This window comes from Peromyscus eremicus, chromosome 8a (assembly GCF_949786415.1).
Source record: "Peromyscus eremicus chromosome 8a, PerEre_H2_v1, whole genome shotgun sequence".
NCBI classification, from domain to species: domain Eukaryota; kingdom Metazoa; phylum Chordata; class Mammalia; order Rodentia; family Cricetidae; genus Peromyscus; species Peromyscus eremicus.
In genome coordinates, this window is record NC_081423.1 from 6,850,197 (window position 1) to 6,920,815 (window position 70,619).

General features: G+C 44.5%; 1 pseudogene; it reads right to left on the reverse strand.

Moving 5' to 3' along the window:
• Positions 1 to 36,123: 36,123 nt before the first annotated feature.
• On the reverse strand, positions 36,124 to 36,224 carry LOC131918109 (U6 spliceosomal RNA; annotated as a pseudogene).
• Positions 36,225 to 70,619: the final 34,395 nt, after the last annotated feature.

Sequence of the window (70,619 nt, forward strand, 5' to 3'; positions counted from 1 at the left end):
GTGTTTCCCTTTATAGAACTTAAGGATTCCTCAAAAGCGCGCGCGCGCACGCACACACACACACACACATTTGGAATGAACATATTCATATCAGAAACGGTCATAAAATTAGATTCCATTCTAGGTGATGATGAGGGGAAGTAACTTGTAGAAAGTAGCTGCCAGACTCATTGCATCTTAGGGGAGCTTATGATTTACGTCTGGAATGGTCCCTTAAGTTCATACTGGTTTTCGTTTTCTTTTGAGTTATTTATTTATTTTTATTGGAAGTTTTTTTCCATGCAATACATTTTGATCATGCTATTTCTTCTCCAATATCTCCCAGATCTTCTCCACCTCCTTACCTATCAATTTCCTGTTTTTTCCTCTCTTTCTCTCTTAAGAAAAACAATAGCTCATCCCAACCTAACCCAACCCAAACAACCAACAGGAAATACACACACACACACACACACACACACACACACACACACACACACACACTCTCATACACACACAAAAAAACAAAACAAAACAAAACAACCCCCCCCAAAAAAACCTAAAAAACCCACAAAATACTAAAATGGAAATTAAAAATAAATGAGCAAAAGACAAATAAGATAAAAAATCCCAAACAAAGAAAAATATGAAAAAAAATCCACAAAAATACCATTAAGTTTTTTTTGTGTTGGCCAACTATTCTGGAGTATGGGCCTGCCCTGAAGTGTGATTAATATACTCAGTGAGACTCCACTGAGGAAAAGTGGATTTTTTTCTTTGCCAATGTCTGTCAATTGCCGATAGCATCTTGCTTAGGATGGGAGCCCATGTCCGTTTCCCCCTCGCTCTCACTGCTGGGACTCCATTTGGCTTGAACCTATGCAGGCCCTGGGCTTGCTGCCACAGTCTCTTTGAGTTTGTATATGCATCAGTCCAGCTGTAGCTGAAAGACACTGTTTCATTGCAGTCAATCATCACCTCTAGCTCTTACAGTCTTTCCACACCCTCTTCTACCTAGGGCCCTGAGCATTGCATGTACGGCTTTTAGACATCTATTTGGGACTGAGTGCCCCAAAGTCTCTCACTCTCTACACATTATCCAGTTGTAGGTCTCCGAGTTAGTTCCTATCAACTGCAAGAAAAAGCTTCTCTGATGGCTGAGCAAGGCACTGATCTATGGATATAGCAGTATATCTTTAGGAATCCTTTTATTGTCATGCTCCTTCAGCACAATGATAGTAGTAGGCTATCCCCTAGGGCCCATGACCTGTCAGGTCTTAGGCTCTTGGCCACTTTAGCAGTGTCAGATGTGGGTTCCAGCTCATGAAGTGGACCTTAAATTCAATCAGAAAGTGGTTAGTGACCTTTATAACATTTGTGCCACCATTGCATGAGAATATCTTACAGGCAGGCCACTGATATAGGTGGCAGGGTTGCAGCTACGAGAGATCGATGATTGCCTTTTTCTCCAGCAGCATGCAGAGTACCTTCCAGTACCACGAATATTTGTCAGTAGGGATGGAGCTTCTAGTTAGGCACCAATTTGACTTCTCTGTACTTTATGAGATGTGTAGGTGTTGTCTTCAGCAATAGGGCCCCACCATTAGGTTTTGGAGAAAAAATAATAGCCTTGGCAGTAGCCTGTGATGTTTGGGAGTTTCCATGAGGCCCCATTTGGCCAAAAACTTGGTAAGATGTAACCCATGTGTCTTAGTCAGTGTTCTATTGCTGTGAAGAGACCACTATGACCACGGCAACTCTTATAAAGGAAAACATTTAATTGGAGCTTGCTTATAGTTTCAGAGGTTTAGTCCATTGTCATCATGGGGGGAACATGGTGGCACGTAGGCAGACACAGTGTTGGAGAATTCTAGTGCTGAGAATTCTAGATCTAGATCTGCGGGCAGCAGGAAGAGAGACACTTAGGACTGGCTTGGGCTTTTGAAACCCCAAAGCTAGTGACATACTTCCTCCAACAAGGCCACTTCTCCCAATTCCTTTTAAGTAGTGCCACTCCCTCACCAAGCATCCAAATACATGAGCTTATGGGGGTCATTCTCGTTCAAACCACTATACCACGCCTGGCACTGGAGGTCTTACTTGGTGGCACACGATGTCTAGGGCATTGTCTCCCCTGTTGTTTGGTGACCCCATTCAGATTCCTTTCGCATATGTATATATTTTAGGAAGCTTTTACAAGTAGTAGGTTTCCATGTTTTTCAAATGGCCTTTCGCATTTGTTGGCCACTCCTCCATATTCCCTCCTTTATCTTCTCTCCCAATCTCTTCCACATTTCTCCTTTTCTAGTTCCCTCTTCATCTCTCCATAACAATACATTCTATTTCCCCTTCCTTGAGAGACTTCCCCACCAGAACTCCCTGACTAGGTACCTAACCTCTGTGGTAGCATACATATTGAAGCTTTAAAAGCTAGCATCCACATGTAAGAGAAAACATACAATATTTGTCTTTTTGTGTCTAGATTATCTCACTAAGGATGATTCTAGCTCTGTCCATTTACCTGAAAATTTAATAATTTCATTTTTCTTAACAGAGGAATAGTATTCCATTGAGTAAGTATACCACATTTTTATTACCCATTCTTTTGAATTATTTTTACAAAAAAATGTTTTAATTTTATTTAATTTGTATGGATGTTTTGTATGGATGTTTGTGCACTATGTGCATTCCTAATGCCCATGGAGGCCAGAAGAAGGTATTAGATCCCTTGGAATGGAGTTATAGATAGTTGTGAGCCAACATGTGGGTGTTGGGAATCAAACCAGGTCCTCTGGAAGAGCAACAAGCGCTCTTAACCACAGAATTATCTCTCCAGTCCCTATTTCCCTATTTTTATTTTGAATCATATGTAAGTGTGTGTGTGTGTGTGTGTGTGTGTGTGTGTGTGTGTGTGTGTGTTTACCTGGAGCTGTAGTTGCAGATGGTTGTGAAGGTTCATGCTTTGGTCTTTGGTCTCTATCTTATAGCACTACTTTTTTGTGCACGGGTGTGGAGTGTATGTGTGTATGTGCTTGCACATTTACACACGTGGAGGCTAGAGACTAAGCCCAAGTGTCATCCCTTTGGAGCTGTCCACTCTGATTTTTGAGACAGGGTCTCTTACTGGCCTGGAACTTGCCAGCTAGGCTAAGCTGACTGTCCAGTGAGCTCCAGGGATACACCTGCCTCCACCTCCCAAGTCTTGTGATTTCACGTGCCTAGCACTACACCTAGGTGTTATGTTTTTGTTTTTATATGGGTTCTGGGGATCAAACTCAGGTCATTGTGTTTGTGAGGTAAGCACATTGTTAACTGAACCATCTCCCCAGCAAAGGCAGATGGTTCCATCCAAGGGGCTTTGCACTAACTGCCTCATCCATCTGATAATGCGTTCCCTCACCATCTGGGCGCCTCTGGTAGGAGGTGGGACTTGAACATAGGCCATTTGACTATTGAGTCCACATTCTTAGTCACTTTCCTAAACTTCTCTCATAGGAGCTCATTCCAAGTCCACTTCCTCATCACGGTGTTTGTCACTGCGACAGAAATGACCCCGGGACAGTGGGGAATGGACTCGATTTGTATTTATAACTTTCCTTGTATTCCAGGTATGGGAGGGCATTATTTAGTGGGGTGGATGGTAGTGGGAGGTGGAAACTACAGTGATAGGGAGGTTATGGCCCGTTGTGTGGAGGCTTCTATGTACACGTTTCCAGTCCTTCCTCCTGCTCTGCTTCTTGCCTGGGAGTACCTTATCTTCTCTTGGTAAGGGATGAATTGGGGCTGGAGGGGAACACATTCACTCTTCAATACCAATCATGCAATTCTCCTGAAAACGAGGCTTTCAAGACGAGCGGGATGATATTTTCCTGTACTTTAGCTCTGCATTGAGTTAGGTGGGTCTTGGCTGCAGCCACCATGACTATTTGTGGTCCCTGTGGGATTCTAGGAGGACTTTCCCAATCCTGCCTTAGGCTTCCCATCTGGAGAGAATCACTGAGCACCTACTATGTGCCTATGCTGTGCTTTTTTTGTGTGTGTTCTTGTTTGTATATGTATTCACATGTGGACAGGTGCCAGAGGTCAACACTGGGCATCTTCTTTATTAATCTGTCTTATTTTTGAGACAAGGTCTCAAGTTTGGCTATCCTGGCTGGTCAGAGAGCTCCAGGGTCCTTCTGTTCTGTTCTGTTTCCTCAGTTCTGGATTACAGCCTCACTCTTCTCATTCACATGAGTGCTGGGTCCTGAATTTGGGTCCTCAGGCTTGTGCTGCAAGTCCCGTCCTGACTGAGCCATCTCTCTCCCTCATATGATTACGGTTGTTGTCTCATACAGTTTCCAAAATGTCCCCGAAAGGCATTCTGTCTCATCTCCGTTGTACAGGTGAGGAAGTCAAGGCATACGGGCATGAGGTAGCTAACTCTAAGAAATGCTCATGTAGCTGAGTCAACATTCAAACGTGGGTTCGATTCACATCCCGGACTCTTCCTACTCTGCAAGTGCAGAGCAGAGGTCTGTGGAGGACACTGATCCTATTATTCAGGACAGTTTGATTGCTTTGACAGCCTCCTAGCTTATTGTATTTAACAATTGTTTGGCTTGTGAGCACAGGAATGGACTGTAGTAAGTTAAGATAAAAAAGGAGACATTTAAGGAAAGGTAAGGATCATTCAGAACGTATTGGACAATCAAGAATCAATAAAGATGGGGCTGGAGAGATGGCTCAGCAGTTAAGAGTGTGTACTGCTCTTGCAGAGGGCTTGTATTTGGTTCTCAGCACCCACAATGGGCAGCTCACAACTGCCACAAGTCCAGTGCCAGGGAACCTGATGCCTTCTGTGGCCTCTGAAAGCACCCACACACATGTTCACATACTCTGACTCTTCCACTCAACAAACACAGAATTAAAAATGGAAAATCTTTGGCTGAAGAGATGGCTCATTAAATGTTAAGATCATTTAATACTCTTGCAGAGGATCAATTCTTACCCCTATGTCAGGGGGCTCACAATTCCCTGCAACCCCAGCTCCAGGGGATCCATCACCTGTGGCTTCCCTGAGAACCTGCACTCACACCCACATATCCACACATAGAGAAACACACATACACATAGTTAAAAATAACAAAACTAAATCTTGAAAAAGAACCAATAATGGCAAGGTCCGCTCTAAGGACATGACCTAAAGACTCTGTGACACTTGGGGGATCACTGTGATGTAGGTCCAGTGTCACATAGAGTCTAAATTCCTGTCTTCTAAATGTCAAAGACCCCAACAGGGGATCTGAGTTTCCCAGCTTCATTGAAGAGCTCCTGGCTGGCACCTCCAAGCTGTGGCTGCATAAAAGAGGGAGCTCTGCAGACATCCCATAGGTCCTGGGGTCCTAATGCTGGAGGGTTTTGCTGTCACTTTTTTTTTTGGTTTTCATTTCTAGCAAAGACTACTTTGAGTACTAATTCTTGCTTTGAGACAAATCAAAACAAGAATGCAGACTTAAACAGAGAATTCATTGGGAATACTGACTTTAAGGGCACAGTTGTCCTGTCCTCTCTAAAACTTTGGTTCACATAGTGAATACAGGGACTGGAGAGACGGCTCAGTGAGTACAGTGCCTGCCCTACAAGGATGAGGACCTGCGCTCTGTACCCAGTAGGCATGCAAAGGCCCACCCAGTGTGCATGCATCTGCAATCCCATCACTGGGGTGGCGGAGCCTGCAGGCCGGCCAGTCTAATCAAACCAGTGAGCTCCAGGTTCAGTGAGGGACCCCATCTCAAAAATAATGTGGATAGTGATTGAGGAAAACACCTGATGCCTCCACATGTGTGCGCACACTATGTACGCACACTACATGTACAGAGAGAGAGAGAGAGAGAGAGAGAGAGAGAGAGAGAGAGAGAGAGAGAGAGAGAGAAACTGGATCTATGTAGGTGAGAGCAAAGAACAGGCTATGAGAAAGGAATGATAAGAACAATAAAAACCTTCTCCACACTGGGAACCTAAATCATGCTCTGTTCTGAACGTGTGGCCCATGGTGTCCAGGAGAAGCCATGGTAAGCGCACCTGAGGAGCATAGCTCCTATCTCCATGGTGCTCCAACGCAGATAGATACTAGGCCTGCAAGAACAATTGGAGTGCCTTGTTCCTGTCCGTCACAGCATGGAAACATCAGCCTCAGTGTCAATTTGTTAGAGGGTGACATCAGTGACAGCTGAAGCAGAGTGTCATTAGCGGACAAGATGATTCCATCAAACTAAATCTCACAAACAATACATTGCTGTTTGTCATCAAGACACTTAGTCCACCAGGGGCTGCTCCCCAAACTCCCATAATCAATTTCTGCTAATTTACCAATTCTGAAGCTCTGCAAGGGTGCTGGTAATTTCATATTTTACACACCCACAGAGGTTACGGTAATTGATTCAGTTCTGGAAAGTGTTGTAATGACTTTGAATGAACTTGAAAGGTTTTGCATTTGTTTTCAGAGGCTGTTAGAAAAAGTGATTCAAAGTCTGCCACACGGGCACAATTTGTAAAGGTTGGACAGGAAAACGACGGATTAGCTTTTCTCTCAGACAGCCATCTTCTCGTTACAAGCGCCCTGCTCATGAGGCAGGCTGGGTTCACAGGCAAACGCCCACTTTCTTTTTATCTGTCTTCCTGGTGGTGGACATCACCTCTGAACATCTGAAGGGGGAAAAAGGCAATTATCGAAGAAGAATCCTCTTAAAACAACGTGGCTGTCTGAATTCTATTTTTTTTAAAGTAAATACTCTAAAAGCAAGTTGGAAAAGATGAGAAATAGATTTTTTTTCCTTGATTTTGGTAAGTTCTGAAATGAATTGAAACACATATATGCATAGGTACACACGAGAGAGAGAGAGAGAGAGAGAGAGAGAGAGAGAGAGAATTTCCCCCAACTTTTCTTTGCTCCTAGGCTGTGTGTACTACCCCTGCCTCTTTCAAGCTGATCAAGTGTGAATTGGACTCAGATATCAGGAAAAGAGCCCTTCCATCCCCTTACAATGATGTCTGAAGTGGCTATTGTTTTCTCTTTCTGGGGCCCAACACTATGTTGAACATGTCTTTGAAGAATAAGCTTCATTAATTATTTTTAGATAATATTTTATCTACCCTTTGATAATGTATTTTGTAGATGTGCACACACCACTATGTCCCCCAACTATCCTGAGTGCTCGCACACTCTGTCTCCTGATGCCATGCCCTCTTTAAAAAATTATTATTAATAACCTAAGTCTAATTAGTCTCCCTATATGCACATAGGTATGGGCACTGTGTCACGGGAAACCTACCAATAGCCACATCCCCTGGCAGCCACCAGTTGCCAATAGCTTTTCAGCAAGGGGTGGGGCTTTGGGGCTGCCTTCCTCTCCATGGTAAGTGCTCAATGGCCAGGTTCTCTAGTTTTAAACAGTTAAATGTTTATTTTGTATATTTTAGATGAGTAAAGGTGATGGACTTCATATTTGTGCAACACACAGCTATTTTGTACTTTCATTCTCATTACCCTCTCTTGTTCCCCCTCCTCTCTCATGAGTCTCATTCTGGTCCTCAAGTGGTCCTTATTTGTTAGGCGTGTTTTTAAAAATTAGATTCTGTGTACAAGAGATAACATGCAATACGTATTTTTGTCTCTGCCTCCATTATTCTCCTTTGTTCTTCCTCTACACTATTACTCTTTTGCTTTCATTACACACACACATACACACACAGATACACACACACACTTCACATACACACATAAACACACATACACATACATACATAACACTACACACATACACACACTACACACATACACACATACACAAACATACACACACTGTACACATACACACACATATACACACTACACACATACACACACATACACACTACACACATATGCACACATACACACACAAACACACACTACACACATACACACACATAAACACACATACTACACGCATACACACACATAAACACACATACATACACACACTACACACATACACACACTACACACAAACACACACATACAGACACACTATACACATACACACACATACACACACACTACACACACACACATACACACACTATACACATACACACACAGGTTCTTCACATGAGAAAAACATGTTATTTATTTTTTGGAGTTTGGCTTATTTCATGTAAGATGAGGATCTCCATTTCTTCATATTTTTCTACAAATGGTATAGTTTCATTATTTTTTATGGCTGAATAAAACTCCATTTGTATATATGTCACATTAAAATTGTTATTTTAAAGTTATCATAAATGTGGGGGGTAGTGGGTTTCACTGGGGAGTTTGCATATATATGTATGATATATGTATCATTGGACTTTGTTCTAATTCATCTCCCTTGCTTTCCTTCCTCATCTCTTCTGTACCCATCATGCTGGTTCCCTACTTACCCCCTGAAATCTTCACCCTTTTGCTGTGGGATGGTCTGTATGTCAAGTGTGTTGCTGATTGGTCAGTAAATAAATCACTGATTGGCCATTGGCTAGGCAGGAAGTATAGGCGGGACAAGGAAAAGAATTCTGGGAAGTGGAAGGCTGAGTCAGGGAGACACGGCGAGCCGCCATCAGGACAAGGAAGATGTAAGGTACCAGTAAGCCATGAGCCATGTGGCAAAGTAAAGATTAATAGAAATGGGCTAAATATAAGAGTAAGAGCTAGACAATGACAGGCCTGAGCTAATGGCCAAGCAGTTTAAATAATGTAAGAGTCTGTGTGTTTATTTTATAAGTGGGCTCTGAGACTGGCGGGACTTGGTGGCGGGAGCTGGAGAAAAAATCTCCAGCAACAAATGGCGTCCAACGTGGTGGCAAGAGTTTCCACCTAAAAACTTAGAAAAAAGATTCTAAAACGGAACTAAAAACAGCTTCCTAATTGTCTCTCTCAAATAAGCGGCAGCTGCTGGTTTGAGCTACTGGCGGGTTCCTAGTGTGCACTCTCGACCTGCAGTATGGTAGGAATGAGGCCTCTGCAAGTAACACATTAAGCTATGTGGTGGATTTAGCCTTTGCTAGTACAAAACAAAAAAAAGAAGTTTCTGGGCTACACGCTGCTTGGATAAAAGCATAGACCCACGATAGCTCCCAGAGCTGGCGGTAAACGTAGCCATGTTGGGAAGCTGAGGTGGGCGGAGCCAGCAGCCACAGCTGCTGCAGTTTAAGGCAAGAGATTCACAATAAGATAGATTCAGATGTAATAGTTTACAATGTATGTAAAAGATACGTAGGCTTGAAAGAGACAAAAAAAGTGATATATAGAGTTATAGAAACAAATACATAGTTTTAAAAAATAAAGTCTTTAAAGAGACAGTAAAGGTAATATAAAAAATAAGCCACGTAAAGATGACTACCACACAGAGAATCTGGATTATGTTCTCTTTGATATTCGTAACTACAGAAAAACATTTGATTGTAAAAGCTGTTGAGTTATGCCAAAATGTATATTTTAAAGGTACCTTGACTTCAAAATTTGGATATAAGGATATGTTGCTTTGGAAAAGAGTCTCTGCTCTTGTTTCCACAGAAAGCCAGAGACTATGGATTTGTTCCAGATTAAGATACATCAGGTTTGACCAGCCAAGACCCCCTGAAAGGTCTCCAATGACACCATGGCCCAGATGATTCAACATCCAGAATGGTTTCAAGTCAACTGGCTCAGACGATACAGTCTCACGGACTACTCCATGATCCTAAAATTTTCTTTCTGTCTCCAGAAGATACAGCGCCCCCCTCCAGCAGGAAGTAATAAGAGAAGCTACGCCCAAATTCCCAAATATACCAAGCTGGCTTTAGAGATGGAATTGGCTCACTCCCCCTCTAAACCCAGACATATTGCTCAAAAAAAAAAAAAAAAGGTTAAGAGATTCTTATGTCCCAAATCAGAAGAGCCCTCTGGTGTGGGACAGAGAAAAAACAATATTTTTATTTAAAGCAGGTTGATTATAAATACAATCTCTTTCTAAAGAAAAAAAGGGGATAGTTTAGATATGATAGGATGAAAGGGTAGATTAATGAACCTACTTTGAAAGAGTAACAACTTGTTTAAAATGTTTTACATTGCTATAGATTTTAGTTTATTGATACAAATTTAAACTTAATTTTGTTATACTGTATATATATTTCTATTCTTGTTTGAGGTATTGATAGTTTAGATATGATAGGATGAAAGGGTAGATTAATGAACCTACTTTGAAAGAGTAACAACTTGTTTAAAATGTTTTACATTGCTATAGATTTTAGTTTATTGATACAAATTTAAACTTAATTTTGTTATACTGTATATATATTTCTATTCTTGTTTGAGGTATTATGTTTATGTAACTCATTTAAAATTATAATGGATAATTAAAAAATAGATTAATAATTAGTCATCTATGATAATCATATTTGTAGCCATGTTAGTTAAGTCTTCTAGGTATACATAGTTATATTTCAGATAGATAGGTAGTCTTCAAACACTTCAAAGACCTACAGAATATGGCATTTAAAATGTTTTAAAAATTTAGACTTTCTGGACAATGAGACATGTCTGCTCCTGACAGCACCGATTTACTTCAGAGAGGAGGATGGGCTTCGAAGACACTCCATACGGAGTTTATCTTCACCTTGACAAAAATAGCCATTTGGGCAAGAAACTGTTCTTGCCTGGACTGCCTGATCAACTGGACATGCAGGACCCATACAAAGGTGACCACTGAACTTTGCTTGACAAAATGGTCCTTCAGGTTCCTGCTTTGCAGAGAAATCTGCCAGACATTCTACAGGACACAGAAAAAAATGAATAAGAGACTCTAGGCCTGTGGGCTGAAGACAGATGCCCCAACTTTACAAGAGAACTTTGAATGACTGTCCAGGCTGCCAGCTGTCTCTGTCTACCCTACAAGACTCCTAAAAGTTGCTTATATCCTTCTCCATTTCTCAGGTAATAATATATCCTTCTGAGGTCTTTGATGTGGTTAAAGACTAGATACTTACAATTTTCCTTAGTTATAATAAAAGATAAGTTAGATATAAAACCTTAAACTTACAAATATAAGATAGATAGGATCTCTTCTTTAATATTATAACTGTAATTCTTGCTTGATAATTGTTTTGTTATATGTAATTTTACTATGTTAAAGTTAAAACCTTCCTTTTTAAGAAAAGAAAAGGGGAAGTGCTGTGGGATGGTCGGTATGTCAAGTGTGTTGCTGATTGGTCAGTAAATAAATCACTGATTGGCCATTGGCTAGGCAGGAAGTATAGGCGGGACAAGGAAAAGAATTCTGGGAAGTGGAAGGCTGAGTCAGGGAGACACGGCGAGCCGCCATCAGGACAAGGAAGATGTAAGGTACCAGTAAGCCATGAGCCATGTGGCAAAGTAAAGATTAATAGAAATGGGCTAAATATAAGAGTAAGAGCTAGACAATGACAGGCCTGAGCTAATGGCCAAGCAGTTTAAATAATGTAAGAGTCTGTATGTTTATTTTATAAGTGGGCTCTGAGACTGGCGGGACTTGGTGGCGGGAGCTGGAGAAAAAATCTCCAGCAACACCCTTTTGCTTTCATGTCATGTTATACCATCTGTAAAGTTTAAAACCATTTTATGTATGTGGATGTTTTCCCTGAATGTATAGACTGTGCACCACATGCTTGCAGTGCCTATGGAAACCAGATTCCCCTGGAACTAGAGTTACAGCTGATTGTAGGAGCTGAGGATTGAACTTGGATCCTCTGAAAGAGCAATCAGTGCTCATAACTGATGAGCCATCTCTCCAGCCCCCATCATGCATCTTTTGATGGACATCTAGGCTAGCAGCCAGTTTTCAAGTAAACACTGCACAAAGCTATGTTATGATTGTAGTATCTGCCCATGACTATGGTGTAAATAATTTGCCATAGCTAATTTCACTGACGAAGTGATAGCGCAAGGAAGACATATGTATAGTGGGGCTCTGATGCTGGTGTATGCTACCTCCTTAAGCTTTTCAATGACCCCATCATCTATCTCCTTTTGTTCCTCATTTTCCAATTTACTTCTCATATGCCAGCAGACTGCTTTTCTCTGTAACCTCACTTTACTCTCTGACTGTTGAATATTACTACATTGGCTCTGTCCTCCAGTTTCCACCACAGTTCATGCTCATATCCTGACCAGCATCCTACCTCTTCTCTGGTAACCTAATGAAACAACCTTCATACCCAAATTGCAGTACCTTAGCCAGCTGTGGGGCTGGAGAGTGGAGACATTTGCTCACTGCTGTTTGGGGCATTTTCAACACCTGAGTGCTCTGGTTAGCAATGGCTGTAAACCTGCTCAGACACCCGAGTGTATACAGCTGGACTCGAGAAAACAAAGGACTCTTCAGTGAGAAAGAAGCAGTTTGGAGGAGACGGTTGCCTTCATGGTCTCTGGTACTCTAGGATAAAATGAAAAGTTGCTGTTTATCACCGAGGAGCGAGGGAGGGTTGAGACACACCACGCAGTTCCCCGAAGCACAATTAGGCCATATTGAAAACATTCTAATCTTTGTCTTGGAGGGGCCTCTGAGACTGCTCTTGGGAGAGGGTGGCAGAGCTAAATTTATAAGGAGAAATGAACCAATGGGAAAGATGAAAGCCTGGATCTTCAGGGAGCTATGAGGTGGAGAAGGTGGTTAGGTGTGGGTGGAATCTGGGGATGATGGAAAAGGACGGAGGGGACTATTGAGAGGAGGTAACCCATCAAAGAAGAAACAGATTGGGTGCGGGGGTGGTGGTTAATCTATCCCCACTGTGGAATGCCAGGCAGGATGTTGTGGGTGGAGAGAGAGATGCCCAAAGTTGATTGAGTAGCCTGCTCTAGCCTAGTTACTTTCCTCATAAAGCCCTTTTATGGGCTTGTCACTGGGCTTCTGGGGGTGGTTAGGAATCAAAGCTAGGCCTTTCTGATCCTTTTCACCACTGATGCATCTTGTCTACGTCTTCCCATCTCTTCATCATTGTGCTCTTTTATCGCTCATGGAGCTTCCCGACTTCTAAGGTACCATGTCTGGAGCTCTTACTGACTTGGAACCTGGCTAAATTCTTTATACTCAGCACTTCCTCCAATATCTGTAATAGGGTAGTGTGTGTGTACATTTGTGTGTATGTGTGTGTTGTGTTGTATTGTACATGTGTGTTTTGTGTTGTGTGTGTTAACTTTTACCAGTTTTTGTTTTAAAGGAGAATGCTTATCCTTGGAGGGTTAAAGTCATTTATCCAAGGTCTGACTGTGAACCCCAGGTGTCAGCTCCAGCTAATCCCTAGTGGACAGCCAGGCTGTGTTCCCAACAGCAATAATATTTTGCTTTTTCCTCTTCTGATGTACTCAGGACAAACACATCTCAAGATCTTGGCTAGGCAAGAGCATTCATGACAGAGATCCATAGGGAGTTTTGACTGATAGCTCAGAAAGCTCTTTTGTTCCCTTCTGGGTTTTCAGCACTGATCGAGGGAAGGTGCCTTCACTCACCCTTCAGAAAAACCATCACAAGTGTCAGAACAATAACATTAATAGTTGTTAATTCTCCTACTCTAATCTTAAAGGTGAATGTTTAATTTCAGAATCAGAAGCAAATCTGTGAGGGCTGAGGAGACGGCTTGTTGGTGAAGCACTTGCTTTGTAAGCGTGAGGACCTGGGTTTGATCCCTAGAATCTACAATGCATGGTGGTGCATGCTTATAACCCCATGGGTAGCATGATGGGAAGGTAGAAATAAGCGAGTTCTCCCAGCTTACCTGTTGAAGCTCTGGACTGATGAGAGACACTATTGCAAATGGAGGTGGAATGTGCCTCAGAAAAGACACCAGAAAGTTATTTACTGATTTATCCACACAGGCATGGGAGGGGAGTCTGTTACTTAAGTTCTCCTACAGCACATGTAGATCCTCCTGTTCTATGGGCGAGTCTGTGTTGATGGGAAGAGGCTCAACTGCTATGCCATGTCTTATTTTTCAACTCCTGTAAAGCTAAGTTTGTGTCCTACCTGTCATTCACATCTCTTGGTATTGGGTAAGTTGCTTTTTACTCAGACCTTGATATTTTTCTCTTTACATGCAAAATGGGCATGGCAGAAAGAAGAAAATTTCTCATTTTCTGTGTTATTATGAACCTTGAATGAGAAAACAAGACAGGAGGAAGTGCAGGATATGTGGTCGGGAGATGGTATCATACAAGCACAACGCGGTGGTTAGGTTAGGTACACTGTAGACAGACTACGAGTGTGAGTCCCCGCTCTGCCATTTATCACTGGAATCCTCGGGGAGTGTTCGAGCTCTTCAGAGCCTCAGTTTTCCTATTTGTAAATGAGCACACTAACAAGACTTGCTTTGTGGGTAGATTTGACGATGAGCTGGGAGGGTGGATGGGAAATGCTGCACACAATGTCTGGTGCACTGTAAACATCTAACAAGCATTAGCTACTGTGTTGATGGAGCAGGATCTTGATAGTCATCCATCAGGTGACTTCAAAGAATCAGGAGGCAATGGGGAGGTCAGGCATAAGTAATGAGGTTGGAAGATGAAGCAGGGGACTTATTTCTGGCTGCAGGAATCCAGGACAGATCTGGGATATTGACTTGGTGTGAAGACATGATGGCCTCACAAGAGTGATCCCATCAGAAGTGAAGGATGGAGGCAAGGGCACATCGCAGGAGGAGGGGCTTGCATAGCAGGAGGAGGGGCTGGCACAACAGGAGGAGGGGCACATCACAGGAGGAGGGGCTGGCACAGCCGGAGAAGGGGCTGGTACAGCAGGAGGAGGGGCTTGCATAGCAGGAGGAGGGGCTTGCATAGCAGGAGGAGGGGCTTGCATAGCAGGAGGAGGGGCTTGTATAACAGGCACAATGCAAACTGCTTGTCACTACCTTGTCTTAACCCACCCATGACTTTCTTCTGATTTTAAAATAAAAGCCGAGGTGAATCCCCAGGGGAGTCCTTGCCCTGGAGAAAGTGGGAATGGGGGGTGGGTTGGGGGGAGGGCGGGAGGAGGGAGGACGGGGAATCCGTGGCTGATATGTAAAATTAAATTAATTATAAAATAAAATAAAAAAGTAAAAGCCAAAACAACTGCCATGGGTTCCATCCCCTAGTGCTCAAACAAACAAACCAACCAACCAACAACCATGACCAGTAACAAAACAAAAATGAGAAGCAAAACAAACAGCAGTAGCAGGGAAAGAGACGGAAGTGAGTGGGGCTAGAAGGAGCCGTATTTACCGGACATCTGTCACATTCTAGGGACCTTATGAGATATTAATATTTTTAATTTTTCACTATTTTTCACTTGCTTGTGTGTGGTATGAATATGTGTATCCATGTGTTTTTGTATGTGTATCAGTGCACATACGTGTATGTGTGCACGCAAATGTGTACACATATATACAGAAATCATTCTTGGTCACTTTTCTACCTTATTAATTGAGGCAGGGTTTCTCAGTCAAACCGAGAGCTTGGGAATTGGGCTAATTTTGGTATCAAGCTTGATTTGGGAATTCCCCCAGTCTCTGCTTTCGGAGGCTGGAATTGCATACAGGCTGCTGCTATTCCCATCTGACATGTACTTGGGTTTTTGGGGAACTGAACTCTAGTCCGGATGTTTGGGTGGCAAACACTTTAACTGCTGAACAATCTCTCCAGTCCTGTGGGACATTTTGGGGCACAAGACTTCCCTGAGTCTTGAGCAGAACCACTAAGAATGCATTGGTAACCCTGTCTTACAGGTGAGAAAATGGAGGGTCATAGAGGCGAATTGAGGCATCAGAGTGAAGTGCTAAATGCTCTTTCACTGCACCCCTAACGGGGGCTTTTGTCCAAAGGAACCAGACAGGGCGTCAGCTGTAGCTTCTAGAAGTGCTGGAATCTCCATCTCCCCCTATCACCAGGACACCCTTGCAGCCCACAGCCCCAGCAGAGTTTGTTTCTGATGACCGCCACATCCCCTGCCTGGCTCATTCCATCTCTCTGCATGCTGCAGCCTGCAAAATGCCAGCAGACCTAGCTAATGTTCCTGAACAGCCCTCTCTGAGAGTCTCGGACAACAGCCTAGTTATCTCTGACCAATAGCAGGCCAGCTCCCTGCTTGGGCTCCTCATCTAGATGCATTTCATTTTTTCAGGAGTGTCAACCAGGGATCTGAGAGCTGCTGTGAAGGTAATTAGGAAATTTGGCCATGGAGACCCTGCTCTCCCACTCTGTGGAAGAGAAAGAGGGGTGATGAAGGCCTGTGGATGCCTTCTCTCCACCCTCAGCAGCTGCCTACACTGTGCAGCTGGGAGAAAAATCACAGCTCCAGGGTGAGCAGGGAGGGGACGGGAAAGTAAGGGAAGGCATGCACACAGTACTCTGGACTGTGTAGCTATTTCCCATCTATCTTTAAAACAAGCTGGAGGCTGGGTGAGACTGTCCTTCCTCCTTCCTTCCAGCCACGATCCTTTCCTGCTTGCCTCTTTCATTTCCAAACTCTCCCACAATTGGTGAACACAGCCATTCAGATGAAATTATGGCTCCTCCTCTACCCACCAAACCCAGAGCCCATCTTTGCTTCCTCACTTTCCTTTATCTTGCCTCAAGTCCCACCCATTGGCAAGTTCTGTTGCTTCAGCCTCCAGCACGTGCACTGGATCATACCCCACCATGTCTGATGCTACCAGCCCAGTTCATAGCTGGACCACCATGACAGTTTTGTGGCTCTGGAGCATGCACTAAAAATGCAGATTGGGCTCCTGTTATTGCTGTATCTGCTGTGGACATTGTCCTCTGGACATGACATGGCCATTGGCATCTTTCTATCAGCAACCGGGATTAATCTCACAGTGCCCTCACAAGACCAAACCTGCCGATGTTCCCTCATAGGGGGAGGGTCCTGGAAGGGTCATTAGATCCGCACCTGAGAGCAGTGCCCCAGGTGCATGTAACCATGCACCACCTATACATGGTGCTAGAGTATAAAGGTGGCAGTAAGGGCACCCCATCTTTGCGGCTTTGGGAGGTTGTCGTTCATGTTGGTATGGGACTTCTGTAGTAATGTAAGCTGTTCTGAGATCACTCACATCCCCATAATCAGTCACTCATGTTCTTATTAGTAAGCTGTGCTCTTTAGTTTCTGTCAACTTGTCACAACTAGAGTCACCTAGGAGGAGTGAGCCTCAACCAAGGAGGTGACACTTTCAGACTAGTCTATGGGGCACTTTTGGTATTGGTGGTAATGGTGGTGGTGTGTGAGGGCTTTGCTTATTATTGACTGTATTATCCTATTATGGGCTGTCTAAGAAAGGTAGATGAAGCAGCCAGAACAAACCAGTTTGCAGCATTCCTTCCTGGCCTCTGCTTCAGGTTCTACCTCCGGGTTCCTGCCTTGAGTTCCTGCCTCAGCTTCTCTCAGTAATGGACTGTAAGCTGTAAGATGAAACCATTTCCTCTCCAAGTTGATTTTTGGTCATGGTAGACACCTTGGGATTTGAGAGAGCACCACCGCAGCCACGGAGAAGTCCTATGAAGTCACTCACCCACTGAACCACACATGGTCCTCAAGGAGAATCAGGAAGCACCATTTCAACCACCAATGCTTTACTTACCTTTGCTTTTAAAGAAAAAGGCATGGAGCATGCTCAGCAGCCTGTCTGTACACACCTGGCCCTCTGAGGTTTGGTCCTCACTGTTCCTCAGCAGCTACTCCATTGCAACCATTCTGACCTTCATCATGGTTTTGAAACACCATGCCTTGGCTCTATGTATCCTGCTTGTCATTTGATGGCTTTTCCCTGAGGCCAGTGTGTGGCTAAGGTCGCCTCCATGTCTGCTATCATCTTCCCAGGAAGGTCTTTTCTGATCACCCTTCTATAGTTAAGTGACAACCTCTCACTCCCTGGTAGAATAGGCTCCCACAACCCCGTATTACCCCCCTAGCGTTTGTCTTGGCATGACGTTGTTTCGATGCTTGGTACTTTATGGGTTGTTTTCTAACACTAAGAGGAGCATGTAAGCTTAGAGACTTTTCTTGTCTGCTCATCATGGTGTTCTCATCATGAACAAGGACTAAAAAAACATTTGTTAAGTGTACGAACGGATGCCAGGTGTGAAGCTGAGCAATTTACATATCATCTCTTGTTGCTCTCTCCATATCTACTGTTAGGCATCATTTTCAACCTCAATTTATTGAAGAACAGCCTGACGGAACATTTACACGGACAATGGTCAGACCATGCAAGATGGCATCATCTGACTCCAAACTGCCAGGACTCAGTTGACAAACAACTTCTCTGAGGAACAGGTTTGCTCATGCTCCCAACTCAGGACCAAGTGAGAATCTTAAGTGTGCACTGCCATGCATTGTACAGGATGCTCACTGAGAGACTGAGTCTCTTTTGGCATCTGTCACTAGACCCCAATCAGGGCATGCCTAAAGTCCCTTCCTTCTGCAATAACCCTCCCCCCCCCCCCATTCCTCTATCTTCCTCTACATCTTCATCAAGTTCAAGCACCGGTGACTGACCCATCATTATAGCAAACTTTTTATTCGTTCATATTTGGGTGGTTTGTGTATTTACCCCATGTGGTAGTTTGAATGAGAATGGCCCACACAGGGCCATTTGAATGCTTGGTGGAACTGTTTGGGAAAGATTAGGAGGTGTGGCCTTGTTGGAGGAGGTATGTTACTGGGGTTGGGATGTGAGGGAGCTCACATTTCCAGTTAGTTCCCTCTGACTCATGCTTGTGGGTCAGAATGGGAGCTCCAGCATCATGTCTGCCTGCTGCCATGCTCTCTACCATGATGGTGATGGACTCACCCTCTGAAACTGTAAGCCCTCAACAAACTCTTTCCTCCATAAGTTTCCATGGTAATGATGTCTAATGGGAGCAATAGAAAAGTGACCAAGACATCCCAAATGGAGGCAGCTTTGGGCAACTGATAGTGTCTCAAGGTCATACAATTATCGGAGTGAAGGAACAGGCCTTGGGTCTTGGTTGTATATTTGATTTTATGGGAAATAAGCTACTGTTCTACCACCATGCCATGCTTTATTTCAAGAAGGCTCCTCTTTTTCTTTGCTCCCAACCAAGGAACTAAAGTTATGGCCACTGAAGGGAGGGAATGGGGAAGAGGGGAGAGGGTAGGGTGGAGAAGAAGAGCAAGATAAGGAGCCCAGGTCAGTGGCAGGAAGATCAACACAGACAACTCACTTACAAATGAGTGCTAAATGCTGAGCATCAATCATTTGTCTCTATGTTGTTATTTGTCTAAAGATGAGTATGACTATGGAGAGATTTGAATGAGAGGAGCAATTAGTATTCCCATCCATCTCAATGAAAGATAATAATAATATTAATTAATAGCCATGCCAGGGTGCAGTGGAAAAATTTAAAGTCTGTAGGCAGGAGACCTTGAGAGACCACATACTTTCCTGAGGGCTTCTCTGACAGGTGCCCATCTGTTAGGGGAACAAGCAGAGATTCTCTGCCTCTTCTGTCAGCTGCAGCCTGTGCTCAATTTCTCATCCTGTCATGCCATATGTGGGAATATATCAGGGATAGCTTTGGAGTTCTGGGAAGCTGGTAGGCAAGGGCTGGGACTGGGGATGGGCATGATATTATCAATTCGTTACCCCATAGAGCAGTGATGTCATGTAGCTGGGCTTAGAGGGATAGGCCATCTTTGGAATGAACACTCGTGGGGGGTCTGCAGCGTTCCCACCCATCTTCCGACGACACCCGTTTTCCTTTGGAGCTCTGTTACTTGTCTTGCTGCTGCAGCAAAATACCCAGCAAAAACAACTCGAAGAAGGAAGGGCTCATTTGGCTCACAGTTTGAGAGTATCATCCACGACGATGCGGAAGGCACAGCAACAGGAACGTGAGGCAGCTGGTCGCATGGCATCCACAGTCATGAAGCAGAGAACAAGGAGAGCTGTTGCTCAGTTTACTTTCTGCTCGTTATTCAATCCAGGACCCCAGCTGATGGAATGGCATTGCAGACATCTAAGGCGGGTCCTACCTCACTTAACCTAGTCTAGAAACTGCTTCATAAACATGGTGATCTAGACCCTTTCCAGTTTATAGTCAATATCAGCCACCACAAGGGACTGCCTCTACCAGGTTCTCAATCTCCATGGTTGGGTTAGAACCAGCCCGGCCTCCTCTTCTCATCCCCAGGGATAACACATGGCCTAGACCTGGTGAATCAGCATGCTTCCCCTACTTGATCACTCAGAGATGGCCAAGAAGAAGAGTTGAGGTTGCTCAGTGAAGGATGGGGAGCAGGTAGATGATGAGAAGTCGTAAAAGACCTTGGGTAATTAGTAGAATATAGGAGGTTTTCCTGTCTCACAATCCACTGGACATGTCCTCTACCAAGTACTATGTACCAGCACCTAAGATCATTGATATTGCTGCTCTACCTGGCAAATTAGTCTACCTTTTCCTCAGCGAGATTCCTAGGGCACATTTGCATGATGCAGTAATGAAATATGAAAAACATCTCAGCAGACATTAGTTGAATGAGTAGATGGGCATTTTGCAGTCATCCTCTGTGCAGCTCGCCAGTGGGTCGGGTAGTTCTCACTCTGTGGCTGCTACTCATTTGAGAGCATGGGAGCCTGTTCCCTGTTTATAACCTCAGTGGTTAAAATAGCCCAGGTGTAGACAATTAAGTAGAAAGTGGCAACATCTGTGAAAATTTCATAATGACGCTATTTATAGGAAAACAAGCTACACAATGACAATATTTAACAGTAATTGCTTGGGACTAAGTACAAAGTAGATTGGATGTGAAATCAAAGATGCAGTGCAATCTAAGGAAACATTATACCTGGATGCACATTGTAGCACTCTTCTTAAAGCCAGCGGTTTGTTTCCCTCAACCTCAGCCTGATGTTTTGCAGACCAGGTTTTAAAATTTACCTTGACTTGGCAGACTCTAGAATGGTACTTCTGATATATGTTGGACAGATAATCTGAATTTCTAAGTGGGTCCAGAACTTACATTTTATAAGTAATTTTTTTACATCTATTTATTTATCTGTCTGTTGGTGTGCCCATGTATGCCACCATGTGTGGAGGCTCTGGCCTGGACAACTTGCAGGCATTGGATTCTTTCCTTATAACATGTGGGATCCATGGATCAAATTCAGGTTGTCAGGTTGGTGTAAGTGCCGTTATCAATGAGCCAACTCAGTGGCCCAAGAGCCTATGGTTTAAAACAAACTCCCAGGTGAGCTTATGCTCGGGGCAAACCCTCTGGATGCTTGGGCACAGTGAGGAAGTGTTTCCTATGTTGGTGTGCACTGGGCTCAGTGTGACTTTGAAATATCAGGTTGAAATGGAGGAAGAGAAAGACAGATAGAACAAGATGAATGGAGATGAGCCTCTAAGGCACCGCGCTGGAGAAAAACTTAGGAAGTGAGAGACATTCCGCTTCAGTGGAATCCAGTCAGTGTTATAGATTAAATGTCAATCACAGTGAGATCTGCAGGATGTCAAGGTAAGATCAGGACCCAAGATTGAAGAAGAACCAAGTGGTTCTCAAACCTGGGAAAGAAGGCATGTAAGCTAGCACAATCTGTTTCCTGGGGGAAGAGAAAGCTTGGGTGTGGGGAAAAAATGGAAGACTGTGGGATAAAGCTAGACAGATGGGCAGGAACGATGAAGAACTTGAACACCAAGCTGATGATACAAAGTCATTTGCATCTTAAAGATAATTTTTTTTAAAACATGAGTTATTTTTAAAATATATTATATTTATTCTTTGACAATTTGATACATATATATAATATATATTTTGGCTGTATCCACCTTCTTCCTCCCTCCAGTTCTCCACAGCCCCCACAGCATGTCTCCCTATGAACTTCCTATCCTCCCCACCTTTTAAAATACCCCCCCTGAGTCCAATTAGTGTTGCCCATCTGAGCATGATTACGGGGCCAACAACTGGGGAATAGACAACCTACCAGTGGCCACACTTTCGAAGAAAAGTGACTCTCCCCCTTCAGTAGCTGGAATAGTACCTTAGGTAGGGGTGGGGCACCTCAGCCAGGGGTGGGGGGGACACATGAGCCCCTCCCACCCTTGCTGACTTAGGCTAGCTTAATCTTGGACAAGCACCCCCCCCCCCTCAAAAGGGTTTCTCTGTGTAGCCCTGGCTATCCTGGAACTCATTCTGTAGACCAGGCTGGCCTTGAACTCAGAGATCTGTCAGCCTCTGCCTCCTGAGTGCAGGGGTCAAAGATGTGTGTCATCACCACCCAGCTAATCTTGTACAAGTTTTATGCACGGAAGCCCAGCTGCTGGGAACGCATGTGTGCAACAGCCCTGTCACACCCGGAAGACAGCGTTTCATAGCCGTGCTCCCATGTCTGGCTCCCACATTCCTTCGGCCTCTCTATTCTGTGATGTTTCCTTAGACCTGGGTACAATCCAGTGGTTTTTAAATATACACTGATATCGTTGGGAAGCCACTACCATCACCATCCAACTCCAGAACTTTCACTTAGAAACTCTAGGCCTATTAAACATGAGCTTTCCATTTTCTCAGTTTCCAGACTCTAACAGCATGTATTTTTCTGTCTGCATGGGGATCTTATTTAAATGAATTATACTATTTATCATTTTGTGTGCAGCTTATTTCACTTAGAGCTTAGATTTCTTCTATGCTACAGCAGATGTCAGAATTTCCTTTTAAAGGCGAAACAATACTCCATTGTATATACATATTACTTGGTTTATTCATTCATATATTGATAGACATTTGGTTTCTTAATATATTTCAATAGGCACTATTATGAGGAGACATGCATTTAGAATAGAGAGAGGCACGACAAGCTTTTCTTTGTGGCTAGATGAGGATTCTGGAATCTGGAGGGCAGGGCAGATAAGAAGGCTTAACACAACCACCATTGACAGTGAGTGCATGCATGCATGGCTGCTGCCTTGAAGAGCAGGGCTGGTGGTGGTGGGGGTTGTGGGTGGAAGAAGAGTCCTATGATTAATTGACTTTGTCTCCTGTGCTCATGGGGTGCTGTCTGGAACTGGGAGAGTTTCACAGCCTGATGAGGAGGGAACGGGTGTCCTGGGCGGGGTCTGAAGGGTCATTTCCAGCTTCAAATGCTGCCTCTGATTTAAGAGGTTTGTGTTGCTGAGCCTCTGCCATGGCAGTGTCTTGAACAGAAAGATCAATAGTGTTCGACTTGGTTTTCTCTGCTCTCTGCTGAATCAACAATGGTGAGGACAGGCTAGCTCTGGAATTCCCAATACAGGAGTCCACCTGAGTGCTTATTCCAGAAAAGATGCACCTGCTTGTTAACCGAAAGCATGTATCCAAGAGATTCTTTGGGAACTGAATGCTTTTGGAAGCTGGAGTCTGATGTTGGTGCCTTCGATGCTGGACATGGCCCCTGTGTTCATTTATTCAGCCTGTGTGATGAGATTCCCTTGGTTTGCCTGACTTTTTCTTTTCCTCTTCCTCTAGCAACTGCCCTTGTTTCTCCGGTGGAATGCACGCCTCTCCTGTTCTCCATGACCTTGGTGGGGAGGAATTTGGCTGACTTCACCTTCCAGTGGAGGGGTGTCCACAGGATGAAGATGGGCTTATTAGTGTTTCCTGAGCTCTAGGTAATGGTTTAGGAAGAGCCATGTTCCTGACCCTGAGACTTCAATCCCCTGTTTTATCTTCTTTTCTATTGTTGTGAAGAGATACCATAGTCAAGGCAACTTGTAGAAGGCATTTAATTGGACGCTTTCTTACAGTTTCAGAGGGCGAATCCATGGCCATCATGGTGGGGAGCCTGGCAGCAGACAGGCAGGTGTGGTGCTGGAGCAGTAGTTGGGAGCTTACATCTGTTCCACAAACAGGAGTCAGACAGCTGGCTGGGAATGGAGTGGACTTTTGAAACCTCAGAGTCTGCCCCCAGTGACACACCTCCTCCAATAAGGCCACACCTCCTAATCCTTCCCAGAACAGTTCCACCAACTAGGGACCATGAATTCAAATATATGAGCCTCTGTGGGGACCATTCTCATTCAAACCACCACTCTGACATGACAAACGCAGGGCTCTGTTGTAGATAAGGGTCAGAAAGCATGGTTTGTGATGGGCCCAATAATGACTGTCATGGTGCTTTCTTTTTTCTTTATTTTTTTTGTCTATGTCTATTGAAGCTTCTGAACTCTGTCCTTGCTTTGCAAAAGTTGCTGTCAACTACACACCAATGAGCAGATGTTGCAGTGCTCCAGTAAAACCTTATTTACAGAAGAGCCAGTGGGCTAGATTCAGCTTATGTTGAGTTGAAACCACGGGAGTATAGGACCGTAGGACTCAGCTTGGGAAGACAGCCGTCTTGAGATGAACTGAGGAAGCAGATGATAGTCATGGAAGAAGCTGTGATAATGGGCTCAGGTTCTTGGATGCAGTCACTGCAGGTGTAGACATGCTAGCTGTATCGTTCAACATTCGGTGTTCAAGGTAACTTAAGATGGGGTTTTGCTGTCGAAGAGTTTTAACTTCTGTGCACTCCCTGCAGTCCCTGCTCTTAGAATCCTCACATTGTGAAATGTGTGGGCTGGAAAGGCCCTGTGACACCTAGGAAGCAGAGAGAAAGAAGGAATATTTCAAAGCCATAGCTGGGAACAATCTGTGGAGTCTGACCTTAGGCCAGAAGTAGGGAGGCAGTTCATCCATAGCTCATTCCTATGCTCTTTTACCCATTTACTAAGCACCAAATGCTTGCCAGACTCCAACCTTTGAGTTGGAATGAAGAGCAAAACAGACACTGTCTTGGGCAGGACACGTCTCCTGGATGTATTAGACTCACCTTATGGAACATTCCATATCATCCTTACAGCAGCTTGTGAGATGAGGCTGACATTCCTATCTTCCATGGAAGAAACCAGAACTGGGGCTCACAGGGGTTTAGCCACTGGTCCAAAGTCACCCAGAGAGCAAATGGAGAGCCTGGTGTGACCCCAGCCTGGGAAGGTTCCAGAATGAGTCTCTCCTCCTGCTTCTGTTGACAATACCCTGAGGCCTTCCCTGAAATGAAGCCATAGGTGGGATGTTCTTCAAAGAGCCAGCAGCTCTGTAGGCCTGTGTGCTGCATCTCTGAGGAAGCGATGAGGAAAAGCCAGGGTACCTGTCACCCGGTACACTGGGAATGTTACAAGCCGACCTGGGCCTGCTGGCTGTAAACAGACTCCAGCAAGTCTTTCAAGTAAATTGGTTGGTGCTGTAGCTGAAGACTTCTTTCTGCAAAATGCTAACAATGCAGTGGTGGTTAAATTTTATATGTGTAGGATTATGACTTGGAACATAAAATGGGAAGAAAAAAACTTGCAGCTGCCAAGAGCTGGGCACATAATTATTTCTTTCTTCCCGTTCCCCCTCCAAGCCCGCTTCTCAGTCCTGGAACGACAAAGTTTCCTTATGGAGAACGTTAACAGTAAAAGTGCTGACAGGGAACGGGGACACAGCACTCTTACGGCGACACCGAGCAGTTCTTTCTCCTCTTTTTCTGGAGAAAAAGCAGACTGTCCCCTGGAGAACTGCAGCCCGTTTAAAAGCCTTGGCTGCTCCTATCCAGTGAACTTGCACTTTGGACACACACGGGGAGGCTGTGCTCCCCTTCTGTACTGGTTGGCTGGGACTCTTGCAGGAGTGTGGGCAGAGCCTGGCATGTGAACTCAGAGCCAAGACTGCGGGGGGTGGGTTGGGGGGTGAGGGGAGGCAGAGTGGAGCTCATCCCCTTCGTCTGCCTCTGTCTTTCCTCCTCTCCCTCCCTCTCTCTCTGTCACACTGCAGAGAGACGAGAGGAGCATCAAAGAGGAGTACAGGATGGAGTGACGCACAGGAGGAGAGTGAAGGGAGGGGACACCAAAGGAAAGATAAGATCCAAAGTCAGGGCTTTGAGGACAGTGAAGACGCAGAGAGAGGGCGGAAAAGAAAAGCAGACGCCAGTGCACAGAAACCAACCACACACATGCATGTGCACACACGGCACACACAATACACACAACACATATGCACAAACACACAGGCACGTACCACACACACACACACACACACACCCATGAACAATGCAGACATACAATGCATACACAAACAACTTACACACAACACACACATGATCATACACACAAACACGTACATACATAAACACACACATATAAACATACACACACACACACACAAACTCTCTCTCACACACACATAAGCATAAAACACACAGAAAAGGAAATGTGTTGTATATACAAACACTGGAAGAGTGAGACAGGAGACAGAGAGGCAGGGAGGCAGATCTAGAGACAGACAGGGACAGGAGACCAGTAGAGAAACAGAGGGAGAGAGAGAAAGAAAGGCAGAGGTGAATAAAGAAATAGGGAGAGACAGGCCAGGTGGAAGGACAGAGCCAGGGGCAGACAGGAGACACAGAGACAGAGGGGAGAGAGGGAGACCCAGAAGGAAGAGAGAGGAGGGGGAGATGAATGCAGGAGAGGCAAGGCATGGAAAAAAAAAAACCAGAAGGGGCCTTCCCCAGGGACATCAGTGACGTTCGACCAGTTGAAGAAGGAAGCCAGCTTCTGCAGTTTGGAGCCTTTAAAACTCACATGTCCAGAAGTTAGGCTGCATCAGAGGACCCTTGAACACCCAGACCCCAAGAACTACCTCTTCCTAGATGTCAGGATGTCCGCACTAGTGTCTCAGCCTTTGTCCAAGGATCTAAATCCATGTCCTGGCTGGCTGTCCATCCAGCCATAGCCTGAGAGTCCAGAATCCCACCAAGGCTAGACACCCCGAGGGCCTAAAATGAATCTGCTAATCTGCCTGTGGCACTACTGCACAGCCCTGCTGTTGAAGGCATACCACACTGCATAGCCACACCCAACATGCTGGCCCTGATGTGACAGCAAAGCCTTCTTTGAACCAACATCCAGTGGCCTAGGACCTGTGTCAACACCATGACCACGCAGTAGCACAGGAGGACATTCTGGGTGTAAGTAAGCATGTGTCACTCCTTAGAAGGAACTGTGGTCGTTGTGTGTGTGTGTGTGCAAGAAGGTCTCATTGTCTGCTTCCGAGGGAGGGGCTACCTTTGAGAATCCCCAACATTCTTTCTGAATATCATCCTGTACACCTCTAATCTCATCCCAGGAGACTGAGGCAGGAGGATTGAGAACTTGAGGCCAACCCAGGCTCAAACACACACGAGTGTCAGCACCATTCGTGCTCACACACGAATTGTTCTCCGTGGCTCTGCAGCACCAGTGGTGCTTCAGCAGATGTCCACATGAACAGCATTTTCTTTGGGGAGTGAGAGGCAAGCTTCTGAGTCACTTGGTCAAGTTTTCTCACTGACCTTGGCAAAAGGAGGTCAAGGGCACCCAGTGTACAACTGAGGATTTCATGAGCTGGGTTTGGTGGTGTATGCCTTTAATCCTCTTAGAGGATGAGGCAGGAGGGTGACAAGTTGGAAGCTAGCCTGGGATACCTGTTGAGATGCTATCCCAAATCAACAGTAACAATAAACAAACACACAGAATGAGGATTTTACCAAAGTCTCTATAAAAGGCAGTATAATTATGATCCCAATGGACATCCAAGTCCCGATCCCAGGGACATGTGACTGTGTTAGGTTATCTCACAGAGAGGAATAAAGGCCATGGGTGGAATCAGGATTACCAGTGACCGACACTGCAGAGGGGAGATCATCCTGGAGGGCTGAGGTAAGGGTGTTGTAATCACTGGGTTTCTTCAGAGTAGAGAAGGGAGATGGAAGAGAGAACAGGACTGACAAGAGGAGAGTAACTTGGCTTGAAGGAAGGGGCTATGAGCCAGAGACTGTTGGCGACCACTGGAAGCTGAGGAGAACAGCGAAATGAATTCTTCCCTCGAGCCTTCAGCTAAGACCACAATCCTGTCTCAATTTTGGCCCAGTGAGGCCAATTCTAGACTCCAGGGCTGTAAATTAATAAGCACATATGGGTTTAAGCTTCTGGGTTTATAGTAATTTGTTGTATCCATGATAGGAAATGAATATACCCCCTGTCTAATAGTCCCCCCTCTTCAGCCTCTAGCAGAGAGAAATCTGTTTCAGATGATGGTTTTATGGAAGCCAGAGGGTGGGAGACTGGTGGAGGGCCAGCCCTACTGTAAGGCTACCAGCGGTTGCTCATATTTGCTGCAGAAGAGACTCACACTTGAACCCTACACTCAAGTCATACAAGCATCCCACGCTAACTGTTACTAAAGCCACCTCTTCTCTCCCCAAAGGGATGATACTTGAAAATAGGCCAAAATAGGCAGCTTGTTTGCATAGCCCAGTCACAAGACAAGGCTTTCATGGGGACACGGGGACTCTCTCAGTCACATCCACTGCAGGGCCTGGAACAGGAAGAGTTCTGGGTTGCTTTGTGAGTCCCTGCATCCAAGGTCACCCTGGCCAAATCCCCATTTTCAGGAGCAATCTCAAATGCCTTGTCTTATCAGGAGCCCAGCAGGGGAATGAGCAATGATGATATTGGTTTTGCTCTTGACTGCTGCATCACAAAACCCCTGCTTTACCTCACCTTGCCCTTCTCTCTCCTTGTCTTTTCGCCTTCCCCTCATTTCTGCACATCTAGACTCTCTTGCTCTTGAAATTAAAAGGGACTAGCAAATGCCCAGGCAGCCTTGACACGCTCTCTCGGCATCAAACGCTCTGGCCTGTCTGGGGCTGCTTCTGCCAGGGGCAATCAGCCCTGGAAGTTCGGAACAGTTGTATAACAGGAAGTTTCAGCCCTTGGCATCTGTGGGCTGGAGCATTACCGGTGAGAATAACATCAGGCAGCGTGGATCATCTTCAGATACAGCAGAAAAAGAAAACACAATAAAGATATTTCCATTTGTAGAAATAAAAAGGGATCAGCTCAGGGCTTGTGCATTGGTGCAGTGGCTGAGAAAATCCAATGGACAGATTTTGTCTGGAAGTAAGGGAGGGAAGGATGAAGAATGTGGCCTGGAAGCTGGGTCCCTGTCTCTTAAACTCTGGATCGTCCCCAATCTGTGATGTGGGATAACAGTGCCTACACCATTCTTTTCGAGGAAGCATAGACGTTCATAAAAGACAACCATTTTTATTCTACAGTTCTAAGGTGTATGACCTTGGAGAAATCACTTTAATATCTCTTTGCCTCAGTTTCCTTAAATATTAAACCACCTTCACAGTTCTGCAGATTTAGGAACTCAATGCAATAAAACATTTAGGTGACTGCAGTGCTTCCTCAGTACATGTTAGCTACAGAGATGGGGCTGTCATTGAGCTCCTACTGGCTTGTGACAGGAATCCATCTGGACTATGCTCATGGGAGGTGAAAGCTGCCCTGGGTTATGGGCTTGGGCAAGGCAACCAGTAGACAGGCTAAGAGTCTTGCCACAGATGGCATTCTTTGTCTCTTTCCATCCCTCAACTTTCTCCTCCAGGACTGCCACCCCCACCCACCACTTTCCTGTTTTTTTGAGGATAACTTTCACATCCATGGCCATCAAAAGTTATATTTTTCTAGATCTGGAAAATAAGGACAGAACCTTATTTCCTGCTCTAGGCAGAAAAATCCCGGAGAAAAATTGTGATTGGCTGGGCTTCCATCGACTGTTGCCCTTGAGCCAATCACATTCCAGAGTGGTGAGGTCTTACAAGCAGCTTAGCTTCAGGCACCTGACGTCCTATGCTGGGCTCAGCTTTATGTTTGGGCTATTTGAGGTCCTACGGTTGGTGTAGCTCTAGTCACATGACCAATGCCCTACAATAATTGAGGACCTGTGACTGGTTTACCTTAATCATTCCACTGTTTGAGGATCTATGATAGGCTCATCATTGATCACAAGGCAAAAAGAATTTGATATATGCTTGACATAAAAGGAATATTTCTTCAAAGCAAGTGGACAAATAGAAAGAACAGATGTCTGATAACCATTAAAAATGAGGAGTACTGTGTATTTCCTGACAACACAACAGATCCTCAGCAAATAGCTCTTAACCCATTAGTCTTTGCTTCAGTGAATGGCTCAGTTGTAGCAACTGGCTCAGATTCTATCCCTAGGATTACCCCAATAGGGGTCTCAATGGGGGTGGGGTGGGGGTAGGGGTGGGATGGTGGTGGTGGGGAGAGCACAGGATAGCATAGGTTAGCACCCAGGGGGCAGGGACTTGGTGTGCCTCAGACATTCCTTTGTCTTTGGCCTTCAAGGCCTGAGGAGCAGAAGATTACCATGTCTGTACCCCAGGCTTCCAGAGGAGGTCCACTTGAGCCCTGCCTCCCTCCAGGACCGTGCCACTGACAGCCCTGCTCCTACTAGTTAGTAATTAGGCCGTGATTGTTGTTTATTTGTGCGCTGTACTGTAACTCCCTCTGCCTGAGGCTGGAACTGGAGCTCAGAAAACACAATTTCCTCCGAACTAATTTCGTTTTAAGAGGAAAATGAAAGTTTAAAGTAGTTTAATGTTTTGGTGAAGCCATAATGGCTGGGGAAGATTGGGTGATGTGAACCAATAAAGCACCCTAATTCTGATAATAATTCAAACCTTAACTCTTCCCTTGCATCAGACCCATGCCAGTGCTGACACATGGCCCAGGACAGCGTGAGCCAGACCACAATTGGGCGATCCTTCTTCTTCATTTATTTTAATTCATTATGGAGAAAAAAGTAAACAGTGCCACCTTTGACTTGAGCAGAGCAGTCAGGATGAGGCTGTTACTACCACTGATGCCACCCTCTAATTTTACCCCAGATTTGTGTTTCCATTCTCAGGGTTCCCTCAGACCTCAGGATAAGAGCGACACCTTTGGGAGGCCCTAGTTAAAACCTTAGCTCAACTGCATCTTCTCATCTACACTGGGAAAGTTCAGCATCGTATCCATGTGGGGTACCCAGTGGCATAATGATGTGGGGTACCGGAAGATGAAAACAAAGGGGAAAGAGTATGGAGTGAGTGATTTTGGAGAACATAGCATCCTTGGCCATGCTTGAGTACCTACTGTGCTGCGTGTTACAGTAGGGTCTAATGAGTCATGAACTGTGGAAGAGGCTCCAGCTATTCTGAGTCTTGCTAGTTAGCAAGCAAGCAGAGACCTCCATATTCTTTGCCCTCTACTGTGGAAATGCCCCTCAATGCGGTTGGTAAAGAGTCCAACATGGAAAGCCCTTGGAAGAATCTGATACAGAGTAAACATTCAGTGCAATGTTTTCTGGCTTTTCAGACAGGTCTAATGTGAACACTCCACCTTTACAAGGCTAATCTCCTGAGAGCTTCTGCTCCGTGGGCTGGCAGGATTCAGTCTTCACCCATGCTCGGATGCTCAGCCTTTTTTTCCCCCATCCATGCAGTAGGCATTCTGGAACTATATAGATCAAGATTCAGACCTCATTATGTGTTGGGCAACTCCATTGACTCTTTTGGGTTTTCCTTTGTATCTTGTAATTAACTGTCTGCAGCCTGCAAGATTCATGGTTACAGTCACAAACGCAGCTCAGACCCACTTCTTTTCTTCTTCGCTGCAGTTTGAGAGAGGGCCTTAAAAGTGCTAGGTAGCCAAGGATAACCTTGAGCCTCTGATCCTCCTGCCTCCACTTCCCGAGTACTAGGATTACGGGGGTAGCTTTGGTTTACGTGGCTGCAGGGGATCAAACCCAGGCCTTCATGCATGCTAGGCAAGTCCACTGCCCACTCAGCTGTGTTTCTACCACTGTTGTTTTTAAGTAACACCCTTCATTGTCTTCTGCTTCTTGCCCAACTCTCCAGCTAGACTTGATTTCTCTCCTCTTCTCCTTCGTGACTCTGTTTTAGCTCCATGGACCTTCCATTTGCTAGCCAAAGTATCCAGCTTCTATCTACTTCATAGTGATACCCCTATATGGAGTCTTCATTTCTTACATCTCTGTAGGGTTGGCTTCCTATCAGCTGTTCTCTGGCCTGGTGTTACGTGTTCACCCTAAACATCACCTTTTTTTTTTTTTTTAAAGATGTATTTATTTATTATGTATACAGTGTTCTGCCTGAAGGCCAGAATAGGAAACCAGATCTCATCTCATTGTAGATGGTTGTGAGCCACCATGTGGTTGCTGGGAATTGAACTCAGGACCTCTGGAAGAACAGCCAGTGCTCTTAACCTCTGAGCCATCTCTCCAGCCCCTAAACATCACCTTTTGCCTGGCCAGGCTAAAGTTGGTTCCCTTCTTCCTATTTCTGCCATATCCTACTCCTTCTGATTCTTAGATTTTATTTTCTTATAGTGATTGCTATGAACAGATACATTTGCCTGTGGGATTTCTGGGTCCCCAGCTATTCTGTCCCTGAAGGAGGGAGGTCTTGCCTGGTGCTTACTTCTATATCTTCAATACATACTGTATCTGGCATGTAACCAAAATTTGTGAAATTAGCAAATGGAGTGATACTTTCAAGGTGATGGTAGGAAAAAGAAACTGTACGCCCTGCTTCCGGTTCTGTGGTGTGGCTCCCTCCTCCCTGCCTTACATCTCTTTCCCCACTCTTTCTCCCTCTCCCCATCCCTACATCCCTTTCCCTCTTCACAGTTCCGTGTGCCCACGTGTCTGCATGTGTGTGGCCATTAGCGATCATCCTTCAAGGGCCATCCACCTCGTTTTTTTTTTTTTTTTTTTTTTTTTTTTTTTTTTTTTTTGTGACAAGTGCTCTCTTTGGCCTGGAATGCACCATGTGGGCCAGGCGGGCTGACCAGACAGCCCAGGGATCTGCCTGTCTCTGCCTCTCTAACACTGTGATTACAAGTGTATCACCCACACCATGCTTTTTATTTTCAGTATGGCTTCTGGAATGGAACTTAGGTCCTCCTGTTTGCAAGACAAGGACTTTACCCATCGAGCTATCATTCCAGTCCTTCTGTGGTTTATTTTTACTTACATAAGGTGATCAAATGCTCTAGGGCTTGTTCAGGGAGTAGGCATGCTACTCTTAAAACCCACGAGTGACTTTGTTTGGTTCGTTGGTTTATTTTGTGTGACTCTTTCCCCTAGAACTGCCCACTTCTTGGTGTCTTACAACACTTGACTCCTGTTTCCATGTTTTCATGTTTACCCTTTTCTGCATTTGTTAATGCTCACATGGGGGCGGGGGGGGGGGGGGCGGGGAAGCAGCTGTGAGCAAGCTAGAAAGCAGCCCTTCCATGGCTGCCAGTCTCCCAAGTCAGGACTGGTTTTGAGTAGTTTGGGTTCTTTGGTGTAGTGATGCTACTTTGTCTGAGCTAATTGAGCTAGGGTGTTTCCATTGCGCAAAGGTGCCTGTAGGTGGTGGAGAAGTTAGTGACCTCTGTAAACCAACTTTCCTAGGAAAGAGGAAAAGTCTAGGGGACTTGGTCAAGTTCATTTCTGCAAGTTAAAGGACTAAAGGGTGGGAAAATGCTCAAGTGCAACAAGTAGCAGCAGGGAAAAATCTCAAACACTGCAAACACTGCAAACCAGTCGGTGTAGAGAGGCTTCTATTAGGTGTGAGGAAACCCACACACCTAGGCACCCCGACACCCCCCCAGCCACTCTGACACCCCCCACAATCCTTATTTAAGGTTGGTCAGTTTGAAGGAAGACAGGTTGGCCTCGAACTCCTCTGGCTAGTCCACCAGTCCATCAGCAGGGAGGTTGACTGGTGGGAGAAAAAAGCCTGCTAGGCCTGTGTTCTGAGTGGCCAGGCTTTTGTCTTGGGTAGGGAAGGTGAGGAAGAAGCCAGCCATCTTGGAAGTTCGCCATCTTTCTCACCCAGTCATGGCTCCTCTCCCTATCTGTCTGCCCACCTTGGAGTCTGTACAACTCTTAGCCTCTCAGAAGCACACATGCAAACCAGTGCTCGAGCTTTATCTTTGAGCTGTTCTGTGTAGTGGCCAGCTTGAGTTTCATACTTGCGGTGCTCTGGATGATATGACCCCATAAGTCTTGAGCATTTGGATACTCAGTCCTCAGTTGGCAGCTGTTTGGGAAGGATTAGGAGGTATGGCCTTCTGGAGGAGCGTAACACTGGGGTGGGCTTTGAGGTTTCAAAAGACTCACACGGTTCCCAGGGTGTGCTTCCAGCTCTCAGCTTCCTGTTTGTGGACCTGGATGTTAGCCATCAGATGCTAGGCACCACCGTGTCTGCCTTCCTGCCTGTGTGCATGCTCCCTGCCGTAATGGGCATGGATTCCTAACCCTCTGGAATTGTAAGCCCCAAATAATCCTTCCTTCTATGAGTTGTCTTGGTCATGGTGTTTTATCACAGCAACAGGAAAGTAACTAACACGATGCCTCTCGGGGAAAGGGCAAGCTCTGGAAAATAGGTCAGTCCTCTTTTAAGGTTATTGTGCTGGGATGGGGAGGGGTTGAGGGAGTTGTTGCACAGTCTACCAGTTTGTTAGATCTGCAATTCATGTATGGCAAGATAGTATATATAGCAAATAGAATTTCTGTTTGCTATCCCGATGACCACTGCCTCTACTTGGGTGTGGCCTGGTGAGTGTATGGAGACCAGGCATTAGCACCTGCCTGGACTTGGGTGTGGCCTGGTGAGTGTTCAGAGACTAGGCATTAGGACCTGTCTTGACTTGGGTGTGGCCTGGTGAGTGTATGGAGACCAGGCATTAGGACCTGTCTTGACTTGGGTGTGGCCTGGTGAGTGTATGGAGACCAGGCATCAGGACCTGTCTTGACTTGGGTGTGGCCTGGTGAGTGTATGGAGACCAGGCATCAGGACCTGTCTTGACTTGGGTGTGGCCTGGTGAGTGTATGGAGACCAGGCATCAGGACCTGTCTGGCTTTTGTAACTTTGCTTCCTTCTACTTTACCTGATGTGTGCTGTACTTCAGCATGAGTGTGCACCCCACCCCCACACTAAATTCTGGTAACTTTGTTTGTTGAACAGGAGTTGACATTTAAACCGAGACATTAGAATACAGACTAGCCTACTGGGGGAAAGATTTCATGTGGGAGCACCGTAAGCCTTTTATTTAATTATTTTGAGTTTTAATTAAAATATAATTACATCATTTCCCCTATCTCTAGCTCCAACAACTCCAATACTACCTCCTCCCCTAACTCCCTCTCAGTAAGTCTTAAAGTTTTAAGAAACAGCATGTTTGTGGGCCTGGGATGTGTGTGTGTGTGTGTGTGTGTGTGTGTGTGTGTGTGTGTAAAATAAACAAATCCCAGGAAACATCCCTTTCTAATATTCTTGTTTGCAGCATCTGTAATCATCTCTATCTTTGATATATTTTCTCCTATGCTCACCTGGAAAATTCCTATTTATTCTCCAAGATCAGGCTCAGTTGTCTTCTGTCCAGGAGGGCACACGTCCTTGCTCTGTTACTGCCTTGTCACAGCACTATGTACTTGTCTTCGTAGCCAACCACACGTTTAGTTTTAGGATGTGTCCCCTTATAGGCTTTCCTACAGTATGGGCTGAAATGACTTAGCTACTCTTCCGGGGTCGTTATGTTTGAACACCCAGTCCTTATATCTGATATGAACAAAGAGATTCTCACGATCTCTTTGGCACACATATGCTAAAACTGGATTGATTTGGAGATGATTAGCATGGCTCCTGGGTAGGAGGACACAGGCTGTGCACTCAGGGAATGCTTGCTATAGTAACGAGAAACACATGACCTTTGTGCCTCAGCTACCCATGCTCTGCCCACGGCAGACATCACCAGTTGATGGCTTATGTTCAGACCTTGTCTCAACCTAGAGCTCCAGCAGACATTCTCAACTGCTTGGAGTTAATTTGTGACTGCAGAACTAGCCCTACCCGAGTCTCTTCCTCAAACACTGGCTTCAAGGACATTGTGAAACTCTGGGGATGGTGTCCAGGAGCCTGGCTTTTAAAATAAGAACTTGAGGTGATTTGGGGACACGCTAAATACTGACACAAGCTAATCTAGCTGTCACTGTCTTGAGCTGCTCAAATGAGGAGATGCATAACTTAGCAATGCATGCACTTTGAAATACAAGAAAGGAGAAACTATTCTGACAACAGCCTTCTCCCACAAGCTCCACAGCCTGAGACAGAATAGTCTAGATTTCTGAAGAAACTCATCCCACTCTCTAGAACTCTGCCCTGAGAATTTCTTCATTATTTAAAAATGTGGAATGCTTCACAGACGCGAGTGTCCTCCTGTGCAGGGCAATGCTAATCATCTCCTTACTGTTCCAGTTTTGGTTATGTGTGTTGAAGCAAACACGACAATGCTTTCACTTTTATCCCCTTGTCTCATATCAAATGTGGCAATGTCTTTCAACGATAATGATGAAAAAAATTGAAATCTCCAAATTTCTTTCATATCCCCAGCTCTAGTTAATAAAGATGTTTATTATAACACAGCCAAGAAAAAAGTTAGCTTTGGAGGGCAGCCAAACATGGAGAAATTCTGTGGCAAGCAGGTACTTATTATCTGGAAGAGTGAACCCAAAGAGGCATCTGCCTGCTTCTCTTCCTGTCTGTCAGTGGCTTTGGGGTTTCTCTGCATAGAGCTTGAGTTGCAAGCCCCGGATTCCCATCCCTGGCATGTCATCTCACCGCAGGCCACATCCCATCCTGGTTCCTGTTCAGCCTCTCCATCACCTCCTACCCTCATCCCAACCTCTGGTTCTAATCCTTGGCACTATTATCTCCAAAGGCAAAGTGTTCCCAGTGGGATTCGGAGGAAGATTTTGGACGGATCATGGGGGCCTATTTTGGACAGGCAGTGTGCTGTGATCGAGGAAGTGACAGGAAGAAGAGTGAGGGGGAAATAGAGCCTTGAGGCTGGGGAGAGATGGCTCAGTCAGTAAGCCCTTGCTGCACAAGCGTGAGGAACCACGCTAGGATCCCCAGCATCCATGGAAAGCTGGGTGGGTTGGCACGAATCTGTAACCCCAGCACTGGGGATGGCAGTGGGGGAGGGATAGGCACATCCTGGGGTCTCACTAACCACTCAGTCTATCTGAAACTATTAGTTCTAGGTTCAATGAGAAACCTTGTCTCAGAAAAGGAAAAGGTGGCGAGCAATTGAAAAAGATACCATGGATGATCTTACCACTCTCTACCTCCATGACCTCACCTCCACACAATCAAAAACAAAACAGCAACAACAAAAAACCAGAAAGAAAGAAAATAGAATCTTATTGTTGGCTTGTTGAGATGACTCAGGAGGGGAAAGCAATTGTCACACAGCTCACTGACCTGAGCTCAATCCTCAGAACCCTTGGTGAAAGGAAGAACTGACCCCCGAAAGTTGTCTTCTGAGTGCAACATGTATATTGTGTCTGATCTCTCTCTCTCTCTCTCTTCTCTCTCTCTCTCTCTCTCTCTCTCTCTCTCTCTCTCTCTCTCTCTCTCTCTCTCTCTCTCCTTCCCTTCCTCTCTATCTCTTTCTCCCTCTCTTTCTCAGACAGAAATGCCCACAGTGAATAGCTTTGGGTATAGCTCAGAGGTGAGCATTTTCTTAGCATGCATAGAGACCAAGGTTTGATGGCCAGCACTGTAAAAGTAATAATAAAATAATGTAAATGGAATCTGAATAAAACGCATGTCCCAAATAGTCAACCCCACAGAGACAGAAAACGTATTAGCATTGCTAAGGATGAGAGGAAGAGGGGGAAGGGAAATTCGTGATGGAGGTTACTGATAATAGTTGTAAAACTTTACAAACACACCCAAACTCACTAACTGTAAACTTTGAAAAGATGAATTTTATGGCATGTGATATATCTCAAAAATAATTTAACAAATGAATATGATCTTATTATGTGGTCCTGGTAGCTGAGGTCTGAACCATCTCAGCTACATATAAAATCACGATTTAGACTTAAATTCTTTGACAATTTCATACATACATCTTGGCCATTTTTACCCCTCTCTCCATCATCTTTTGTCCCCCTCACACTCCCATGGAACCCCTTCACCTTCCCAAGGAGCCTCTCCTGCTTTCATGCATTTTGTTGTTGTTTTGGGTAGAAGGAACTCTGGCTTGGGCAGTGGCTATATCACTGAAGAAATGACTCTTCCCTTCACAGCAGCTATTAACTGCCAAGAGCCTCTCAGCTGGGAGTCAGGGTCTCATGGGCCCCTTCCCAGCCAATGCTGGAATACTGATGAGACTCAATCTTACGCAAGTCTTGTGAGTGTTTGAGTGGAACCGACATGTGTCCATGTCCAGAGGATGTGGTTTCACTGTCTTTACAAGGAGGATTCCGAATCCTTCCTATGGGAACCTTCTCCTAAGCTCAGGAGTGGTCCTGCCTCTCTCTACCTTTTCCTTCTCAGTGCCCTTCCTCCTGATAATTGCTGCCTGTCCAGATCACTCTGACACATCAAGGCAGAAGGGAGACTTCCTACTGGGAGTCTTCAATATTCTAAGTTTTTCAGAAGAAACTCACATTTGTATGTGTGTTTAAATAATAGTGCTCATACAATGTTCTGTGTTAGAAATAGTTGTGAGCTCCTCAAGGATGGATTAGCCATGATGTTCTTTCTGTTGACAATGACATAAAACCAGTTTCCGTTTCATTAGAAGACAGACAAAAGATCTAGGGTCCAGGCCGCCGTCAGATATGCTTTCACCCAGGCTCAGCTCTCTTGGCCTAATTTGTCTTTGCTCCCTTGCAGATTCTTCTTTAGGGGCACGCACAGCTGCCTTCTCTTCTGGTAAACTCAGTTCGGAGGTTGAGGTAGGGATGCCGATTCCCTGGAACCTTCTTAGTGGGTAGGAAGAAGAGGAGCTTTGAACAGTCACACTTCCAACCCTGGCACCAAGTGACCCAAGTGGACCCCAGGGATTTGCAAAGCTCAGGAGTAGTAAAGTGGAAGGAAACTGGAGAGCTATTGCTCAATACCATTCTGGCTTACCTCCTCAGCACCCAGCACATGGGTGTTTAGTAGGTATCTGTTGAATTAAACCAAATCTGCAATATAAATATCAGCTTCTGAATGGCTACTCCGAGGAAGGAATGCAATACTCTGAAAGGTGGGCAGTGCAGGGTAGACATATGACATTAAACCCTCACAGTATTTGCATTTGATATATGAAAAGTGCATGCTCAGGCTGGGGTTGAAGCTCTGGTAGTATTTGCCTAGCACATGCAAGGCTCTGAATGAGTCCCCAGGACTCTAAAAACCAAGTACTCCCCACGAACAAAGAGCTGCATACACTGAAGATCATTTTGGTAATCTCTTAAATCAGTGAAGATGTTCCAGATATTTGGAAAGTTACAATTAGTGGAAAGGTCTCAACCCTTTTGCTCAGTGATGTTGCTGTGTCTCTCTTAAGAGTCCATGGAAAGGACAGACTGACAGAGAATCTGGTACTGTGCCCATGAATTGTGTGGGGCTTTGGCAGTTCTTTGGTCCACAGGACCCCAGGTTGTACAGCTCTGTCGTAATTGCACATTGGGCTTTGTGTGTTCATGAGCCTTCATTGTTTTCAATTTTTCCTCCTGGAACTTCCCCGACTCAGGGCTAGAGGGCATTATGTGACCACAGTGAAGCTGCTTCCACCAGAGCTCCTAGATTTTCACCCAAAAAGGCTTGCTCACTGCTCAGTTAACTAGTGAGTTCTTTCCACTCCCAGGGGGGAATGAAGTCAGCCCCCTGTGAAGAAAAGGATGGGGACAGAGGGAGAAGAGCCGCCTAAATGTTTCCCTCATTTGTATGTTGATGAAATGTCTGCATTCTCCCTAGAGCTCAAGTGCCTGGTTTGGATTGATTTCCCAGCAAGGATCCTGGTGTGTTGGGATGTGCAGCAGATGAGGTTTAGGGTCCCAGCCCTGCCTCTGGCTTCCTATGGGATTTTGGGGACGCCCCTTCTCTTGACTGAGTCTGAGTCTCAGTGCTCTTATCTGTAAAACAAGGGACTGGATTAGGTGTTCCCAGGCTAGACATGGTGCAGGAGGGTTCTCTGAATTGAATATTTCAGGAGTGGTGGAGAAATGAGGAGGAAAAATATTGCAACCAAGGAGATTGTGGCTAGATTTCAAATGCATCAGGAAATCTCAGGAGTGTGGGCAAGAAAAGGCAGCAGATGGATTTGGGAACGGGAGAAGGCCTTTTCAGAAGACCTAATGGTATGCACATTGATGTAGTATGCTTAACCCAGAAGGAAAGCACCCCATAGCTAGACAGCCTTCAACACAGTCTCGGATCAGCAACTCCATGCAACTCTCTTCCTTTAACTGTAAATTCAATCCAGTGACTCATATCTGATCAACAGTGAGAAACAGAGACCCTTAGCCCAACAGCCCCAAGAAATGAATCCTGCCAAGAGGTTCCCCCACTCTGAGTGAGCTTAGAAATGGATCCTTGTCCAGTCAAGCCTTTGGGTTAGACTTCAGTGGTCTTTGACAGTTTGACCCTGGAGTCTGAGAAAATCTGAGGCATCTACTAAGCCATGCCACAGGAACACTGACATACTAGGGCAGTGTGTTACATAGTAATCAATTACTAACATACTAAAACTGGTTTTCAAATCATTCTCCCCCCCCCCCCCGCATGCCCCCTCCGTGTGTGTGTGTGTGTGTGTGTGTGTGTGTGTGTGTGTGTGTGTGTGTGTGTGTGTAACAGAGGACAGCCTCTATTGTCATTCCTCTGTACACGATCCACCTTTTGGTTTTCGAGACTGGGACTTCCCAAGAAAGCTAGGCTGGCTAGTGAGCTCTGGGATGCCCCTGTCTCCATCTTTCAGTGTTGGTATTACATTGTCATGTCCGACTTTTTCAAGTGGGTTCTGGGATGGAATCAGGTTTTTATGCTTGTGCAGTGAATACTTTTCGACTGAGCCATTTCATGGCCCTTCGAAGTATTTTGTTTCTTAGTAGTGTAAATTAGGCGGATCTCCTATCTATCTATCTATCTATCTATCTATCTATCTATCTATCTATCTATCTGTCATCTATCTAATCTATCATCTATTTATTCTCCCCCCGCCTCTCTGAGTGTGTGGAGGTCAGAGGATAACTTACAGGGGTCGGTTCTGTCTTTCCACCATGGGATTGAGTTCAGGTGGTTAGCTTGGTGGCAAGTGCCTTAACCTGTTCAGTTATCTTAGCAGCCCAGGTATATCTTCTAAAACTTCTCTAAGTCTTGGTTGTGTTATTTGTCAAGGATGATAGTGTTGTCTTTGTGAAAACTGTGTGATACAATGTCTCTAACATAAGCAATAAGTGACTACTGCTGTCACCATCATTGGTGATGCTGTAGTTTTCTTCACTAGCCCCAGCAGCAGCAGCAGCAGCAGCAGCTCCACCACCACATCATCCTTGGAATCTAATAACATAGGTAGAGGCTATTAGCTGTTTTTCTAAAACAACCTGTCCTGAGATCTTTCCCACATTCTTATAGTCATGGCAATCAGAAGTAAATGACTGGCCAACCAGAGAGCCCCATCCTCTGGTACCATCTGGTTCAAGTGGGTGAAAGGATCAGGCTGAACCTTTCTATGAGCTTTGTGGAGTTGCTTCCAGAGAGAGGCTGTGCAGCTTCCACAGTGGCTCAGAATTTCCAGTTGCTTTAGCTGGAAAGGGAAATCTTTCAATCCTTTCTCTAGACTGGAGGCCAGCATTAGTTTCCAGCAAAGATCTTTGGTACTTATTTTATTTCCAGCAGAGTTAAATTGTAGTAATTAATACAGCCTAAAAATGTCCCCTAAGAAACCAACACAACAGAAAAGAAACTTAGAGCCCCCCTTAAAGTCATTTGTAAATAATTTCTCATGGTTAATTGGTCCTTCTAGGCAACAATCTTGCTATTTCAACAAGCACTGGTCATTCGGACTTCAGAGAATGGTCAAAGTATGTTACCTCCGAGCACTGGAAATGGGAGGATGCTCACACAGTGAGTCCCTTCTCTACCCTTGTTCTGGAAGCAGAGTTCCCACCAGGGGTGAGCAGGTGGGAAGACATGCTCACTGAAGAATTCCAGACACCTTGTGGCATTCCTACTTTAAAACAACAGTGTCTCCTCATGGGTGGCCAGGGTAGGTGATTTTCAGAAATCACCTTGTACCAGTTGTGGTGGTGCTGGCTGATAATCTCAGTACTTGGGAGTCAGACACAAGAGGATGGATATAAATTCAAGGCCAGCCTGGGATAGCAAATTCTAGACCATCTTGGGTTATACAATGAGACTTCATCAAACAAACAAACAAACAAACAAACAAAAACAAAACAGAAACTCACTGACTTATAGGATAACCCACATCTACATTCCTCCCATGGAAATGAAAAAAGGCTGATTTTTTTTGCTGAATTGTTTAAATTGGAAAACCATGGGTTTAACTTTGGAATACTGAACTTGAAATCATATAAAGTTCATCTGGGTGGAGGTTTCAAGTATCAGTTGGCTGAATGAGTTTATAGTTCTGTGGGGTAAATATATTTGGGGGTTACTTATATGTGGAAGGCATACAAAGCTATTCACTGGGTGAAGTTATGGACAGGCAAACTAAGCTCCTCTTGGTAATGGTGTAGACATCTTTTCCTTTATCAACAGATGAGCTGAGCCTTGGGGCTCACCATGAGGATTTGTTTCTTGGGTTACTTGGGCAGTCACTCCAGTTCCCCAAGTCCTTTGTGCTTTTGTCTCTTTGAGCTCTCCACAGGAGAGGCTGGGTCTGAGAGAAGGATGCATCGTGAGGGCACATGGGAACAGAGTGTTCCTTGATAATGCCTTACTCAGATTTTGCTTCTGCTTGGCCACTCACTGTACTATGGCTTCTATGCATTCACAGGTCTGGCAATCTTTTTCTCTTTTCATTCTTGATGGGAAAGAAACTTATGGAGGCTTTTGTCTAATTGGAATCATTGGAAATTGTGCATCTTAACAGCTGTCTTTGCCCAGAACCTCTCTTTTCTGGAGTCACATACAACCTCAGGGAAGGTCCTTTATTAGAACATTTAGGTTTTATGCCCAATTTGTGAGCCAATCAGCTTTCTCCTTGGACGAATGTCATCCAAATGACTGTTTCTCTGTCTTATTCTGTCATTTTCTGTCTCTGTGAAATGAACAGTTTTCTCTCTGTGTGTCTGCTGCTCTTTGTTTTTATGTCTCATAGGATGGCTCTTGTTCTTTGTGGGTCTTAGTTTTTTCCTGTACCCTGTCCTCTTCTGTGTGATTTTTATGCCTCTGTTCCTCCTTTTCTTCTTTTTCTTCCTGTCTTCTCCCTGTTCCTCCTCCTCTTCCTGCATATCCAACTCATCTCCCCTTCCTGTACTCCTCCTATATATCTTCCTTTTCCTCTCTTCTCCTCCTCCTCCTCTTCCTCTTCCTCCTACTTTTCCTCCTCCCTTCTCCTATTCCTCTCCCTCCTTCTCCTCCTCCAGGTCATCCTCCTCCTTCTCCTGTCCCTGGGGTGCCACCTGTCTCCAGGTAAGGACAGGACTTGTCTGTTTTGCTCATTCCTGTACCTCCTAGTATTTGGTATACGGTAGACATCCAATAATGTCTATCTGAGTAGATGGGAAGATCAACCTTGACTTAAAGACTTATAGGCAAAGGAAATCATTTACTTCTACAAGAAAACAGGTAAAAATCACTTACTATTGTGTTATTTTAGGAGAAGGAAGAAGCCTCTGCCATTATGGTCTTCGTGGAGCTCATCCTGACGTGGAGGGAGAGGGTATTTCTCTCAGGTGCAGGATGTTGCTGCATATATACACACCTCACTACAGTCTTTGAGCCTTGTCTAAGCTTTAGCTAGAGTTTGAGCCTCAAGAGAGAACATCTAGTTATTACCAAGCTGTGGAATGATAACTTCCCCATCACTTCACTTTGTATTTTTCTGAAAGAGAATGGTGTTTCAGAGCAGTCCTTCTGGAAAAGTTTACTGTAGAAGGTAAGATTTCTGGGTAACAGTCCTGAAACAGTCTTGCCATGGGATGTGGGTTAAGCTAGTCTCTCCCTCGGGTCTCAGTTTTCCACTTTCACAATAATAACTCAGGCCAAATGGTTCCCATGATCTCCTCTCATGAGGAGATTCTTTACCTATTAACTAAGAAGGATAAAAATTAATACACCACAGTGTGGAATTTCATAGCCGAGGCTGAGATCTAAGCAGTTATGGAAAATACCATGTGGACCCAATCTTTAGGAATTCTATAGATTAACATCCCCATGTAATCCTACTGCACTCAGAAAACAAAGATAGCTTTAAATCCTGTCATCCCCACTCTCCTGTCCTTCATGTTGGGTTATTAGAAAGCATTTGCCATGAATGATGGAGAAAGAGAAGGAACAATGTTTAGACATCTGCTGTATCAATTTCATCAGAAAATCTTAAGTCTGACTAAAAATGTAGCCGGGCGGTGGTGGCGCACGCCTTTAATCCCAGCACTCGGGAGGCAGAGCCAGGCGGATCTCTGTGAGTTCGAGGCCAGCCTGGTCTACTGAGCGAGATCCAGGAAAGGCGCAAAGCTACACAGAGAAACCCTGTCTCGTAAAAACAAAAAACAAAAAACAAAAAACAAAAAACAAAAAACAAAAAACAACAACAAAAAAAATGTAATGCATAGGCTTCTGGGAAGGGGTTGTTGATAAAAGATGGATCGCCTTGGGGAAAGGATACCACCCTCTGTATAGCTTTCCCGGGTCATAGAAGGAAGGCTTGCTCATCATCTCTCCGAGAAGCAACATTTAACAAATACTATGCCTTGAAAAATGTCCTCATGATACCCAACTTCTCAGACAAGAAAATCATTCTAGGAGGGAAGGTTAAATCCCCAGATCCAACTTTGCCACTTGGTTCCTGGATGAATGTGGGGAAACATTCTTAGACTCACTGAGCCTGTGTGTAGCTCTATAAACAGGGCATGATGAGATCTGGGAAGGCAGTGAGCAATGTGAACAGCACAGCTCCTAGGTCATACAAAGTTAGAACTGGTCATCATTATTACTACCATCTCCCAGGCTGCTGTCTCTCTGTTCTTTAGGCACGCCATTGCTACTGTCATCTTGAAATCGCAGAAGCCATGAGTACTGTGTGAGACTCTCGCCTCATAAGATTGGCTCAGTAACATCTCCTGATGTAAGTGGGGAAGGCTCAGGAACACTTGAGGCCCCTCTCCGCCTTGAAGGTAACTAAGTGATTAGCAAGTGTCAGGAGGTGGAACACTCTTCTTTGGTTGTAGCTGCCCATAAGCTGCTCATGCCCCTGTAAGTAACCACTCACCCACGTTCCTGTAAGTAACCACTCACCCATGCTCCTGTGAGTAACCACTCACCCACGCTCCCGTGAGGTTCCCTAGTGTATTTTTTGGTTCACCAAATAGAGTTGGATGGAATAATTTCTTTGGTTTTATTGCCTGCTCTCTATCTGGAGTGAGGGGAAACAGACTCCCCAGGAAAAATCAAATAACTCAGGCAGTGTTGCCAGGCTGTGTTTATGTGCATGTATCATCTTATGACCACATGGCCCAGCACTGCTCTTTGACAGCTAAGAAAGCGTTCTTTTCTAAGATCATTATTTATAACTTTTGACACTTGGTCACAAAAATTAATGGCTACCCAATTCAAATAGGTGTTTAGTATCACCTCTAAATTCATTTCTATTCACTTTAGTGTAGACAATCTCATTTATTTTATATAGTAATTTAAATGGCAGGTGCCATGATTACCTCTATGGTGGAGATGAAGGAAAGAAGGTGGCCTCATCCTCCTCACTATCATCTTTATTACATCTCATCTTTGAAACAACTCCGTCAAGGTGGTATTTTCACTTTGTAGCCCAAGAAGCTGAAGCCTGGAGACACTAAGAAAACTTCCTCAAGTTTGACAACAAATATAAGGCAGTTTGGAAGCACATACCTATGCAGTTCTCAGACCCAAAGTCTTTCCCCTGCATACTGTTCCAGACAGAATCACCTGGATGCAGACGTCCTATGCTCTACTCCATTCAAAATACCAACTGCTTTAAACTATAGTACCCCTCCCCTTTCTCAATGGATGTCCCTTGATTCGTTTTCTAATTCTTCAGTAGTCATTTTTCTTCAGGTTTCATATGCATTTATTTTGATCTCTTCAACAGGAATGTAAGCTCCGTGAATATGGAGAGCCTTCTCTCTGTCTGTCCACCACTCTATTTCCCACTCCTGGGCGATGCTTAGCTCAAGGTAGGTATGGCTACACATTTTCAGTTCATAAATGACCTCAGCTCTACCTTTCTACCATGACCTCTGCTGGTTTGTTTTGGTGAATTCTTTACTGTCTTTGCACCTCAGTTTTCTTGATAGCAAAATGAGAAGATGGTAACACCCCCCTTATAGGAGAGATGCAAGGATTAAAGATGTTAATGCATCTAAAGGACTTCAAACAAGGTCAGGTAAACACTTGGAGCTCAAAAAATATAAACTATGATTACATAACCTATTGCATGTTCTTTAAGGACACTAACAAGTGTAGTAACTGTGCCAATATTTGTTTTACATATATTAACCAATTGATTCTTTAAGCACCCATTATCCTCATCCTCACTTTACAGATGAGGAAGTGTAGAGATTAAAAAGCAATGTGTTTTGTCATGACCTTAATCAGTGTCTGGGAGAGGCCATTTATTTCCTGACTCCCAACAAAGTCATCCTCTCCTCTCCTATTGTCCTTCTGTGGGAGCTAGCCCAATACCACAGTGGCAGTCCATACTTCCATTCATTAAATTTAGAAGCTTTACACCGTCAGCATTGGTCTGCAAAATGCGTCACTGACATACTCCTTTAATTAATGCCAGTCTTAATGTAAAGCCGCATTAATAGGACTATTGTGTATAAAGACCCAAGGCAATACAATATCCAGGACCATCTATTTATATCTAAAGCATTTAAAACAATTCCCCTTCCTCCACTCTACCACACACACAAAAATCAATTTATACTAAATGTTGTTACAAAACCATATTTATCACCCAAGGGATTAAGAAAAGCAAAGAGCCAATTTAATGACAGGATGTAGTTCATTATTTATTTCTAGCATGTAAATTATAGATTGTCATAAATTTTTTATTCTTTGGGTGTCCACTACTTTATTCTAGGGAAAAAAACGGAGAAGCCTGCATCACAAAGAGCAAATGTCTCATCTCTGGGCATAGGAGCCACCTCTTTTGCTCTCTGACAGACAATAATCTGTCAGAATGAAAAATTAATAGCTCTCCCTTAATTCATCATCTCCTGCCTCTGTTCTAGTAATGCTATCTTTCTCCCCTACCAAACCCCCTTTCTTTCTTCTTCTTCCGTTCACCCAATGGTGTGGCTCTGAGCCCAGCAATAACTTGGAGGCAGGGAAGCAGAGTGGTGTGAGGAGGAGGGAAAAAGGAAACCAGGCTGGTTCGGTTGACTTCTGTTCTCATACAGTATCTGGGAAGGTGGCTTTTACTCATTAAGTGCTTCAGAATGCTGTGGTGTAGATGCCACAATGGGTGTGCTATCAATGGCATTGGCCGGTCCCCCAGACTCAAGATAGGCAGAGAGATGTTAAGTGGCATGCTGTTTCAATACTCTCATGGGATTTGTCAGGGCTGCTCACAAACCATCAGACCACAAGACAGAGCCTTTGAGAGGAGATGGGCTTGTTAAAGATCATGACACCACTCCAAATACTGGCTGTTGAGCCTCAGAGGGGCATCAAGACCATTTGTCAGTCCCTTTATTTATCCCAAATCATTTACCCTTCTAAGTCTCTTGAAGACCCTTCTGAATTCCTGACCCACTTCTCTGGCTGTGTGGGAACTGGACCTACACTTTCATTGTAGTGAATGCCCGCATCACTTACCAACAATTTCTACATCTCTTCCTTCTAGACAAATGTCAGTCTTTAAATTAAACATTGGCCCTGGGGCTTGTTTTGGCCACTGTCAGGTGAGAGTAGCTTTCCCCCTAGGTGTGAATCTTTTGTAGCTCAAGATGACTTCAAGCTCACTAAGTGGCAGAGAATGGCCTTGAGCTTCTGATACCGCCACCTCCTAAGTGCTCAGATTACAGATGTGGGCCACCACATATGGCTTATGTGGTACTGAGCATTGAACCCAGGGATTCATGGGTGCTAGTCAAGACCTTTACCAATTGAGCAACATTTCCAGCTCCATGAGAGCAGCTTTAAGCACAGATATAGGATACCACATTTCTTTCTGCCGTAATACTATTATGCAAGTGTGATGGAATTATATATATCAACATCATCTGGGTTCTTCAGTGACTACAGCAAGATGTACAGCTCCGAAGACCCAAGTTAGCTGGTGGGATGTGAGAGGAAGTCTTGCAGTGCTAAGCCTCTGAGACACTGGGCTCCTTTCTTTTCTTCAGCAATACTTATCCTATTCTGGTTTCAAAACTCATGGAAGGAATTGAGGTAATCCCGACTGTCTTTGCCCAGCTTTCTCCAGATGCAGTTGCACCAGACACACCATTGTCTTGCTTCCTCCAGGCTGAGCAGAGGTGTCCTTTCTCTGCTATATGACCACTGCCTCACAGAGTTTCAGTATCTCTGTCCTTTTGAGTCTACCTTGTCAACATGTCAATGTACTCATCTCTTCAACCCTAAATTGTCCCATCACCTCCCTTCAAGTTTCTTCTCCTTCCCTCCTATGTCTTCCCTTATGTTTTGGAAAGAGTTGCATACTCTTATTTTCTTCCATTCTTGCTCTGATTTCCTCTTGACTGATCTTTAGACTTCTTCCAATGCCCCAAGGATGTTCTTTGAGATATTCAATGCCCTTAACTTTGTTGGGTACAGTTTGTTTATTATACCAGACTTCATTAATGTGTTTGATACTGTTGATTTAACCATTACTTGAAATGCCACAGCCCTTGGATTTTATTATACTTGAATCCTCTGGATCTTGGGGTTTCCGTTGTCTCCTTTTTGAAAAATGTACTCCTTTAGTCTCTGCATCTGTTATTGGTGTTTCTCAGCATTTCAGAAACTTTGTGTGCTTTTTCCTATTACATCTCACCCCCATTATAGCTTCAACTCTTTTAACTCTTAGGCTACATCCCTAGTCTTGATATGTTCCTAAGGACTTAGGCATAGCAGAGCCACTGCTGAGTGGTCGTCTCCAGAGGCTACATGGAGATTTGCCATCATAAACATGCCCCAAATGGCACCTATTATCTTTCTTTATAACTCATTTCCCTCTTCTTTTTCCTTTCTTAATTAATAACTTTTTTGTGATATTTTTATTATTTTTATTATTCAGGGTTATAAAAGCCTTAGTGAAGGAAGGGCTTAGTTTATCTCCTAGTTTCTGAGGTTTCAGTCCATCAGTGTTGAAGGCGTGGAAGCAGTAGAGGCTTGGTCCCTAGAGTGAGGGTGTGAGGAGTCGGCCTGTTCAAATAGTGAGGACCAGGAAGCAGAGCCAGTAGGCTGGAACAGGAAGCTCATACAACCTTTAAAGATCTACCCCTAGTGACTTCATTTTTCGAGCCAGGCCTCACCTCTTAAATGTTCTACAGCTTTCAAAATAGAGCCACAACTAGGGACTGGGTATAAAATAGAAATTTGTGGGGGGTGTTTTAGAGTCATAGCATACCTGTCTTCTTTTTCAGTAAGTTCTCTCTGGCTTTTTTCTTTCTTCCTCACACTTGACCTCTGTTCATGTTCCCACCCCTCAGGTATGTATGTAATATACTGAGATCTCAGTAGCATCCAGGATTTGGAGTTCCACCCCTGACCCCCAAGTTGCCTCTCTACTTCTGTGGAGCTTTGGATGGATTAGACAGCCCACCTCAACCCAGCAGAAGCAATCTACAGATCCATTGCTGCCCAGCCAGGAACTGCAAAGTCCAGGGCCTGGGCACTCAAAGGTTAATTCATTCCCCATTCCTTGTCCCTATTGTGACCTTGGGGACAGGGCTCAGAAGGTCAGGTCAACATCATGCGGCATCTTCCTTCAGATCATTGCATTTTGTCAGTGAGTTTCATCTCGTACTTTAATAAAACAACATCCAAGATAGATTGGCATGACTTCCCAACAAATTGCCATTGTATAAGAGCTCGCTGCTTTGCATTGCTCGAATATTCAGAGGGAATTAATGATATTGTTGAGTGGCTACTATGAAGATTTATATGCAGAGCTGAGAAGGGTTGCTTTATTTTTTCTATTTTTTCTCCCCTTAAAGTAATAATAAAGATTACAAAAGAGAAATAAGCAAGGGAAGTTAATTTGAAATGAATCTTTAATCAGGTTTCATCTGTTCGAAGCAAACGTCTCCTTTGTTTGAGCACGGCCGCAGAGGCGGAGCCTGGAGACACCATTCTGTAGATGTATCCTCAAAGTCAAAGCCATTTTGACAGAAATCAAACGAGAAATAATTTCTCCCTGAAGGAATTCTGTTTCAGCTTAATGACGGCTCGAGTGTTCCTGTTCAAATGGCATAATGGGGCTTTTTAATTACGGTTCACACTGCCCAGTGTAATGGCAAGACTTTTACTTATTTATTTTTTTCCCTGAGCTCATTTGTTGAGTGTGTATTGCCAAATGCAGAGTTTACCCCAAGGTGAAAAAGGGAATTAACTTCTAAAGGTAGATGCGTGTCCGAACTTCCCTTTTATGGGAGAGGAGAAAGAGTCTGGCTTGACTAATGGGGCACAGTACAATCAGGCTACAGTTGGAAATTTATTTTCCAAGACCACAGGAGAGGCATGGTCAGAGGCACCGGGTGGATCACACAGTGGGATGCCTGTGAAGACCACAGGAGAGGCATGGTCAGAGGCACCGGGTGGATCATACTGTGGGATGCCCGTACTAGCTTGTTTTGTGTTGTGTGATAGATAAAATACCCAAACAAAAGCAACTTTAGGGAGAAAGGGTTTATTTTGGCTTATAGTTCAGAGAGGGTACAGATACAGTCCCTCATGGTGGGAAGATGTGGAAGCAGGCATGAAAGGCAGCAGGAATGTGAGTGAAGGGAGAGAGAAGAGAGAGAGAGAGAGAGAGAGAGAGAGAGAGAGAGAGAGAGAGAGAGAGAGAGAGAGAGAGAGAAGCAGACTGAGACAGAGAGGGAGACAGAGACAGAGAGACACACATAGACAGAGAGACACAGAGAGAATGCAGGCTGGGGCATTGAACAAATGTTCAAACATGATCCTATAGGGGGACATTTTATATGCCAACCACAACAATGCATTATATCAAAACTGAAAATTGAATCTGAACCTTGCATAAGGCAGGTGGATTAGGATGGTTTACCTATTGGACAGTGAAGAAGGTGCTTCTCTGGGATGCTATGGGGGAAAATCCCCATTTTAGAATTTGTGCTCTGGCTCTGGAGAGTATCAGGGTCCTTTAAACTTGAACATGCTTGTCTGTTGCCTCAAACGGAGGCATAGCAGAAATTTGTAGTAGCTGTAGTGATGTAGACATAAATTGGAATCCAGCCCTACTTACCGGTTCTAGGATTTGCTCAAGCTCTTTGAGTGTAGATAGTAAAGGGAAGAGACACGGATGCAGAGGACTGGAGTCATACAATGCTCTCATACTACAGTCGAGGCAAGCAGCAAGCACACTCAGATTTGAGTGGAGGTGTTCAAACCCAGCTCTGGTTTCCACTCTCTGATAGATGACACTCTCTCAGGACTTTTTATTTTTGAGACAAGTTTTCACAGGTAGTCCTGGCTGTCCTGGAACTCATTTTGTAGACCAGGTTGGCCTCAAACTCAGAAATCCACTCGCCTCTGCCTCTCAAGTATTGGGATTAAAGGCATGAGCTACCACCACCTGGCGCCTCTTGTTTTTTTTTTTATTATTTTATTTCTTGTATGGATACACACACACACACACACACACACACACACACACACACATATATATATATGGTGTTCATATGTGTATGTATATGCATGTTTATATGAATGTGGGTGCTCCTGTGTGTGTGTGCAAGTGCACACCTATGTGTGTACATGTAGCGGCCAGAGGTTGGTATCCACTGTCTTTCTTGATCACTCTCTACCTTATGTGTATTGAGGCAGGGTCTTTCACTTGAACACAGAACTTGCTGATTCAACTTTCTACTTACACATCTTACTCCAGGGATCCCGTCTCTGCCTCTCTTGTGTTGGGATTATGGGCAGGTCACCATTCCCACCCAGCATTTTTTGGAATGCTAGAACTCTAGTCCTCACTTTACCTACTCAGCTATCCATCCACCCAACCCAGAGTATCTTGACTTTGAATGACTGGACATCTTTATAATGACTTTTCTTTGTTTCTTTGCTGCTCAATTAACAGAATTATGACAATCTTGATAACTAACAGGCCTCCTGACCAGAAGCCTGGGTATATTAATTTTAGTAATTCAAAAGATGGGGATACCTAGCTTTTCTGGTTTGGTATAGAAAAGTGTCGAATTCAGAACATTTCTGGCTCACTTGAGTGTTTAAGAAACAAGAGATCAAAGGAAAATGGGGGAGGGGCAGCTGCCTGTTGGCTCTGCTGCCGAGGCTACTTCCATCTCCCCACTGTGCAATTCTAGAAGGATGTGGGTCGTTCCCAGGAAGGGTGGGAAAGGATGCTGAATTAGTGGAGGAAATGACTGTAATTTTGGAGTTTGCAAAAGCTTCACGAAATCTCCCCTCTGCACCTCGCTTGTCTTAGAATATTGTCTGTCTCAGTACACTCCTGAGCTGGCCGGGCGTGTCAGGACATCACTGCCCAACTCCATCTTCGTTTTGCATGACCCACTCACAGCCTCAGCAGGGTTAGGACAATAGATATTTCCCGCTACACAGAGTGTTTGCAGAGAAGCAATAAATTTATGTCCATAAATTTGGACACATGTATTGTGTTGACACTGTGTATTCTAGATGTGCTCATTCCCTCCTTGGCCACTTGAAGGTCTAGTCTTGATTTTTTGATCTGTATAATTGATGCTTAATTAAATACACATTGAATGAAAGAAAAATCTATAACAAGAAAATACAAGCCTGTGCAGCAAATAGGCATTCAATAGATAGTTATTGAACAATGACTTTCTATCACTTTGGATGACTTGATTCACATCTGTGAACTTTGTTTATATGATCTCGTTCTTCTCACATCTTATGAATTAATAATAAGTTAATTAGAGTTCATAATTTTCTATTTTATGACTTAGTCACTGTGATGGTTCATCTCAGTTGTCAACTTGATGAGATCTGGAATCACCTGGGAGAGGGGCCTCTGGGCATGCCTGTGGGGGATTATCTTGATTATGTTAATTGAGATGAGAAGACTGTTCCACTGTGCACGGCCCATTCTCTGAGTCTGAACTTTGGACTGTATGAAAATGAGACAGGGAGCTGAGCACAGACATTCGCTGCTTCTGGACTCTGAATGCAGCATGAGCAGCTTTCTCACACTCTTGTCCTTGTGATTTCCCTGTCTCTGTAGACCATGAGCTGCTATGACTTCCCTACCACCAGGGGATGCATAATCTGACACTCTGAGCTGAAATAAGCCCCTTCTCCCTCAAGTTGCTTTTGTCAGGGTATTTTATTACATCAGGAGGAAAAGTAAAAGACAGACACATTGACCAGTAAATATTTCCTGGAACAGGACTGAGAATGTAAGGAAGGAGGTGGTGATCTCCAAGGAGAAGGGATTTGCTTGGACCACGCTGATCACTCATTGCATGGAATGTCAATAAGACAGTTGCAGCTGTGGAGACCTAAAATCCCACAGTCCTGAGTCTGTCACACACTTGGGGTCCTGGCCTTTTGATGTTCTTATCTTTCATCTCAGAGGCAGCGACTCATGTCACTTTTGCAAGAGCCTGACACTAGGAGCTAGTTCAGACAGCAGGAGTGTCAGGCATTTATATCTATGATCTGGATCGAAACAGTTCCTCCAAACTCTTCAAAGCGACACAGAAGTTGTCTCAAATCACTTCTGCCATTTGATTTCAGTAGTGCCGTTTTAGAATCATTAAACTCCAACCTCTGATTTACATAGTACTAATAATATGTACCCGTGACCATCACAAATACTGTTGTATTCCTGTCTTTTCCTGTCTCTGTCAACCAAAAGGAAACAGCAAGTTGTTTGTTCTCTTACGTATGTGACAGGGAGACAACGCACTGGTATACAGGTGGGGATCCATCATGCTGGTCTGCATATCTGGTACCTGAGATACCTCAACTCATCTATTTAATAGTTCCCCTTAGTTCACTTCTCCCAAAGCCATTGCCCTTTCCCTAATGTGTCTGGGGTCACTCTGAAGCGTGGGTGCAGTGGAAGAAGCCCACAGGAAGCAGTACAGGAATCCCAGTCATCTGCCTGAGTACTGTTTTCATCCTCTTCTTGTGATGTGGCCTCGTGTCACTCAATTTCTATTGCTAAGTTCTAATTCCATCATGTGTAAAATGGAGATCAGGATCCTTGTCTTTTCCACACCACTGGGTTTCTGGGAGAATTATATAAGCTAGTGGAAGCCAATTAAAAATTTTACAGTTCTATAACTATATGAGAGATTATTGGGTATAGTTAAATACAATTGGTGCTACTCAGTTAATGAAGTTATCTCCTCAAAGCACCACAGCCTTCCCCTTCACACTACTGGAAGTGACAGAGTTGTAGCTGCCTGATAATTGAATCCTCATCTTCCCAGCCATGCTAAACTTCTCTGAGGACTGAATCTGTGAATGCTTTGGCCACACTCTTGGTGATGTAACCACTGGAGGTGGGTGGGCTCTGGTGGCTCCAGCGGGGCAGTGCCCTGCACTTCAGATTCTGAATGTTTGTCAGGGGAGGGTGCACAGAACACCCTGGTTAGCTGGGTGAAAGGTTGTCAAAGGTGAGCTCCGAGGTTTTCAATCTGACCAACTTGAAGTTCTGGAAAGTGAGATGGAGAGTCTGTTACAAGAATGGCCAGTAAGTGTTTCTAAGAGTGTTCAAGGTCTTTAGCCATCAGGGAAACACAAATTAAAACTACTTTGAGATTTGATCTCACCCTAGTCAGAATAGTTATCAACAAGAAGACAGGTAATAAATGCTGATGAGGATGTGGGAAAATTCTTATTCACTGTTGGTAGGGGTGTGAACCACTGGAGTCGCTGTGGAGATTGGCAGCGGAGGCTTCTCAAAAACCTAAAAATAGAACTGTCATATGACCCAGGTACAGCACTCCCGGCTGTGCCACCCGAAGGACTCTGAATCCTACCACAGAAATACTTGCACATAAATGTTTATTGCCACTGCGTTCACAATAGTTGGAGAACTGAGCCTAGATATCCATCAATAGATGAATGGTTAATGAAAATGGGGTACATATAAGCACTAGAATTTTATTTATATATTTTTATTTTTGAGATTATAAATACATCATTTATCCCTTTCCTTTCCTTCCTCCAAATCTTACCACATACTCCTCCTTACTCTCTTTGAAATTCATGGCTAATTGTTGTTATATGCACATATGTATACGTATACACATGTATATACCTGAATATAACCTGTTCGGTCTATATAATGTTACTTGTATGTGTATTTTCAGGGCTGGAAATGGAAAACCAACTGGTGTGCCTTTCTCTGTGGAAGACTTTTTCTTCCACAGCGAGCATTCCTTAGTTGTCTGTAGTTGAGTTATAGTGACCTTTCCCCTGTCCACTTTAGCATGTCCACTGGTGTCAGCCTTGTTCAGGTCAAGTTTAGACAGCCATGTTGGTGAGCCTTCACTGTGTAGCTTCTGGCATTTCTAGGAGACACAATCTCACAATAAACTCCCTGTTTCTCTGGCTCTTACAGTCTTTTCTTCTCAAATGATCCTTGATCTTACGTGCAGGAGTTGTTTTGTAGATGTATCTATTGGGACTGAACCCCACAACTCTGCTCTGATCCATTGTGGTTTTTCTATAATGGTCTCCATCTGCTGCAAAGAGAAGTTTCCTTTCTGAAGGGGTGAGAACTACCTTTATCTATTGGCATAAGGATAAACATTTAGAATGTAGTTAGATATTATGCTGGTTTGATAAAATGGCAGTTATAGGTTTTCCTGTAACGTTTATGACTTCACCAGCCCTGGGGGGTTGGCTAGGTTTCCAGTCCCAGGCATGATTTTTCTCTTGTTGAGCATGTCTTAAGTCAAATTAGAGAGCTGTTGGTTGCAGCCAAGCTATGCTTGTCACGCTGCACCCTTGGGGTCATCATGTCATGCTGGTCATTGCTGTGGTTCATAGGTGTCATATAGCTGGGTAGGACGGTCGGTTGCTTCCTTCCTTTGTAAGCTTGTATGGTAACTTTTAGCACCAAGAAAGCTAGTCCTCAGCGGGGAGGCTTTGGGGTTATATCCAGCTTGGGGCCTTTGGGTCCTGCATATGAAGTGCATGGTATCTTCAGCAACAGGGACTTGCCTTTCACCACTGAAGGACAAACAAGGTCAACAGCAGTGTAATGTTTTGGGAGTCTCTTGGATAACCCTGACCATCAACTCAGAAGCAAGTTTCTCATACCTAGTACTGGGGTTTGAAATTAGATGCTCTATGGCTCTTTGAGGAAGCATTGTCAGCACAGATGGGAAAATTCCATTTAGACCTTATACGTATATTTACACACTGATTTATGTGTGCATTAAAGGTATTTGTCATAGATAGGGTTTCAATTGATGTGATGAAACACCATGAACAAAAAGCAAGTTGAGGAGGTGTGGTAGTTTGAATGCAATCAACCTCCATAAGTTCATATGGAGAGGTACTATTAGGAAGTATAGCCTTGTTGGAGTAGGTGTGGTCTTATTGGAGGAAGTGTGTCACTGTGGAGGTGGGCTTTGAGGTCTCATATATGCTTAAGTCACTCCCAGTGAGACAGACCACTTCCTGTTGTCTGTAGGAACAAGATGTAGCAGCTCCTTCTCCAGCACCATGTCTGCCTGCATGCTACCATGCTTCCTGCTACAATCATAATGGACTAAACCTCTGAAACTGTAAGCAGCCACCTCAGTTAAATGTTTTCCTTTATATGAGTTGCTGTGGTCATGGTGTTTCTTCACAGCAACAGAAGCCCTAACTTAGTCAAAAGTTGGTACCAGGGACTGGGGTATTGCTGTGATAGGCCTGGTCATGCTTTCGTTTGAAGGAATGTGGACCTTGGACTGTGGATTAGAAAAGCAGTTGAATGCTTTAAGTGCTGCTTAATATTAAAGCCATCTTTGTAGGAACATGGAGGACAGTGCTGCTGAAGGTGATTTGAACTGTGGGTGCCTGGATCAAGATGTTTCAGAGAAGAAGAATGTTAGTATGTGGCCTAGAGACCAGTCTTGTGATATTTTGATGAAGAATGTGGCTGCCTTTTGCCCTTGTTTGAAGAGTCTGCCTGAGGCTAAAATAAGGAGTTCTGGATTAATTCCATTGGCAGAGGAAATCTCAAAACAGCCCAGTACAAACTCTGTCATGTGGTTATTAGTGTTAACACTAATGAAGATTTATAATGAAAAGGAGCAAGCTGAGTAAATAAAATACAAAATGTACAGATTGAGAAAAAGGGCACCAAGAAGTGGAATAGAACTAAATCCTGTGGTCAAGGAGATAAATGGATTAAGGAATGGAATAAAGGGAGTGGTGACCTCAGGGCAAGAGCCCACCCTGCTAAATCTCCAACTTGTGAAAAGGAATTAAAGAACAGCTTAGGTCCAGGCATAGTGGTGCATGCCTTTAATCCCAGCACTTGAAAAGCAGAGGCTAGTGGATCTCTGAGTTTGAGGCCAGCCTGGTCTATAGAACAAGTTCCAGAACAGCCAAGCTTAGGTAGTGAAGGAAACCATTCAAAACAAAAAGCAGGTGAAGAAGTAATTGAATGAGGGAGCCATGTTCCAGCCCCAGCAGGCAGCAAAACTTGGCAGCTTTGGCCACATGATTCTGGCTTTAGAGTCAATTACAGAAGAAAGGGGCTATGGAATCTGCCTCTGCAACTAAGGAAAGCTGCTGAGGCCAGGCAGGTGTTGGGGGTGTCTCCAAATGGAGGCCTAGAAAGGCCATTGTGTGAAGCTGTGATGGTGAAGCTTGGACTGCCTTGGAGACCCCAAAAATGTTGGAGATGCCAGAGTTGTGTGATACCTGCTGAGGAGAGCTACTAACAGGGAGTGGAACCAGCCCTAGAGAAAGAAGTGTGTTGTAGTCATCAAAGCTGAAATGAGTTGGAGATCTGAATTGTGTCTTGACATAAGACATGGAGATACAGAGTTTGAAGTTTGCCCAGCTGGTTTTTGGTCTTGCTTTGGTCCAGTATTTCCTCACTATGCTGCCTTCCCTACATCTTGGAATGGTAATTTATATCCTGTGCCATTATATATTGGAAGTATGTGATCTATTTTTTGATTTTGGTTTTATAGGGAATTACAGTTAAGAGATTGCATGAATCTCAGAAGAGACTTTGGACTTTAAAACATTGTTGAGACTGTGATAGACTTCGGGACTTTTGAAGCTGAGCTAAATGCATTTTGCATTATGATGTAGTTACAAGCTTATGGGTCCAGAGTGGAATGTGATAGTTTGAATAGAATTGGCCCTCATAAGCTCATTAGGAGGTGTGGCCTTGTTTGGAGTAGGTGTGGTCTTGTTGGAGGAAGTGTGTCATGGTGAGGTGGGTTTTGAGGTTTCATATATGCTCAAGCTGTGTCAGTGAGACAGACCATTTCCTATTGCCTGTGGGATCAAGATGTAGCAGCTCCTTCTCCAGCACCATGTCTGCCTGCATGCCGCCATGCTCCCTGCTACGATCATAATGGACTAAACCTCTGAAACTGTAAGCAGCCACCTCAGTTAAATGTTTTCCTTTATATGAGTTGCTGTGGTCATGGTGTTTCTTCACAGCAATAGGAGCCCTAACTCAGATAGGAGGAAAGGGTTTATTTGGCTTGCACTTCTACATTGTATTCCATCATTGAAGAGAACCAGGACAGGAACTCAAGCAGGGCAGGAACCTGGAAACAGGAGCTGATGCAGAAGCCATGAGGAGTGCTGCTTACTGGCTTGCTCCCCATGGGCTTGCTCAGCCTGTTTTCTTGTAGAACTCAGGACTACCAACCTAGGGATAGCCCCACCCACAATGGGCTGGTCCCTCCCTCATCAATCACTAATTGAGAAAATGCCTATAGCCAGATTTTATGGAGGCATCTTCTCAATTGAGGCTTCCTCCTTTCAGATAACTCTAATTTGTGTCAAGTTGGTCTGAAACTATCCAGCACAGTATTGTTAGGTAGATAGTTAATAGTGTGATTCCTTATAGCTTTTTCAGAATCCTTACTGTTATTGTACCCTTCTTCCTCCTTCTTCTGTATTTATCTCCCTCTTTCCTCACTACCTCATTAGAGCATCCTGTTTTCCCCATTTCCCCAATCAGATCATTTGTACCCTACCATTTCCCTCTCTGTTGCTGACCCCTGCCCCTAAACCCAGCAATGGTCCCTTTTAACTTTCCCAGTTTCTGCAGTTATCTCAGGATATCCATTTACATCTGAAGATTTGGAGCTAGGACCCTCAAAGGGGAGAGAACATTTGATGTTTGTCTTTCTGGGTCTCAGTTCCTTCACTCAATATGATCTTTTCTAGTTCTATCCATTGACCTGCAAAGTTCATTATTTCATTTCTTTTTACATAGTGGAATTTTATTCAGCGGAAAAGAAAAAATGAAATTATGAATTTTGCAGGAAAATAGAAGCAACTGGAAAATAACTATATTAAGTGAAAAAAGCCAGGTTAAAAAAGAAACTTACCACATGTTCTTTCTCATATGTGCATCCTAGCTTCTAATTTTCATGTCTGTGTATTCATGAAAGAGAGAATTTGGGGCATCAAGAGTCTGGAAAGCAGCCTGTGAGGAAGGTGGATGGGGAGGGCAATGCAACATGGCAATGAGGATCCTGGGGGAGGAAACCAAGAAGGAGGGGCAGGGAGATGGGGAGAATGGGTGAGCTGGGGAGATCAATTCAAACTAAGTATGTATGGAAATGCCACAAGGAAACATGTCACTTTAAAAGCTGAAATTAAAGCCAAGGGTTGTGACACATGCCTTTAATCCCAGCATTCAGGTGGGTGGATCTCTGAGTTTGAGGCCAGCCTGGTCTACAGAATGAGTTCCAGGACAGCTAGGGCTACACAGAGAAACCCTGACCGCCCCCCCCCCCCCCACCCCACCAAACCAAACCAAACCAAATCAAACCAACAAAAATAAAGACAAACAGCAACAACAAAACAACTGAAATTTAAAAGGACAAAGTCCTGAAAGGAAGGTTTACATTGGAATGTGACGAGGGTAATGGGGGGTAAGAATTCCCCAATCTCGGTTTAGACGTGTATGAAATTGGCAAGGAGTGAAGCAAAGAACGAGAGTGAAATAGACTCTGAGAGACCAAAGGCCCCAGAAACTGACCCTTACTCAATCAATGGTCACCCGGCCCACGTCTAAATGTCACCAGGAAGCAGTAGCCCAGCACGTAGGAAAAGGTCCTGTTGTTGTTAGCTTTAAATGGTGTGACACTGTCACCATGTAACTCTCCCCACATAGAAGCTTGCCTCTGCTCTGCAGCAGCACATTTGAAGCCATTCACGGTCCACCACTGAGTTTTCTCCAGGAAAGCACTCCCAGTGTCCTTGGTCATCTCTTAAGTAGTCTGAGAAACAGTCATTCATATTTTAGTGTGAAATTATCCCTTGCGGTCATTTGTACCCAGGAGATAAGTTGGTGTGGCACACATATTGATCCACAAACAGCTGGAATGATATGTCAGTTGGCCTTGAGAAATGAGAAGACAGGATGTATGTACATGGCCTCCTGGCTACAGAAGTTGGGCAGAACAAAAACCTGGGAGTCAAATATGGTGAGAATACAAGAGCATTATAGTGGGAGTTTTGTTTGTATTGCTCAATGAAATGTCTTTTCTGCCTTAGATGAGGTCGTCTATGCAGTTAGTGATCAATTAGTACTCATTGGATGACTGGTGGGTAAGTGAATAATGTGGGAACAGGGAGCAAATTTTGCAATGTTCTCTCAGGTCACAGGGTCTCTTCCTCAGGGCAGAGAGCCCTACCTTCCAGGTCTTACCAATCCCTCTTCTTCAAGGTTCCCAGGTTGCTCTCTACTTAGCTCTGTTTACTTGAGCTGTGATGTTAAAACTACCCCTGTGACTTATCATTAAGCATGACTTTCGAGGGGCTGAGAACACTTCTGGTTTTGTTTTTCAGTGATTTTTTAGGGCTGTGTACAGTGCCTAGAGCACAGAAGACTATCAGAATAGTCAAAGCTGAGTGAATGTTTGGCATGGGCATCGAAGTGTGGTTTCTATCCATTGCTCAAGTCACGTTTTAGGTATGGGAGGGTACACTTCCCACAAGGTAAACAAGGCTCTTTCTGTTCAGTCAGGGAAGCCAGTTCTCAGCATCCAGCTTTACCTTTCCTCCCTGGGATACTGTCTATAAGTATGTGTTGAAGCTTTAAAAGTTAGTGTTAGTTATGGCTTCTGCTGCTAGATTGCCTAATGTCTGGTGTGACGTGGGGTGACTTTTCTCCTCCCTGGGCTTTTCATCTGAGTTGGGCTTTTCTTCCAACTGAGTTGGAAGGCATATTCTAGTGGGCACCTTCTGGTCTCAGAAGTAAACACCGCCACTGACTCCCTGTAGTTTAACGTGTGTGTGAGTGTGTGTGTGTGTGTGTGTGTGTGTGTGTGTGTGTGTGTGTGTGTGGTGTATGCAGGTGCACTCATCTATGCTTGAACATGGGTCAGCTCTGGGTATCTTTGCCTATTGCTCTCCACCTATTTGTTTTCAAAGTGATGTTTTTACTGGACTGGCAAGCCTCCAGGATCTTCTGCCTTCCTAGTTACAGGCACTCTCCCCAAAAGCCTTTTGCATGAGTGCTGGGGATTTGAACTGAGAGCTCTGTGTTTGTACAGCAAATACTTTAGCCATCTCTCCAGACCCCACATAGTTTTACCTTTACAGGTGAATTCACATAGTAACCTGCAAGCAAGTCCAGAGTTACAGGAGCTTCTAGAAAGCATGGTCAAAGAGAATCCAAGAGTCAGAGTTGTTGGGAAACAGCAGCAACAGAACCAAGAGATGAAGCAAACAAACCCTGCTGTGCTGTGGACAGTAAGAAGAACATATGACACGGAGTTGTATGACTCTGTGTGGTAGACCCTGCATCTGCTGTGATCAGGTGGGATGGAGCAGCTGTGGGCTGATCTCAGGGAAGACAGGCAGAGAAGAGGGCAGATTCAGGACCTGTCTCTACTGTGATCAGGTGGGATGGAGCAGCTGTGGGCTGATCTCAGGGAAGACAGGCAGAGAAGAGGGCAGATTCAGGACCTGTCTCTACTGTGATCAGGTGGGATGGAACAGCTGTGGGCTGATCTTGGGGAAGACAGGCAGAGAAGAGGGCAGACTCAGGACCTGTCTCTACTGTGATCAGGTGGGATGGAACAGCTGTGGGCTGATCTTGGGGAAGACAGGCAGAGAAGAGGGCAGACTCAGGACCTGTCTCTACTGTGATCAGGTGGGAAGAGACAGCTCTGGGCTCATTTTGGGGCAGGCAGGTGGAGAACATGGCAGAATCTAAGACTGGATTCCTGAGGACAGATTGTAGGAGCAGGGAAGGGGCAGGAAGACACACTGAGCTACCCTTTCTGATGTGGCTTCCCTCATTTCTGAAAAGAACCTCCAGAGCAAATGGCCAATAAGCTATATGAAAATAATGTTCAACATCAACTACCAGAGAAGCATACATCAAAACCACACCGAGATTCCATATCATCCCAGTCAGAATGGTAATCATTGAGAAAACAAATACCAACAGATGCTGGCGAAGATAGGAATAAAAGGAACCTTGTGTACACGGAAAGACTTTCCAGGCACAAGTAGGATGGGTGGCTGTATCTTCGCTGCAACTGTACTGCTACTGACCCCTGGTGACTGTCACTATGCCAACACCGTACTTACAAGGTATGGGGAGTGGGGTCCGTGCTCAGCCTCTGAGTCCAAAGCCCTGGTGCTCTCTTCTCTTGTCTTTCTCTCTTAGCTGATACCTATCTCCTGGTATTGCTTCCTCTACTCCCTGTGGGATCACAGAAGTGCACAAGTCCTCAGACATGCCAAGCTACTTCAAGCATTTGGGTTTTTCGTGTTCCCTCACATTTTCTTGGTGTTAACTCACAGAGTTAGCCCCTGTAGCTTGAGCTCACCCGGAGAATTTGTTTCTCTGAGACAGGGTCACATACAGGCCAAGCCAGCCTCGAACTCATGTGTAGCCGAAGATAGCCTCAAAGGTGTGATCCTCCTGCCTTTGTCTCATGAGATCTGGGATTACAGGCTCCTGCCATCACTCCCAGTGGGATCTCTGTTTTCCAGGTTCTTCCATATGGGACTCATCAATTTGACTCAAGACATTTTCAGAGATGCTTCTCTGGTTTGGTTTCTTCTCTGAGCTTGGGTTGGCCAAGGAGAGAGGAGAAACTCCCCATCTAACTGACTTGCAAATATTATTAGAGATGAGAAAGGAGAGTAGGAGGCTGCTGGCTGGGAGCAGCACTGTAGTCATCGATTGGGTAATAGGAAGCCCTCAGGTGTGAGTCCTCATTAAGGCAGAGGGGTATGAATCATTTTCTAATGACATCGCTTCGATCCCAGCAGCTCAGCGTGCAGCTTGCCTCCACGGTTGGGCTGCAAGTCAGGAGAGCCGGTGGGGTCTGCAGCCAGGCTGCCTGCCATATGTTGTTTCTTACAATTAGCAGGTGCTGGGGGTGTGGGATAGACAGCCAGAGGCCAAGGCAGCTGCCTCTGCTAGGGATGCTCTCACAGGCCATTCCTGGCGCTTAAGAGGGGAAAGAAGGTGGGAAGAAGTGAAATATAACCTCAAGGGGCACTGTGATGGGCTGGAAGTGGGGGCCTTTGCTTCAGATTGTTCCACACTTATTGATGAACCCTGACAGGTCTATGGCATGTGAAGGTTATTTTAGTATAATCCTTTTGCTGTCTGCTGTAGCATACTATGGAGTGAACAGTAAAAATGTTAGTCCTTCCAGGAACAATCAGCATTATTGATTATGTTATTTTCACCTTTATTTTTACAGATGTTTCTTTTCATGCAAAATTGGCAAGCACTGAGATTGTAGATGTACATTTCTTCACCCTTTGATAAATGCACACACTGTAATCCACATGCTTATCATGGTCTAGAACACTGCCATCACTCAAAGACTTCTCTTGTACCCTTTTCAATAGGTCCTAGCCACCCACCCCAGGCAAAAGAGCTGTGTCTTTGTTTCTACTATGGGAGAGTCATTTGTATTCTAGGATTTTATATGAATGAAATGACACAGTGTGTCATATTTTTTTTTCTAAATTACCAAATAGCACTTTGTTGCATGGACACACCATAGTTTGCTTATCTGTTCTAGTTATAGATACCTGGGATGCCGAACTGAGTCTCGGAGAAGGAGAACGAGGTGGTATCTTCCTGTCATCTGAGCTGCATTCAGTCAGCTGTCATCATGTCACTTTGCATTTTAAATGTGTTTGACTATTCTCAAGATCTTTTTCACTCTCCCCCTGTTCCCTGTGCCAGGCATTGAGATCCCACACACAAGACACACTGTTCCTGGAGGCTGCAGTCTGTGGAAGAGATAAGCAATCCATGTGGATGTCACATGTGTAATTACAGCCATGATAAGGAACTGTAAGAAGCCATGGTTGGTTGGGCAGTGGTGGTGCATGCCTTTAATCCTAGCACTTAGGAGGCAGAGGCAGCTGATCTCCATGAGTTCCAGGCTGCCCTGGTCTATAGCGTGAGTTCTAGGACAGCAAGGGCTACACAGAGAAAACCTGTCTCCAAAAACAAAAACAAAACCCAATAAAACAAAACAAAACAACAACAAAAAAGAAGAAGCCATGGCTACTGGTGTCCAGGAGATCAGGGAAGGCCTTCCCAAGGAAGCTAAGCTCAGAGGAAAAGCCATTTTATTTCTTGTAGGTCACCAGGGTTAAGAGGGAAGTAGAACATGCAAGCAGAGAGAACAGCGTGTGAGGCTAGAGAGAGCATGGTGCATTAAGGACCCTCTGGTACAACAGCTCTTGACCTGTGAGTCTTGACCCCCATAGGAGGTGCATATCAGATATTTACATTAAGATTCATAACAGAAGCCAGGTGGTGGTGGTGGTGGTGCACGTCTTTAATCCCAGCACTCAGGAGGCAGAGGCAGGTGGATCTCTGAGTTCCAGGACAGCCTGAGCTACAGAGTGAGTTCCAGGAAAGGCTCCAAAGCTACACAGAGAAACCCTGTCTCAAGCAAAAAGATTCATAACAGTAGAAAAATTACTTATGAAGTAGCAACAAATGGTTTTGTGTTTGGGGGGGGGTCACCACAACCTGAGGAACTGTATTAAAGAGTCACAGCATTAGGGAGGTTGAGAACTACTGCTCTAGTAGATACCACACCTGGCACATAGTAGGAGCCAGATATATGCAGTAAGAATTTAGGAAGCTTTTTGCTTCCTTCCTGCTGGGAAAAATGAGAGGACCAGACATTATTTTGGGAAGGGGTTACCCATCAAATCTTCCCTCATTCAGTTTATACTAATTAAAAGTCTGATAGGTACCACAGATGGGTGCCAATTTAGGGCTGAGCAACATGTCAATCATTTTTACATTTCTCTCAAGCCCTACAGTGATCCCCTGAAGAGGATCCTACTACTCATTCTGCACATTAGGAAACTGAGACTCCTGATGTGAACTGGTACAGTTAGGGCAGTACACCCAGGTAGTGGTGTCATCAGGGTCCAACATCATGTGCCTTCAATGGCCATATTCTTTCCCACCTGTCTCTGTCTGCCTGCTCCTTGGCTACAGAGGAGGAGGAGGAGGAGGAGGAGGAGGAGGAGGAGGAGGAGGAGGAGGAGGAGAAAGTTCCTAGAAGCAAGGAACTGGGGAGACATAATGGCTCCAGTTAGTCTGCTAGTGTCCCCAAGTTAAATTCAGTTCAAATTGCTTCCTAATGAAAGTTGTCCAGCCACAATCTTGGTGAGATCCATTATGGAATAACTGACAGGCAGAGATTGCCAATACAGAGTCATTAATACCGGAGTAATGATGAGTGATAAGAGATGAAGATCTGAAGTGAACTATTAAATGACAATATCATTTTCTTGTCTTCTTCCCTTATGCATACTGACAGGAAGAGAGTTGACATGATAATTTTATAAAACTCCCTGACACTTCCTGTTAACTCCCTTCCATTAGCTTAGTGTGATAATTGGCAAGAACAGACACATCAGAAGAGGAGACACTCTCTTGAAAGATGGAAAAGAGCTTCACAATGGGGCATAGTACCCTCTGTCAAGGATTCCTGGTTAGATGCTCACCGGATAAAGTTCTTGTTATGTAAGCACCAGGCCTTGAGTTTCAGATAAAGCTGGGCATGGTAGCATGCATCTGTACCCTCAGCTCTTCTAAGGTGAGATGGGAGGCTTAGACAGGAGCATGCCCAGAAACTCATAGGCCAGCTAGCTTGCTGTACAACAGATGACTTTGCCTCAAACAAAGTGGAAGTCAAAGACTGTCACCCTGGGTTGTCCCCTGACCTCCACATGTGAACTGTGGTACTCACTCACTCACTCACTCACTCACTCACTCACTCACTCACACAAATGAGTATCATGTGAAAGACACATCTTTCCTTTGACAAATCTAATAGGATAAAGTCCATCCACTAGGTCCTTAAGAGCAGGGGGACAAAGTGGACTTTCAACCTCTAGTCTTCTCTCTTCTAGTTTCTGTTGCCATTTCTCCTCACTGCTATACATCTCTACTTTACCTATCCTTCAGGGCCCAGCTAATTTTCACACAGCTTCTATGTATTTTTAGTTTTCCTGACCTTGAACTTCAAGTGCAGAGTTTGCTTAGGACTATGGGTAGCTTGGGAGTAGAGATATATAATTTCTCCTTAACTGAGAAATTTAATATCATAGGCTTGTAATTATTTCTTGTATTGAGAAACATGAGACCAGGGGCCTAAATGAATGAAGCTGAACATTCATTGGAATTATCTAAAACTTGATTAAATGATCTTGCCTTAGGTCTCCATGGTACAAGTGAGAACAGTGTTATGGGATGAATTATCTTTCCTAAATTCCTATATTGATATCCTAATACCTAGGGCTTCAGAATGTAACCAAATTGGAGCAAAGAATCCTTAAAGAGGTGACTCAAAACGAGATCTTTAGGTGCTCTCTATTCAGAATGGTGAGTATCCTCAAAAAAGGAGGAGGAGGAGGGGAGAAGGAGGAGTAAGAGGAGGCCTAGGAGAAGGAGGAGCGAAGAAGACGTGGACACGGAACAGGAAGTCACAGGAGGGAGAAGGCTATCTATAAATCGAGGAAAGAGGCACAGAGCAGACTCCTCATAGCTCTCAGTAGGAACTAACCTTGTTGACTCCTTGACCTTGGAAAGGTCTCTAAAATTGTAAGGAAATGAGCGTGTGGGTTAAGCCAGCAAGCTCACATTCTTTGTTACCTATCTCTCACAAATTAAACAGCAATAGGGAGGCTAACTCAAATATTGGTGGACTCGGTTACTAACTATCTAGGGCTGGAGACATGGCGTGGTTGGTAAAAGGACTATTTTTAATCACGTGGCTTGATATCTGGGAACACCATGATAGAACCTGTGCTAAACTCTGGTACAAATAGATCAAATTACCTTTCTCTAGTCCAGTTCTCAGAATATCCCCAGAAACATTGGACACTACTACACGAGTGAGTGGATCGTTCCTCCAGCCATTCATTCTCTTATTCAGACACTCAGTCACTGAGGTTAAAATTTAGAAAAGTACTACAGTATAAGGAAAGCCAGTCTCTGGATTAAAATTACATCTGCCATAAGCTCTGGAAATCCTTTAGCCTCTCTGAGCCTTGTTTGGACTGGACTGAATGGACGGACCTGTACCCATTCCTATGTCTAGCACCAGAGTGACACCAGCAGGAACTTTAATGCAGTGTGACATAGGCCAATAGACTTACTGAACTGAGGAATTTATTAACTTAATGAGCGATTTGCTGGAATAGATCCGGTCTTCAAAAAGTGGGCAATGTCTACAGACTTCCATGAAGCATCATTGGAACATCTTACCTCCTTTCCTTCCTCCCGATCGCTCCTTCTTTTTCTTTCTTTCCTTCCCCTCCCTTCCCTTTCTGTTTTCCTTTCCTTCCTTTTCTCACCCCCTCCCTCCCTCCTTCCCCTCCCCTTTCTCTTCTAGCCCTTTTTCTCACCATAGCAATTTATTTCCTGTTGAGGATACAACTATACACTCTCCAAACAGATGCTTAATTTAGCATTGTTCTGTGTGCATCTTCATTTGGTAATATAGTCTCTGTGGATATAATTTAGATGTAAGATGAGGTCATACTGGAGGAAGGTGGGCCCAGAATCCAGTATAATTGGTGTCATTAAAGTTGTAGTGACACAGAAATGGGCAGATACACAGGGGAGAATGACTCATGAAGACACAAACACACAGGGCTGGTAACTATGTGATCATGGAGACAGAGTCTGGTGGGAGAGTCTCCACGCCTGGGAGCACTGGTCACAATGTGAAGCTAGGAGACTGGTTTCACTGTGGATTTCAGACTTCTGGCCTTTAGAGATCTGAGAAAATATATTGTCTCAGCTCAGTGTGTGCTACCTTGCTATGGCAGGCCTAGAAAAACAAGATTTCCCTGGCAGGGCAGTGGTGGCACACACCTTTAATCCCAGCACTCGGGAGGCAGAAGCAGGTGGATCTCTGAGTTTGAGGCCAGCCTGATCTACAAAGTGAGTTCCAAGACAGCCAGGGCTAAACAAAGAAATCATGTCTTGAAAAAACAAACAAACAAACCAACAAAAAACCAACCAACCAACAAAAGAAAAATAACATTTCCCTGGGGCAGAGTTTTTTGGAGATGTACCTGTTGCTGGCAGTGGAGTCTTGGTGGCCAGTCATCTTGGTTCTGGGATTACTTTCTTACCTATTTATTTATCTACCTCATTTTTCCCTAGTACTGAGAATATATTCAAAACGTTCTGAGAAGAACCTTCGATTGGGCCACTGCACCGATACCTTGCTTTAGAACTAAACAGTGCTGCTAACAAACCAGCTAATGGAGCCTGGAGTTTCTGGACCAGACTGTCTCTCACTGGAAAGCTGCTATCCGGATTTGCAGGATCAGTGTTTCTTTATGTTTGTTTTTGGTGGAATTGCTTGACCTTGGAGTGGAGGAAATTTACTCCTAAGCATTCTGTCTCAAACACTCTTGAAAATCATCCTTCAGTTTTGAAATACTGTCCAGGTGGTGGCTCTGCCTGTTTTGAGCCTGCCTGCCTGCCTCCAGCAGTCTCCACTCCGAATCATTTGCGGGACAAGGCAAGGTTGTGCCTTCTCTCTTGTCTTATTTATTGGCACATTAAGACCACTAATCACAATTAAAAATAACGATGCCATCAAGATTATTCAAATCAGGGACAACCAATTTCAACTACCATTACCTGGAGATGGAATTATGGATTCTGCTCTGTCTTCAGCACTTTTAAAGGACTCTTCTTTCCATTATCCTTCCATCCCCCATCAGACGCCTGAATTATACTGGGAATTACCTTAATATGTAAAGTCACTTCTAAATGAACTCTGTCCTGCTGCTTTTGCTTTGCCTGTCCTCCAGTCCCAACATCTCCCTTGGTAGCCTTCAGATGTCAAGATGGGTCATTTTCAGTCCAACATCTGGTGTTCTTGCAAACATCACCCCCACCCTGGGTAGATCATTCTTGGGGTGAGTCAGTACTTTGCTTGTCTGGGTCATTTACATGGAAATGGAGTTCTACGTTTTTACCCATACCAAGTACCTGCAATGTTTATTCCTCAAGCACCCAGATTTTTCCATTTTAGACACAGGAATAAAATTAGTCCCTGTCTTTCTCTTTCTCTGTAGGTCTCTAGGATGGTAGGAGGGAGGACCTCAGGGCAAACTTTTCTCTGTAGGTAAATTTCTAGCTGAGACTGGAGTGATGAGCATAAAGAAACCTGGCAGTTGGGTTTAGGCAAACAGGAAAATAGAAAAGAGGTGACCGGGTAGAGTGGGAGGTTGGTAAGGCTGGGCGCAGTGAGAGTAGGAATGTGGTATTATACAGGAAGGGCAGATTATCCAGGGTGTTGGTGAAGAAGAGCTTTCTATACTGGGCCTGCAATGCAGTAAACTCAAGAAACCTTTGAAACAACACAAGGGTCACCCTTTCTGCTTAGGAGGGGATGTGTTTGCCTGTCCTGTTCTTGGGAGAGTGGAGACATGATAGAAGCTCACTTTGACTTTTTTCCCTTGTTATCATTCAGTCACTTACCAATTTCACTGGTGTGTATCATTAGTGACCTCATTTCTATATCCTTCCTCTCCAACCCCCACAACAGCTAGTGAGCAGGGGCTGAAAGCTGGGGCTGTCACTGTGATCTCCCAGTCTGTCCCCCTTCTCCATCCCACAGCTATAACCCGCACATTGCCCTGAGCAGGAGTTAAGGAGGCTGAGGAGATGCTTAGTGAGTAAGGTGCTTGCTGGGCAGTCATGAGGACCCGACTTTATCCTCAGCATCATGTAAAAGCTGGGAATGGTAGCTGTGCCTGGAAGCCCAGTGTTGGGGAGTCAGAGA